Source organism: Rhinolophus sinicus, chromosome 4 (assembly GCF_057876585.1).
Source record: "Rhinolophus sinicus isolate RSI-liver-muscle chromosome 4, RSI-T2T, whole genome shotgun sequence".
Lineage (NCBI taxonomy): Eukaryota > Metazoa > Chordata > Mammalia > Chiroptera > Rhinolophidae > Rhinolophus > Rhinolophus sinicus.
Window position 1 is genome coordinate 29,592,152 of NC_142504.1, and position 72,089 is coordinate 29,664,240.

A 72,089-nucleotide genomic window follows, 5' to 3' on the forward strand; every position below is an offset into this window, starting at 1 on the left:
AAGGGTGAAATGAGTCTTCAACTGCTGCATAGCTCTGCTGATGGCTGGTATCCAGCAAACTCTTTCTCGTTCGGTGGGCATCATTTAGTTATGGCCTAGGTGTGTTGAAAGAACTGATCGTATCTGATAAGCCTCGGGCACTACTGAATGACTGACTCTCTTCTGAGGGCCTTTCACTAAGAGATGTGGACTCTGATGTAGTTTTATCTTGGAGCAATGCTCATCATATTTTACTAAATGTGAAAACCCAGTAGCAGACTAATGTTACAGGACAATATTATATATGCAATGACACAGCTGTGTCATGATGCTCTTCATCCTCTACTCTGTTTTTCTCCAGAGCACTTACTTATCCTTATCTATATTCTTAACTTTTATGTATCTTGTTGATTTTCCCTGTTCCTCTGCATCATGAATGTAAGCTCCATGTCCCAGAACACAGTAGAGTCTCAATATATATTGTTAGTTTAATGAAGAAATCAAACCATGATTTTCTGCTCTGACCACCTCATCATGCATAACTTCCACAAGAAGGAAAAGGGATTAATCTGGGTTAGAGCCAGAAGTCCAACTTTCGGCAGCTAAAATCCCTATTACCTCTGCCTGTTGTGTTTGAGAACAAGGAGACCAGTGTGTCTGGGGAAGAAAGCAGTAAGAGATGTGGGTGAACAAGAATGAGAGTGGATGTTAAGCTTCGGAACTTGCTACATGACTCGATTTTCTGGGGGCCTTTTATTCCAGGGCTGCTGATTCTTAGTCAAGTATATAAACATCTTGACTGGACTGGGCTTAGCCTGGAAATGAGTAGGGGAATTCTGTCTGGGGAGGAACTTTGTTTATTTAATGCCTGCTGTGTTCAGAGACCTGGGATAGGTAACCTTACAGTCAATGTTTTACTTAACACTTTAAAAGTATACATTCCTCTCCCATGAATATTCAGATCATTTACTTTTTCTATTCCTGTATTTCTGTAACCTACAACCACACCTCCTTCAGCTCCTGTTAGTCTTTCAACAAATTAACTCACTCTGTGCCTTAATTTCTTCCCATTCCAACTTAAAATATTCATGGTCTACTAGTCAGGTTCGAGGGTTACGCTGCAGTAATAAGTGACTCCCAAATCTCAAACACCAGCCACCAGACAGCTATATTTTGATCATGGGTAGACTGTGACCCCTCTCCACATGCATTTCTTTCTGGGTCCCCGTCTGATTGCCCCTCTTGGGAACACTGCCAGAATCATGGCAGAAGGAAAGGGTGGCGTGGCAAACCATACAATGGCTCTCAAAGTTTTTGCTCACCAGGGACACCTGCTACTTGCACTCACATTTCATTGGCAATAGTAAGTCATATGTCTAAACCCGATGTCAGTGAGCTAGGAATAGTATAATCCTCCCCATGGAGGGACACGTACTGCAGGCTATCTTTGTTCTGCACCTGCTCTGCCAAACCCAGAGCCTGAATCCATTCCCCTCCATGCTTGACACCAGCTCTTGGATTGCCCCTTGTGGTTGAAAAATATGAGGGTAAATGGGATCAAATATATGGTGATGGAAGGAGAACTGACTCTGGGTGGTGAACACATAACATGATATATAGATGATGTGTTACAGAATTGTACACTTGAAACTTATGTAACTTTACTAACCATTGTCACCCCCAATAAACTTTAATTTAAAAAAAAAGAGAGAGCGAGAAAAAGAAAAAAGAAAAATATGCCCTCCCCAACTGCCCCAGTCACATTCATGCTTATGTTTTCCTCCTTTCCTGAACCTGTACATTGCCCAACAATCTTTTTTCCCCCCTATCAAGCCCCTTTGACATTTGTCTGTTATTTCAGGGTTAATCCTCACTACATCCCAGAACTTTCAGTGCCTGATGATGATGTGCTTTCTATTTCTTAAATAACAGAGAGGACTATAAGTACAAATTCTTCTAAAAATTGTAAACCCCCTCCAATACATACTTTCCTCCCTCTGTTCTCTTTATAGTGTTTATTTATCATCATCGATATACTTAATTTATGTGTTTTATTTTCTCTCTGCTTTCTTTTTCTTCTAAGCTTACCTACACCATATCACCATTCCTTGCCCCCTCTCCTGTCCTAAAGTGAAAGTAATATTTTCTCTCCAAATGCATTGTGTTCTGTCCGTTTGGCTGTCCTTCCAACCCTATTCCATTTATTCTTCCTGCTCTCTTAAAAGGGAATGTCATCCGTTTTATGGCTGTTTCTTCTTGGCCTGTGTACTGTCTCCAGCTATCCTCAGGGACACACTGGGACCCTTCATGTCTCACTGCCATTTCTTGGTAGGGCTCCTGCTACCTGGTCTGTCTGCTGAGCAACTTCTAGGGTTGAGACCTGGGAGCTCTCAAGTCGCCGTGCATGGCTCTATCAGTTAATAGCTATCTGGTATTGAGTATATTAACTTATATTCTCGAACCACTTCAACTGTCAAAATGGAAGAATAGTTATTGTTTTCCATGGTTGGTATACAGAGTAGAAAAACCTTATACAAAATGCATTGCAGGCAGGAGGTACTCAATAAGTGGCTGCTAATATTATTATTCTAAATATCAGTCTCTATTTAGATATTCTCTGCTCTGTGGGGTCTACTCTGAATCATACTTAGTTATTTTCTATGCTCCTTACACTCTATTCTTACCTTCTTTAAAGCAATTGTTATTCTAATTCTAGTTAGTCGTCCTTCCTAGGAAGTTTTTAATCTTTTAGAGAAGAGACTCTACTTTTTCAGCTTTACCTGTGTTTTCTTATTCCTTTTATATCCACTAGACTGTTGTATTTAGGACTACCTAATCATTTTGTTGGAAGGGTAGATGGTTCCCAGTTTTATGAAATCTGTGGTTCTACAAAACACATATGTATACAACCCATGTTAATATTCCCCTTTTTGTTTTTCTGAGGCTAAGTAACGGATCCTAGAGTGTCAAATCAAATAGTGTCATGACAGACAAATTCTTCTGGAAATTTCAACTTTTGGAATTTTTCATATTATTGCTTAACCTGCTGATTGATTTATTTTATTTTATTTTTTAATAATAATAGATAATATTTATTCAGTGTTTATTATATGGCAGGCACCAACTATTCCACATAGATTACATCATGTAATACTCACATCAATCCTACAAAGTAAGTACTATTTTTTCTATTGTGGTAGGGATCTATCCGTGATCTATCCTCTTAACATATTTTTAAGTGTACAATACAGTACTATTAACTGTAGGCTTAATGTTGAACAGCAAATCTATAGAACAATAACCAAAAAAAATAATAATAATTGGATCAAAAAATGGGCAAAGGACCCTAACAAAGACTTCTCCAAAAAAGACACGCCAAATGATCAAGACATACATGAAATGACGTTCAGCATCACCAATCATCAGGAAACTACTAACCAAAAACACAATGAGACATTACCTCATCCTGCCAAGATGACAATCCCCCAAAAAGCAAAAGATAACAAATGATGGTGGGGATATAGAAAAATTGGAACCCTCACACACTGCTGGTAGGATGCAAAATGGTACAGCCACCATGGAAAACAGTATGGAGCCCTCCCCCCACAAAAAAAATTAAATATTGAACCACCACATGATCCAGCCATTCCACTCCTAGGAATCCATTCAAAATAATTGAAATCAGGATCTTAAAGAGAGATTTGCACCCCCATGCTCACCGAAGCACCATCCACAATGGCCAAGACAAGGAAACAACCCAAATGTCCATCAGCGGAGAAGTAGACAAAGAAAATGTGGCACAATGGAATACTTTTCAGCCGCAAAAAGAAAAGAAAATCCCGCCATCTGAGACAACATGGACGAACCCCAAGTTCATACCATACTAAGGGAAATAAGCTAGTCACAGAAGGAAAAGCACTGCATGATTCCACCCACGTGAAGTATACAAAATATTCAAACTCAAAGAAGCAAAGAACAGAACTGTGACTGCTGAGCAAGGGCAAATGGAGAGTTGCTGTTCAAGGAGTAAACTTTCCGTTATGTTATTTTTTATCTCATTTTACAAATGTGAAAACTGAGGGACAGAGTGACTAAGTGAATTGCCCAAGGTTACAAGGCTAGTCAAGAGGAGCTTCAGGGTGGAAACCAGGCAGTCCCACTTTAGACCCTTACTCTTGAAGCCACTTAAAACTTTGGGCTGATGAACTATACAGGGTTGCAGATTGAAAGAGGCCAGACACAATTAATACTGAGAACAGAATATCTAAATACATACTAGCGAAAACATTTTATATTAACAATAGAGAATTTTACAAAAAAGGCAGAAAGAAAAAAATACCTAAAATTAAGAAAAGTAATATAGCTTCATACTTCTACAATGTTAAATACCAGAAAATCGTGGAAAAGCATATGTATAGTTTTAAAGGGCAAAAGTTTGAACCCAAGAATCTAATAATCTGTGAAGCTGTATATTATATGTATAAACAAAAGAAAATTTCACGAGTTCATACAAGAACTCACAAGGTATATATCCTTCTAAAAATATGAAAGACATACATAAATAAACCAAGAGATGCAACACAATGAAGAACTTAAAAATGTATGGGTCAGAAATTAAAAGGAATGACATAAATTATATATAGGCTTAAATGCAGAAATAAGTATAAGCAGTTGTAAATATGTCCAGGAAATAAAATTAAAATGTTACCATGTTTCCCCAAAAATACAACCTGCTGGACAATCAGCTCTAATGCATCTTTTGGAGCAAAAATTAATATAAGACCAGGTCTTATTTTACTATAAGACGGGTATAATATAGTATAATATAATATAATACCTGGTCTTATATTAATTTTTGCTCCAAAAGAGGCATTAGAGTTGATTGTTCAGCTAGGTCTTATTTTCGGGAAAACACAGTATAAATAATTTTTATACAGCGTGTGCATAAGTCATTTTTCAAAGAAAATGTAATAAAAATAAACTGATAGGGTCAAAAACAAAAATTGACCTACGTATAAAAATCGCACCCCAAAATAACTCAGGCACATGAAAAATAAAAGGGCAAGCAAGCTGCAGGGGAACAGAGGCCAATTTAACACGAAAGGTGCCCATGAGTTTTTAATCAACAGAACCATGGTCTTTTCCTTAGCTTGATTTCATTCTTCCTGCTATGTCTGCAAAAATTTTAAAAGAAAATCCTTTACCATTTAATTTCCTTTTCTTTATTGAATTTTTTTTTTTTTTTTTTTCCATCTGAACCGCCTTACTAGCAAACTTCTGTTCTATTTTCTCTGTCTTTCTCTGGTTCTTTCCACTCTCTAGCTCCTGGCTCATCCTTGAAAGGGCATGACTGAAAGTTTTATTTCCAAGTTTCTTTTTCATCAAATGTATTTTCTCTCTTGAAAAAATGTATTTACGTTCATAGCTTCACCTTCTATTCAGGTGGCTCCCATTCCACACTTTTCTCCTGCACTTTTACTCCCATCTTTTCTGCTTGATCCATCCCTGACCGCCTCAATGCAGCTGGATCATCGGGGCATCAGGTCAAAGCAGCTGTGGCCACCCAATACCGGCCTCAGGTCTTCCTTATGGCATTGCTGACCTGTGCAAGGGAATCTTGTCCCCATCCTTCCATCTGCCTCCAGACTCCTTTCAGCATCAAGTGTTATATATTCCTTAGTTTGATGAACCTATAACTTTGGGCAAGAGATAAGTTTCTGGCCTTAACCTGCTGACTTAAACATAGGCACAGGGAATTTCTATGAAATTAGAAGAGAAATAGGGGACATAGAACTATTTCAAGAAGTCCTATTTCAGAAGTCCTATTTCAAATCGCATTTCAACACCTGATTAAAAAAAAAAAAAAAAAAAGCATCATTAAAAATTAAACAGCCGGGAAACAGAATCATAAGCTGCTGGGAAGTCCTGCCGCTAACATTTGTGGGACAGGGCTAGAGTTCAAATGGAGGCTCCAGCTCCATTTTGTCCTACTCTGACTCTATCCTGTACCTTGAGAGCTCACCCATACAGATGATATCCTGAATTCCACCCTAAAAAGGCAAGTTCATGGCCAGTGGAAAGCTCAAGTGTGGTCCCAGGTCAAGAGCTCTGGCTACTGTGATCCAAAGGTGGCTCTACTGCTGGAAACCCATTTAGTGTTTAGAACGTGCTAACCGTGTGGCCTGCTCTAGAAGCATTTTTTATTTGGGGGGGTAAGATGAGGTACGCTTATAAACTAGTTGAAGCTCTAATTCAGTGTTATCTAATGTGCAGGTCCTGGGCTCCGGGTAGATTTGGAGTTATTGACAGGCATTGGCAAATCTGAATCGTTTTTATAGCATTTTCTATAAACTTTATAAATATGTCTTACTCGTCAACAAATGTTAAGTTTACCAGAGTATATTGGGTTGAATAAAATGCAACTTTAAGTTGTTATTAACACCTGTGAAGCTTTTTATTATGTACATCTTTTTAATTAGTGAATACCAAAGGATAGCTACCATCATATAGTCTAATTACTATATATTTTTTAATTCTAGAAAATGGATCTACCTAACCAAAAAAAATGCATTGAGAAAAACCAATTTAGTTGATATTTAAAAGAACTTTAAAGTTATTTTCTTTCTTTCTTTCTTTCTTTTTTGAAGTTATTTTATTTGACTTTATTTTAATTAATGCTCTCAGGGCTGAACAAGTGCAATCTTGTGTTGTCAATTACAAGATGGCCTAAAGGTTTTACTTGGCAGAGGATTTTATGCTGAATCCTCAGTGACTCAGGTCAAAGAATTTTAAGTGTTCCAAGGCTGCTTTCAGAGTGAGGTTTTAATGTGGGATTGGGATAAGATGTGGGAAAACAGGCCAACATAATTTAGTTTTCATGTGTGTCTAATAATTATGAGAGGCCCTGAATAATCTTTCACTGTAGTTAAATCTACCGCATCCTCAGTTGTATCCTAGATCAATGTATTGGCGGGTAGGATTCTGATGCGATGCAGATGGCATATTCCTGGAGGGACTAATTACAGAAGCATGGGCAGGATTTACGTAAAGCAAAGAGTTTAGTACCCAAGGGCTAGGACTGTAGGGGCAGAGGAGAAAGCAGCTTCTAGAATCTGAAAGAAAGGAGAGGGCCAGGTGACAGGAGCTGTGGACTTGGGAATTTTGTGGTAAGGGAATCAGGGGAAGAAATACCCTGAAATTTCTCCCTCCTACCCTCTGCGTCTCCTCGAAATGACTCCCTTTGGGCATTTCCACTGGAAGAGGAGGGCAAAAGCGCCAGGGAACAAAGTGAGGTGGAGAAGGCTGGGGAATGACTCTAGAAAGACACGTGGAAGATATCCAGCACAACGAACCACATTAGGAAACATCTCAAGTATCTGTCTTCCAGTACATAGAGGTAAAGGAAATGAATCATACAGATTATGATTCAGTTCTTTATGATGTGATTCAAACGGTGTATGTTTGGCTAAATCCCTTAACTTCTCTGAGTCTTACCTTTACATTTGTAAAATGTGGATAGAAGACTTACTTTTCAAGGTTCTCAGGTTTAAAAGATATACGCAGATGAGCATGTAGTAAAGTCGGCTTGATGCTGAAAACTTTACGTCAATAAAGAACCTCAAAACATAGTCATCTATCATCTTTGTTCTTGCCTGTCAACTACTAAGTGCTCACTGCATGCTCTGCGGAATTTATATTCTTGGCAATTTTTGAACTAGTTAGGAATATACTGTACAGGGATATCAAACCTGTATTCTACAAGCATTGACTGTAGTCTGATCTTAGTGTGTCTTGCACGTGTAATTTTACTATTTCTCAATTTATTTTGGTGCTGAGGTGACAAAATACAAATCTATATAAGTGTTATAAAGTCATAGTACTTTTTTTTTAAATCATGGTGGTATACTTTCTCTATCTTCAGAGGGGATACTGCAATCAATTTGGTGATGATTTCCCTGAGAACAAAGTACAGAAGACCCCCCAATTGTCCGAACTGCAGATAAGCTAACCATTGGTGTCAATGCAGCATTTGGCCTGACTTCTGGGGCTATTCTTCAGCAAGAGCCCTAACGCTTTAACCAGCTGGAAGCAGAGCAGATCCTCCTTGCTCCACCTTCTCCCTCGCTTCCCGCCCTGTCCCACCCCGTCCCGCTGGGCCACTCCACGCCCCTGCGCCCGCTGGTTGGTCCTCGTCTGCATGATGAAACTTCCCGCACGCATTACAGGAGCTAGGCGGGTATAAAATGAGAGGAGGCGCCCCGCGCGCCCCGCCCTCCTGCAGTCCAGCCCGGCTCCGCGCCACCCGCTCCCGGCTCACCCGATCCGCTCGTGCCCAGGTAAACCGGGCCGCGGCTCCTAGCGGAGCGCCCTCTCCGCGTGCTTCGGGGCTGCCCCGGGAGGGGGAGGAGGGTGCGCTGCCCACTGTGGGGCAGATGCGGATCCCCGCTCTTGCAGATGCTGTGGCTCCTGCCGGGGTAAGGGGCGGGGCCAATTGTCGTGCATCAGGGAGCCAGCTTGAGAAGACCTCAGTGCGGTCCCGGGAGGGAGGGATCGGGAACCGAAGAGGCCGCTTCGGAGAAAAGGCGGCGGTGGCCTACGTTGGCCCCTGTAAATTGTATTACTTTTTATTATGTTGTGTCGAAGCCTGTGGAAATTTTCGCTATCCCGAGGCCTTGCGTTGGACGGGCAGGAGGGTGCACGTGGCCAGGGTGCAGGTGGGATTCCTGGGGCGACTCAGTAGCTTGGTCTTGGTCCAGGAGGGAGGGTCTCCCGGGTTGTGGGTCTCAGCCTCAGGGTCGGTACTTACTCCCTCACCTCTGGTTTCCCCCTTCCCCACCTTTAGCTAGACACCCCCACCCCCACCTTCCTTTATAGATAGCAAGACTAGTGACTTGCTGAGCAAACTCTGTCAAAAGAGGTATGTTGAGGGCGACAGGCGGTGTGGACAGAAAAAGTCAAAAGAACTGGGACACCATTTCTCAGTGGATATTTGTTCTACAGGGCTCGCTTCAGATTAGTGTTACTGTTTTGAATAAAGCTCCAGTTTTCGGCCCCTGGGGCCTACATTATTTCTTTACTGTCTGTTGCCCTGGGTGCTTGATTAATAATTTTAAAGCACCAAGAACTTTTTTTTCATTGATTGATCGCATTGCAGTAAGGTTAATTAGAAGTAACTTGAGTCTTGAACCAGACTGTTGCTGAGATATTAATGTAAAAATAAAGTGATATGAAGTTTAACTAGTTGGTAAGTAGAATAGAAACTAAACGCACTGAAACAACACTGTCCAATTCTGTAGTGGCTAGCCACATGTGACTATTGAGAACTTGACATGCTGGCTAGTATGATGTGAGATGTGCTATAAGTGTAAAATATACCACATGTTGATGATTTAATAGAGAAAAGCAATGTAAAATATTTTGTCAATAATTTTTCAGACTGATCACATGTTGAAATGATACTGTTTTTGGTACATTGTGCTAAAATATATTTTACATTAATTTCACCTTTTTTCTCTTTTTTAATGGGGCTAGTATATTAAAATTAAAAATGTGGCTCACATGTCTCTTGGACAGCCCTGCTCTAGACATTTATGAGGAAATAGGGGAAATTACTGGGAACAAGTAGCAGCAGTAGGAAAAAAATCATTGCAAGTAGGACCTTTGCCTTCCGATAAGACTAACTCCAATAAAAATCCTAGGTGATGGTTTTAATTTGCTATTTTGTGCCAGAGAAATTAAGTGTGCTTCACAAACTATTTTCCTCCACTCCCTCTCCACTGTAGTGGTTAATGTTATCTTTAGTGTGCTTAATGGGATTCACTAAGTAACACCAGGAAGACAGGTAAATGGTTCGCTAATGGCCTCAGGAGGTTTTCAAAGCACTTACCCAGCCTGATTTTATTTAGTATGTAAGTTTCAGGTATGCATTGGAATTTGACATCGATATACACTACAAAGTGATCATCCCCAAAGTCTAGTTACTATCCATCCCCATATAATTGACCCCCTTCACCCCTTCCCCTCTGGTAACCACTGAGCTGTTCTCTATATCTGTGAGTTTGTTTTTGTTTTATTTCATTTGTTCATTTTTTTAAAATTCTTGTTTTGGTTTTTAGATTCCACATGTAAGTGAAATCATATAGTATTTGTCTTCCTCCTTCTGACTTACTTTACTTGGCATTGTACCCTCAAGGTCCACCTATGTTGTTGCAAATGGCAAGATTTCATTCTTTTCTATGGCTGAGTAGTATTCCATTATACTATATAGAGTCAACGGTAGATAGATGGTTTATCAATAGTTATCTCACTTAAATCTTAGTGAACTTTCCCACTAAAACTTAAAGTAAATATCTCATAGATTATTTGGCCAAGTGTATGGAAGGGACTGCATAGGACATGTGATAATTTATTCCCAAGTTGCTTGAGTTAATACTTTTTTTTAATACAATTTTCTGTTAATTTGATCTGGTCTCATTGAAAGGCCAAATAAAGCTTTGGTTCATTTAGATACAAATGAAATGCCCTCAGAGGATTTGCTCAAAGTAATTGATACAATTTTTATATATATTTTTTCTTTATAGTTTTTGTCCCAAATTATCTAGGCATTTGCTGCAAATTTTCATTTTTAAAAAAACCAAAATCATTTCCAAATTAACAGATATTTTGGTGAAATAACTGTTTTGAGCTTGCAGCATCCAAATAAAATAACCCTTTAGTTCACATTGAAATTTTGAAATTGCGAAGTAGTTAACATTTGTAGGAATTATTTGTCTGCTTCTTCGCCTGAAAGGTTGAACCCAGTAGTTTTTCAGAGATGTTGTCACTGTCTCTGTCCCACTTACTTTGCTTTCTTATTGACCAAGGAAGCTTTGAAACAAAAATATTTGAGAACATTTTTATTCTTCGGACGTTTTTGATGATAGTCATTTTGTATCTCTGTCAATGTAATTTTTGTTGTTGTTGTTATAAAGCCAGGATATCTGCTTTCTTTTTCTCCAGAATTTATTTTATCACATTTGAATAAATCACTTGGGTAAGCTAGAAGTCGTGAAATGCTTAGAAGAGCTGTATATCTTAATATTATACTTCAGCAGTATGTATGATCTTTTATTCTACCCACTGTATTCTATGGGCAGTTTGTACAGGTAAACGGAGGACATTAATTGTCAGGGACACTTAAGAGGAAACTGTAGTAATCTGGAAAGTATCTTGGATTTTTGAGGGTTTTTGAGATTCTGGGTGGGAGAAGGTGGGGCTGCAGTCTCACATGGTTGGAGCCAGCCTACATGTGTATATGTATCTTGGAAGTAAATCTAGGATGCACAACAGAATGTGGCCTGAACACTGTCAGCTCTAGCTGACCAAATCCTAAAGTGACCTAGGTGAGACAGATGCAGATGCAGGCTTTGGATGCTAAACTCCTATAGCTGGCTGCATGTAAAGGTCATCCCTCTTTTCTGAATACTTGGGAGTCAATTGAATTATTCTTAACCCGTGTGCCTGCCAACCTAATGGGAAATTGCTATAGATAAGATAATTTGTATTTCAGTCTTTGAAGTGGTTTATGCAAGTTTTTGGAACCAAGATTTAATACAGACTTGGATTGGATGCTGAATATTTATTTGGTCTGCTTTTCTCTCTCTAGAAAGGCCGTAGTTCCGCTGAACCATGTGTGGCATTTGGGCCCTCTTTGGCAGTGACGACTGTCTTTCTGTTCAGTGTCTGAGTGCTATGAAGATTGCACACAGGGGTCCAGATGCGTTCCGTTTTGAGAATGTCAATGGATACACCAACTGCTGCTTTGGATTCCACCGGTTGGCGGTGGTGGACCCACTGTTTGGAATGCAGCCAATTCGAGTGAAGAAATATCCTTATTTGTGGCTCTGTTACAATGGTGAAATCTACAACCACCAAAAGGTAAAGAAAATGCAATCAGAAGATATCTGATGTGATTAAACCTCACAGCTCATTGATTATAATAATTTTGTATAGTTTATATAATGCTTTTTACGTTTCAAAAAGCACTTTCCGTGTTCATTATCTCATTTGTTCTAGTTATATAGATAAGGCACTGATGCGCAAAGAGGTGAAGTGACTTGGTCACAAAAAAAACCAAGTAAATGGGGATGGCAATTCAGGTTCTTTAATGCTTAAGAATGTTTTCTTTTTTCTTATTATGAATTTGAATATTAATTAGGACTTGTGTTAGGCTCTGTGTTAGGTTCTGGGGATATAATAGTAAATATGAAGGTAGGTCTGCACTCTAAAGGAGCTCATTCTATTAGGGAGCAGACCAAAACTAAAACATTGTATGTGTAATAGGCATTCTGAAAACACGACTATGGAACTGATGGATATGGGCGATCCAGTTTTAGGAAAGGTGGTTCAGAGAAGGCTGCTTGAGAAATTGACACTTGAGCTAAGATGCAGTGGACGAGGGTCAGCTAGCAGGGCTGGGAAGGGCATTTCATGTAGAGGGAATAGGAAGTGGTACATGTGAATCATTAACCAATAAATTATCTGCAAGGTTTAGGCCAGAGTGACAATGACGTGGTGGTGGAAGATCGATTTGGGAAGCTGTTGCTTGCTTTGGATGCTTTAGGGTCATTTATCCTTCAGGTACTTCAATGCCCAGAAGGGTCAGCAGAAGACTGTTTCCAAATTCTACCTGCTACTGACAGATCATCCCTGATAGTCTCTCAGAGTAGGTAGCAGCAACCAGGAGGCAGGTGGCTTTATAGTCACGGGAGGCAGCCACAGCCCATTTTTGGACAGTTCTGTGAGTGCATATAGACAGAAAGTTTACAGATTTATAAAAGTGAGTGAGATTGTGGAGCATGTTTCATAGGTCATACATGTACAAACACATAGACTTTTTGAAACTTAAAAACATGTTTTAAAATGTTTAAACTTATCTAGGGCGTCCACCTGGTTTTGTTTATGTGAACCTCTACTCTATCTGTTGTCAGCCAAAAGTCATAAGTACAAACAAAGAGAAGCACAGCGAGGACTTTTCATCTCAGTTTGCCAATGGTGAGGGAGAGCCCGAGTTCAGGCATAACTTAATCAAACCCTTTCATTATGCAAGCGGTGATAGTGATGGACTCTTTGCTGTTTCTTTTTTTATTTTATTTTTATTTATTTATTTTAATTAAAATTTTTTTGGGTGACAATAGTTAGTAAAATTACATAGGTTTCAGATGTACAATTCTGTAATAACATCATCTATAGCTCATATTGTGTGTTCACCACCCAGAGTCAGTTCTCCTTCCATCACCATATATTTGACCCCCTTTACCTTCTTCTACTATCCCCCACCCCCTTACCCTCTGGTAACCACTAAACTATTGTCTGTGTCTATGAGTTTTTGTTTCTTCATTTGTTTGTCTTGTTCCTTTGTTATTTTCAGTTTTATATCCCACAAATCAGTGAAATCTTATGGTCCTCGACTTTTTCTGTTTATTTCTCTTAGCATAATAATCTCAAGATCCATCTATGTTGTTGCAAATGGCACTGTTTCATCTTTTCTTATGGCAAAGTAGTATCCCTTTGTGTATATGTACCACATCTTTATCCAATCATCTACTGGAGGATACTTTGGTTGTTTCCATGTCTTGGCCACCATAAATAAAGCTGCAGTGAACATTGGAGCACATATATCTTTATGGATAAACGTTTTCAGTTTTTTGGGGGTACATACCCAGGAGACAGATTGCTGGGTCATATGGTAATTGTAGTTTTAATTTTTTGAGGAACCTCCATGCTGCCTTCCATAGCCGTTGCACCAATCTACATTCCCACCAACAGTGTATAAGGGTTCCTTTTTCTCCACAGCCTCTCCAAAACTTATTATTACCGTATCTCCCTGAAAATAAGTCACAGCTGGGCGATCAGCTCTAATGCGTCTTTTGGAGCAAAAATTAATGTGAGGCTTGGTCTGATATTATATAAGACCTGGTCTTGAATTAAAATAAGACTGGGTCTTATATTAATTTTTGCTTCAAAAGACGCATTAGAGCTGATGGTCTAGTTACGTCTTATTTTTGGGGAAACACGGTATTATTAGTCTTGTTAATAGTAGCCATTCTAACCAGGTGAGGTGATGTCTCATTGTGGTTTTTATTTGCATTTCTCTGATGATTAGTGATGTTGAGCATCTTTTCATATGTCTATTGGCCATTTGTATGTCCTCTTTGGAGAAATGTCTATTCAGGTCCTCTGCCCATTTTTTAATTGGGTTTTTTTTTTTTTTTTTTTTTTGTAGTTGAGTTGTATGAATTCCTTATATATTTTTGATATTAGCCCTTTATTGGAGGCGTTGTTTGCAAAAATCTTCTCCCATTTAGTTGGTTGCCTCTTTATTTTGTCAATGGTTTCTTTTGCTATGCAGAAGCTTTTTAGTTTGTTTGCTCTTTGCTGTTTCTTTGGGGTATGTGGACTAACCTCCACTGTCATTTTGTCTGTCAGTGAGAAGTAGCTTTAATTCCACTGCAGTGGTGGAAGGACTCGATGTTGTCGTCCTCCCTAGGACCAGCAGCTTTGTTTTGGACCATGTGTTTCTGTTATTGTGATGGAGTTATTTATTTGTCAGGGAATAATGCCAAAGATGTTTGTCATTTTGCTTTCTGTTTTCTTAAGTAGATCTTTGAGGCTGAACTGGAAGAACTTCAGCTGATACTACTATTTTCCCAAACCAAAATTTCACAGTAGCGGAAAACACATTTTTAGTATCATGGCAACTACGCAACCTATTTGTTTAACTTACATATACCTGGGGGGGAAATGTATACACATTTTTTAAGAGCTGTTATCTCTTAAATGTGTATACATTTTTTTGGCACCCTCTGGGTATGTAAATATATTTGTATTACATACACGGTATGTATATAACATGCATTCACATCCCTCCACACGTTGCTGCTCTGGTACATTGTCTCTGCATTCTGTTTATCAGAATGCAAGTAAAATTTTCACAGGTTTAGCCTTTTTGTTTTAAATAATTTGTAGGATTATGAGTTCAAACAAGCTATATTTTTATAATGCTGTGATTTGTCTAAATCACTAAAATGCATGAAATGATAACTGAGGACAGAAATATAGACGTCACTTTGCAATAAAAAATTATTGGGGAATGCACAAGGGCTCTAAAGTGTTTGTTTGTTTTTTGTTATTGCTTCCTTAAGCTGCGAAGCCATTTTGAATTTGAATATCAGACCAAAGTGGATGGTGAGATAATCCTTCATCTCTATGACAAAGGAGGAATTGAGCAAACAGTTTGTATGTTGGATGGGGTATTTGCATTTATTTTACTGGATACAGCCAATAAGAAAGTATTCCTGGGCAGAGATACCTATGGAGTCAGACCTTTGTTTAAAGCTATGACAGAAGATGGATTTTTGGCCGTGTGTTCAGAAGCTAAAGGTAATGTTAGAACTTTTCTATAGATTTCCGTTATTATCCTGCTTTCTCTTATTATTATTGTCCTGATTTTGTGTTTTCTTCTAGGTCAAATCCCATAGGGGGCAATCCAAAATTTTACAATTGACTATGTAAGTCATGGACCCGCTGAGCTTTGTGTTTTTTTAAACCAAGGAGTTAGACTCTCCTTTTTAGCACTTAAATTCTGTAATCCTTGAAGGATAAATCTATAGTAAACTCATTTATTTTTTGTTGTGTTGATATGTTTTGCATCTGGGTTGATCTCGTACGAATTGGCAAGTTTTCCTATGTCATATTGTAATGTTAGGGTTGGCCTTGCAGTTATTGCTCTGTGGTACCATGCCATAGCTATAGCAAATACTTATTTAGCATTTTAAAAACAGCTTTATTGATACATAATTCACATACTATAATTCATCCATTTAAAGTATACAATTCAGTGGTTTTTAGTATGTTCACATATCTGCAACCAAAGCTTTTGCCAATTTTAGAAAGTTTTTTATCACCTCAAAAAGAAACCCTATACCCTTTAGCTATCACTCCTAATCCCTCTATATCCATCAACCATTAAACCTCTATGTGGATTTTCCTATTCAGGACATTTCCTATGAATAGAATCATATATGTGGTCTTTTGTGACTGGCTTCTTTCACTTGGCATGCTTTCAAGGTTTGTCTATCCTGTAGCATGTATCATTACTTACTTTGTTTTCACTTTTTATGGCCGAAAGATACTCCATTATATGGATATACCCCATTTTGTTTATCCATTTGTCAGTTGATGGACATTTGGGTTGTTTCTCCCTTTTGGCTATTGTGAATAGTGCTGCTATAAACATTTACACACAAGTTTTTGTGTGGGCATATGTTTTCATTTCTCTTGGGCGTATACCTCAGGGTGGACTTGCTGGGTCATATGGTAACTCTGTTTAATTGTTTGAGAAACTGCCAGGCTGTTTTCCAAAGTGGCTGCACCATTTTATATTCCTACCAGCAGTATATGACAGTTTTGGTTTCTCCACATCCTCACAAATATTATTTGTCTGATTGTTTTGTTCTAGCCTTCCTAGTATTATACATGTGAAGCAGTATTTCATTGTACTTCTGATTTGCATTTCCCTGTGGATAATGATGTCAAACATCGTTTCTTATGTGTGTGCCATTAGTACATTTTCCTGGGAGAAATGTCTATTTAGTTCCTTTGCCCTTTTTTTTCCCCTGCTGAGGATCATTTAATTCTTTAATATTTTTTAAAAATGAATGGACTGCATTTAGAGCAGTTTTAGGTTTCAGAAAAACTGAACAGAAAGTACAGAGTTCCCATATGTTCCTTTCATTATATTCAACCAGGTTGTAGAATACATGATCAATATGCAAAAATCAATTGTATTTGGTTAATACACTTGCAGTGAACACTATACATCTAAAAATGAAATTAAGAAAGCAATTTCATTCACAATAGCATCAGAAAGAAAAAATACTTAGAAATAAGTTTAGCAAAAGAAGTGCAGAACTTGTACTGTGATACTATAAAACATTGTTGCAAGAAATGAGAGAAGATTTAAATAAATAGAAAAACATCACATGATCATGAATTGAAAACGTAACATTATTAAGATGACAGTATTCCCCAAATTGATCTTCACATTAATGTGACCTCTATCAGAATCCCAAATGACCTCGTTGTAGAAATTGACAAACTGACATGTGGAAGTACAGGGACCCAGGATAGCCAAAACAATCTTGGAAAAAAAAGAACAACGAAGGAAGACTCACACTTCCTGACTTCAAGATTTACTATAAAACAAGGGTGAGCAGGACTGTATAATAGTGGCACAAGGATAGACATACAGACCAGTAGAATAGAATTGAGGGTTCAGAAAGGAACCCATACATCTGGAGTCAGTTGATTTTCAACAAGTACCAAGACCATTCAATGGGGAAAGAATAACCTATTCAACAAGTCATGCTGGGACAACTGGACATACACATTCAAATAAATGAAGTTGGCCCTTTTCCTCACAAAAATCAAAATTGATCAAAGACCCAAATATAAGGACTAAAACTGTAAAATTCTTAAATGAAAACATAGAGGTAAATCTTCATGATATTGGATTTAACAAAGATTTCTTAAGTATTACACCAAAACCACATGCAACAACAAAAACACATAAATTGGACTTCATCCAAATTAAACTTTTTTGTACATCAAAGGACACCATCAACAAAATGCAAACACAGTCCACAGAATGGAAAGAAAATACTTAAACTAATCATATTCAGCACTTTTTCACAGTAAACTTGAGGAAGACATTCATCTTTTATCTTCCCTAGACAGCAATAACATTCTAAAATCTGGTCTAACTGCCTACTTCATTTTGCTTTAGTCCTTAAATCCTTTCTCACTTAGTTTTTAAGATGTAACATTGGCTGAAGCAAGGATAATGAGATCAATAAAAGGGTCCTTAGGACACTAGTGGGGACTAAGAGATATCTGAATTGGTCTATTTTCAGGCATTTCTAGTGTGGTCAAATGGCATGGAACAGGTATGTATGTTTAGTATGATTAGGGAAGCCCAGCAAAGAGAACACAAGGGAAAAGCAGACTCCTTACTTCCACTGTCTCCCTTAGGCCTGATAACTTAATACGGAATTCTAATGTTACATTCAATTTACCCTTTGAAATGTCTTGACTTATTTTTTACATCCTCTTAACACTGTCCTTTTCCAGACTGAATGATCTCATCTAGAGAATTGTAACAGGTTTTTGTTTTTGTTTTTTAAGAAAAAAACATGAGATATAACTCACATACCACACAGTTACCCTTTTCAAGTATACAGGTCAGTGGTTTTAGTATATTCACAAATTTGTGTGACCATCACCACTTTTATTTTCAGAACATTTCCATCACCCCCAAAAGAAATCTCACATCTATCATTCCTCTTGCCACCCACCACCTCAGCCCCTAGCAACTGCTAATTTCCTTTTTGTCTCTGGAGTTTTATATTCTGGACATTTCAAGTTCATGTTCAAGTTTATCCATGTTGTAGCATGTATCAGTACTTCTTAATTTCTTATAACAGGATAATATTCCATTGTATGGATGTATCCCATTTTGTTTATCATTCATCAGTTGGCCATTTGGGTTGTTTCCATTTTTTGGCTGTGAGTTACTGTGAATACTCATGCACAAGCTTTGTATGAAATACATGCTTTCAGTTTTGTGGCATATGTGAGTATACCCCAGAAACAGACTTGCTGGATCATACGGGAACTCTATGTGACTTTTGGGGAATTGTCAAACTGTTTTTCCAGTGCCTGCACTATTTGACATTTCTACCAGCAATTTATGAAGGTTCCAGTTTCTGTCAACACTTGTGATTTTCTGTCTTTTATTATTACTATTATGTTGGCCATTCTGGTGGTTGAGAAGTGGTACCGCATTGTGGTTGTGATTTGTATTTCCTGCTTTTAGAATAACCTATCGAAAACTCATCTGATCATACTATTCTCTGCTTAAAACCTTTTAATTCCTCTTTATCCCCTACAGGAGTTGTGTGGCTCTCTTAAGCTCTGCTAGCTAGTGATGGGATTTGGTCTTATCTAGTCTTTGAAGTCAGTGCTACACAGTAGACTCCTGGGTTAACAAACTCAAATTATAAATCATATTATTCTGTGTAGAGAAGCTGTTCCTGTTTATTTCCAAGATCTTAGTGATGTCAGATTGGCTACTCCCTGTGAGAACTTGCTGAAGAAATTTAGGTTATACTGTTTAACTCACACACCATGTATAATAATTTGTTAAGGGATAAATGCCTAACTTCTTAATATCTGACTTTAAAGTGCCAAGTAGTAAATCATTTTGCTTGTGAAAGGGCTGGGAGCCACGGCTGTTTCCTTAAAATACCTTAGTGATGACGAAGCAATGACTGCCAGCAGATCATAAAATTAACAGTTCAAGTCCATCTCTTTGGTTAATAAACGTATCTTGTTTTTCTTTTTGTAGCTGGTTTTATTATAGAAAATAGATTTTCTTGATCAGAAATTCCAACTAGGAAGAAGAAATTGAACACTGGAGATTTTCCTATCACTTTGTATTACTAGAAATCTATACTTTTGCTGTATATTATTACCTCTGTAGTAAGTAAATAGTAGGGTTAAGTGATTAATTTTTCCCCCATTTTGCTGATATGATGGACATGTATTAAAAAGAGACAATAAATAGGAATTTAAAGAATATTAACTAATCAGGAAAGGTTACTGTGAAGTGCTATCCTAATTTGAATGCTCGTAAAGTTATTTTTTTGGATTTGTAGGTCTTATTAACTTGAAGCACTCCACAGCTCCTTTTTTAAAAGTGGAGCCCTTTCTCCCTGGACACTATGAAGTTTTGGATTTAAAGCCAAACGGCAAAGTTGCATCGGTGGAAATGGTTAAATATCATCACTGCAGAGACGAGCCTCTGCATGCCACCTATGACAGTGTGGAGAAACTGTTTCCAGGTGAGAAAGCAAATGCCCACCCACCTACTCCCCACCTGTTTCTCCCAAAGGAAAATTATACTCTCTCATCACTGGAAGAAGGTAAGTATGAAGATCTAGTACCTATTGAATTTGGAGGTCACACATTGGGATCTGGCAAGCGCCACTGTTGAACAAATGCCATTATGACAGACATAGGTGACTGTGGACCTCATTTCAATAAATAACTCAGTCGAGCTTTTCTGGAGCTGTTTCATTTACTTTATATGTTAATAGGTTTTGAGCTAGAAACTGTGAAGAGCAACCTCCGGATGCTTTTTGACAATGCCATTAAGAAACGTTTGATGACAGACAGAAGGATTGGCTGCCTTTTATCAGGTGAAGTCTGTTACAAAGCCTAATTCTATTTAGTTCGTATTTGTTTAAGTTCAATGATGTGTAGCTATCCCTGAGGTTTTGACTATAAAGTATGTACTCTGTGATTTAATCTTTCTTCAGTTACTGGATGAAAAAGTTTTCTGTAAGCTGCATTTAGTATTTACGGTAATGTAGCAATGTAAAGTTACACTGTAATTATATTATTGGTTTGAGTGAGTTAGGAAACATTCTTTAGAATTATGTTTAAGAGATTTTTAACCAATTCAAATACTGTTACCATTATCACAGGTTATATGTTAGATTTTTCTCTTTATTGAAGTTGATTTTCAGTTTATAAAACTTGGGGATTTTAAATGGTAAAATTCTAATCTTGGTGCTATGTAATAGGAATGTAAGTCATCTGTCCCCCTCTTACGCAAGGCACGTGACCAGTGTACTTCATGTCTTGCTCGCAGGGGGCTTGGATTCCAGTTTGGTTGCTGCCACCCTGATGAAGCAGCTCAAAGAGGCCCAAGTGCAGTACCCTTTCCAGACATTTGCGATTGGCATGGAAGACAGTCCTGATTTACTGGCTGCTAGAAAGGTAAGACGCTGTCTCTGCCCATAGTTAAGACAGACTTACTGTTAGAATGAAAATCAAGTCAATAATTGAAGATTCTGCTCTTCTGCTGCTGTATTGATTCAAGTAATTATTTTAAATTAAAGATATTAAAATAGAATAAAATGCCTGCTGAATATCAACTATGTTGTACACTGTATTCTGAGTGCTTTTATCCACCGTGGCCCATGCAATTCTCACAAAAGCCCTATGATAATTCTGTCCTTTTGAAAGTCAGAGCCTGGTATAGTGGTTAAGACAGCAGGCTTTGGAGCCTGACTACTGCTGTCAAATCCTAGTTCCATAATGCAATTCCTCACTTATGTAATGGGAGGAATAGTATTTACTATGCAATAGTTTTGAGGTAAAAAAATGTATAATTCATGTACAATGCATAATCTAGAACCCAGCATATAGTAAATATTTAGTGACTGTTAGCTGTTACTGCTTTTATAAAATAAAGCACTATGTCTAGGACTGGGCATAGGGGACCTGGTACATACTCACTACGCAGGATACTTTGTTCTTACTCTGGAAAAACTTACATAGAAGGGATGAGAAAGAGCTAGAGAGCAGTCCCAAAATAAGTTGATTAATGCTGAAAGAATCCAAAATAACCAAAGAAAATGGGGGTGAAGAGCACTTCATTTAGGAATAGCATCCTGGATATAAAATTAGGCATTGCCAAAGAAAAGCAGGGTTAGAGCAGGACCAGGTTGGACTAGAGAGACGAGGCGTATTAGGTCAAATAGGTGTGTGTTTGGGGGGGCGGGGGGGGGGCGGGGCGTGGCATGCTAATTGGAAGCCTCGTGATAGGTTGGAGTGGACGGGGCTGATGGGAGTCCTACCCCTTGGTGGCTGAGTGGAGAGTAGAGACGGGGAGGCCAGGGAACCTGACTAGGTGGGGCTTGTATGTGGTGTCCTGGAGAACCATTTCCCCTTATTTTGCCTTGTTTTTCACTGTTGTTAATTCATAATGCATTGGAACTACTGTCATGTTTCATTTTCAAGGGCAGTACTTTTCTTTAAATAACAAGTGTGTGGGTATTTCTTTATATAATCAGGTGGCAAATCATATTGGAAGTGAACACCATGAAGTTCTCTTTAACTCTGAGGAGGGGATTCAGGTTCTGGATGAAGTCATATTTTCCTTGGAAACTTACGACATTACAACAGTGCGTGCGTCTGTAGGTAAGGTATTTTATGATATCAAAAAATATTTGTAATACTGAAAAAGTGTAAGGTTTAAAAAAATATTACCTCAAGCAACAGTTTAAAAAACAATACTCAAGAGTGAGTTCAAATAAAATTCCTGTGTCAGCAATTGTTTAAGACAAGACCATTTAAGAATTCCCTGAATCTCTTTTGAAATGAGAGGAACGATAAATACATAGTTAAACTTCTATTTTTTGGTATCACAATTTGTATTTCTCCAGAAAGTGTATGTATGTATGTATGTATGTATGTATGTGTGTGTGTGTGTATGTATAAATATTTATATATATATATATATATATATATATATATATATATATATATTTTTTTTTTGTTTTGTTTTGTTTTGTTTTTTGTTTTTTGTTTTTTTTCTGTATCCCTTCCCCCAATTTCTCTATATAAGGTTTCTTGGGCTGTATAGGAAAATAGTCTATGTTGTAACTAATTTTCTGTAAAGAATACTCATTTTAGATACATGTTGATAAATATTTCATGGTATAAAATCAGTAGTGTTTATCAATCAGTAATGTTTATTGCCCAGCAAGCAATACTAGTTTTTACCCCGTGGATACATACTGAGATCAGAAGCGTACTCTAAATCAGACTGATCCAATGTTGTTGAGCCTCTAATATGCTACTGGCTTAGAGGCGCCTCTCTTAAGAGACTCAGAATCTGATAGGACTCCATTGCAGGGGTGACAATCACCTCCAAGGGATCAAAAATTGGGGGCAAAAAAATTTTAGGTGTTACAATAGTTTATAGCCCTTCAAAGAGCCACAATACATAAAGAGATATATAGCATATCTGATATTAATATTTCATCAGGGGAGCAATTATGAAAAATATCTAGAAAGTCTCCCTAGGGAGGCAGTAATGAAAAAATGGCTAAGAACCAATACTGGTTCACAGGAATACAAAGCAGGAATCAATGGTCATCTTCTAATAACTTATATAGTATCTTAACTATATGTGGAATTTGGTGGATAAGGGAGTACTAGGAAAAAAGATGAACACAAAACTACCAAAACCCCAGCTCTTATTATTTTTGTATAGTGATACTGGTGTGAAAGGTATGACATTTTTTTAGATATTTGAGTTATTGTTCGGTTTAGCAAAATTTTAACGTGGATGTTCTTGGTCTAAAAGCATTACAATTTTCAAACCTATATATAAAATTGTGGAATGGTTTTGGACTATTTCATTACAAAAGTGTGACTTTTAGATTATGTGTGTGTATACATGGCATTTAGAAAAAAATGTCATTATTTTGTAAACTATATCAATACGGAGTATAGTCTAAGAACAAAATTTGTAGTTGTTTCCAAAAGCCAAATAAAAGCGTTTTTGGTAGAGAGTTATGTTGACCTTAACAATAATTTCTGTCTCGTTTTTAAGGTATGTACTTAATTTCCAAGTACATTCGGAAGAACACAGATAGCGTGGTGATCTTCTCTGGAGAAGGTTCAGATGAACTAACTCAGGGATACATATATTTTCATAAGGTAAGTATTCTCAAATGGAGGGATATTGGTGCTGGGTTAAGAAAAGTATGAATTATTTAACTGTTTTCTGTCACCTGTCTTTTCAGTATAGCAGTTAACATTTTTGAGTATCTTGTGAAGTATATGAAGAAACCTGATAGTGTCAGCTTTGTGTTTCTTCTGAGGAGAAAGAAGTTTTAGTGTCAGATAATCTGTCTTCTTTAAAACTAGTTGAGCAAGAGACTCGTGTTCCTCATGTTTCTTAATCCCCTGTGATATTATGGTTATTGCACAGTGTATCCATTTTTTTTGTTCTTTAGTGTGAGGGAAGACATGTTTTATACAGCATTTACTCCATTCCCTAAACTTTGCTTAGCTTTTTGTCTTACCCACCTTTATCGTTGGAATATGTGTAAGAGTAAGAAATAAAAACTGTTTGATGTATCCAAAGCAAATCTGTGGGTGTATTTGTAACTTTCAGCTATTTGTTTATAAAATAGGCTCCTTCTCCTGAAAAAGCCGGGGAAGAGAGTGAGAGGCTTCTGAAGGAACTCTATTTGTTTGATGTTCTCCGAGCAGATCGAACTACTGCTGCCCATGGGTAACTCAGTGTTTTAAAAAGCGACCATAAAAACAACCTCAAAAAACAAAAAGCTCGAGGGCCAATTTTCTTTTTCTCTTTCCCATCGGCTATATGTTGCAAGATACAACTTTTATAGAGAAAATGAAGCTTGCCTCTTAACTTAGCCCCAAAGGAATCAGGCTAAATTCAAAGTGCTGTTGAGGGAATGGTGAGAAGACTTCTACAGGTTATTTTAGACCAAGTTTCCATCTTTAAAGCATAACGACATACTGCTCACATCTGAGCAACCGAGAGGGAAGCCAGTTACAGCTCTTTTTAATAAGTCTTTTTAAGAGAAGTAACGATTACACACCTCCGTGTAACAAATGTTGACAGCCTGCTATGCCTGTTTGATGCGATTATAAAAACCAGGTTTCCTTGATATCATTTCTGGTTGGCTAAAGATTTTACATTTCAGCGGGTTGTATTGGAGAATTGAAGACTTTTCCTGTACAAGATAAACAATCAACATTAAATGTTTCAGTTGCTTCTGCCAACTCACACTTAAATTGGAAAATAATAAAATACTGGTTGGGGAATGAACTGAATCTGTGATTATGTTCCTTTCTGCTTGTCCTAATCAGACTCACCAGGATTTAGGAAACATGATGTGTCCTGTGATGAGACACTGTGGAACATTGGTTTATACTGAATCTTGAATGTGAATTAGTAATCAGTTGAGTAAAACTTTTTGAATTATTAGTACAGCTTTTAATAGGATGAAATGGTCTCGCCTAGAAAAAACTTTGAGTCGTAAAGGTCAAGGGTAAGGAGAGGATATTCTTAGTGATCAGGTAACTCATGATTCTCTCTCCACTTTTTGATAGGCATTTAGTTGTTCACAGAAGGGAAAGTAAAAATAATTATCCTCAGACGGTTTGTTTCACTCCCTAGATAATGCATATATTGAAGGAAGGTTTTTGTATTCATGCATTAGCATAGGGCACTCAGTTAGGAGGACTGTAAAAATGACAAAATTGTAACATTAGTTAGAGGCTGGTTGAATTGCTAGGAAATGAAGTCAGAATCTAAACTCACAGGCACTAAATACCCATTTTGATTTTCTTTTCCCCTTTAAGCCTGGAATTGAGGGTCCCATTTCTAGATCATCGATTTTGTTCCTATTTCTTGTCTCTGCCACCAGACCTGAGAATTCCCAAGGTAGGTAAATCAACTGAAGATAAAAAAACTTGTCCGTTGGTTATATTTGGAACTTTTACTGATGCTCCTTTTGTTTTCCTGTCAGAATGGGATAGAAAAACATCTCCTGAGAGAGACATTTGAAGACTCCAATCTGTTACCTAAAGAGATTCTCTGGCGACCCAAAGAAGCCTTCAGTGATGGCATAACCTCAGTTAAGAATTCCTGGTTTAGGATATTACAGGACTATATTGAACATCAGGTATAATGTCTTTAAAAACATTTTCTAGAATAGGACAATTTGGATGCAGAGTTATAAATAATCACTGTTCCATTTTGTACTTAGTTTAAATGTTTTGTGTCTGTAGGAGAGCTTTCCTTTTTTATAAGAACTTTATAAGAATTAAGTAGCTTACAGGATAACAAAGTAGCATCTAGTGTTAAAAGAGAGACGACACTTAACCAATCATCGCTGACCTTCATTTAATGCACTTTTGGCACATGCTGGGTGCCAGACATTATTAGGCATAAATGAATAAAACACTCAGAGCCTCCCTGGATTAGAAATGGGCATATGAATGTTCTTTAAAAGTCACTGCAGCTATGTATATTATGGCATTTTAATATATTCTAAGTGATGGGTGATTCAGAGGGTCTCTGGCACAATTTAGAGTCAAGACTTTTCACATCGTTTTGTTTTGTTTTGTGAAGCCAGATTAAATACAAGTATTTCCACGCCTCTTAAAAAACCATTTTGCTTTTATACTCTTTGTTTTTACAGGTTAGTGATGCAATGATGGCGACTGCAGCCGAAAAATTTCCCTTCAATACACCTAAAACTAAAGAAGGCTATTACTACCGTCAAATCTTTGAACGCCATTACCCAGGCCGAGCGGACTGGCTGACCCATTACTGGATGCCCAGGTGGATCAATGCCACCGACCCCTCTGCCCGCACTCTGACTCATTACAAGTCAGCCGCCAAAGCATAGGCACTCTGTAAGCTGTAGAGTGAAAGTAAATGTTTCTTCTTATTGTAAATGGTAGGGGCCTTGGGGGCAGGAAGGGGAGCGTCAAATCTCAACCATGCAGGCTTGCTTGGAGGAGAAAAGAAATAAAAGTCTTAAATCTGAAACATTGATATCACTGTATATATTCATACAGCCCCTTCATTAGAGGGGACTAGAAAACTGAGCAGCTTTTACTATGTCCCAGTAAGGTAGAAAGTGAGGTAGGAAAGTGGGAAATAGTCTGAGTGCGAGAAGTCACAGCACTCTCCTGGCAGGGCAGCTTTAGAGGACTTAGGTCTCAAGCCAGCATGGACTCCTCCCAGTCTTGCCCTCAGCAGAGTGGGCCTTTCCTGCCTTCCCTCTCTCAGTTCCTTCTGTATTCCTAACGCCTGGCTAGGCACACTCTGGAGAAGTTAGTCCTTCGTAAGGTTTCATGACAGCTCTATTTTGCAAGAGAGTAATTGGTATTTCTTTTTCTGTGGAGCCTCTCTGTCTTTGGGAACTATTGTTCTAGGTTGGATCAGCAAACTGTTTCTGCAAAGGGCCAGACAGTAAATATGTTCAGCTTTGCAGACTCTGTCGGAACTGTTCAACTCTGCCATTGGAGTGCAGAAGCAGCCAGCGACGATGTGCAAACAAATGGGCAGGGCCGTGTTCTGTTAACACTGTATAGAAACGGCGGTGGGCTGGATCTGGCCCAGGGGCCATCGTTGGTTGCTTCGTTCTGTTCCAGAGGAACAACCCAAGCCAAGCATTGCTGATAAAAGGATAAAGCATGCTGAGCCTAGTTGGAGAACGAGAAAGTGTTGCCCGAAAATGGGTTCTTGGTGTCACCGCAGGAGAGAATTCGAGGATGCACCGAATACGCCAAACGAGGTGAATTTATTGAAAGAGGATAGTACACTGCCAAGGTGGTGGGAGCAGGCAGACTCGGAATAGAGAAACTACCTTGAAGAACTAAGAGGCTTAGGAATTTATTATTTCTAAAATGAGGATGTGAAATATTCAAGACTTAAGGGTGGTGTTAGTTATATTCCCAGGCGGCTCCTCACTGACCACTCCTTCCCATCCGAAGGAGGGATTTTTGTCATTTGGCTCTTGTAACTCATGATGGCACAGGAGGTGGAGATTCTCCCTGCTCGAAATGCTAATAATATTCTAACCTATTATAATTCGCTAAAGTTCACCTTGAAGGGAAGATGCCGTCCTGGATCTGCTCTTGGCCACCGAAATCTAGTTCTTGTCTGGTGGCTGCTGTTTCTTAAGGATGATCTCATCTCTCCTTTGCCTCCTGCACTTCCTCCTTCTTTCCCCCCCGCCCCCACTGTCCTATTCTTTCTGCCTAAGTTAACAAAAGTATAACAAGGAAACATATGTTGGGGAAGAAAAATTATCCTCTACCCTCATGTTTTTCTGGCTGAACTAATAATTAGATTAACACAAGACAGAAAAACAAAGTTTAATAGCATGTATCCCTCCTATGAAGAAAAACTGAGTAACTTTGCCATAATGGCAGAAGTCATTATTTTAAATAACATTCTCAACTAAAGATATTGGGGGCCGAGAGTCAGTTTTGGGTGGCTACCAGGAAAAGCATAGCAAACAAGAGGAAAATTGTAATGCAGACTTAAATCCTATGTCACTCCATTGATAGTGAAGGCAGGCCTGGTACAGTGAGGGAGACACCCTTACAAATAGAGCTTTCCCTTACAAATGTAAATGCCCTGTTACAAAGGGTAACTTCTTGGTTTTCAGAGCTTCTCCCATGTCTGCTGTTGCTTAAAATTAACCAGCCTAAAATAATGTCTCCGAAGAGACATCTTTTGGGGTAGCAAACTTTGTTCCCCTTCACATTCAAAGGACAGGTAGAAGATTCTCATTTGAATGCTCATTGGTTATTTAGGGACAATATTTTGAAACAAAGATGAATTTAGTCACTAGAAACTTTGGAGGAGATAACTGCTAGCACACAGGTCAATATAAATGCTTGATGGCCATGAAAAAAAAAATGCTTAATGGGAAGAGCGAGTAAGCCAGGAATTTTAGCTGGTAAATTAGAAGGTGAGGACTATTTGAGGATCGCTATAGGTCTTCACCTATAATTTTAAAACGTCTTTTAGAAAGCTGAAGAACTATCATTAATTGATATTGGATGACTCTTAATGATAATCTTGTATTTGCAGATGCTTAAATTGCTTAAACTTAGCATGACTTGGTTTCAGGCATATCTATTCATGGTACAACCTTACCCAGCCAAGCTAAGTGACACCAAAAATGCTTGGGAAACTTGGCTGATAGTGATTTGACAGTGTACAGTTGACCCTTGAACAATGCAGTCAAAAATCTGCCTATTGATGGGGAAACTGACCTTAAAATGGTTCCTTGCCACGTGGAACCGACCTAAAATGGTGGCCCAAGTGGAGAGAGGGGTCCCCAGCCTAAGCCCCAGCCACTTCCGCATAACCCCCTCCAAACCACACCCCGAGCCAATCACCAGACGACACCTACCCCTTCCCCAACTCAAGGAAGTCCCCAACACATAAAAACCTGCTCAAAACCTTGCTAGGGGCTCAGTCTTTTGGGAAGGATCCCCCTGAACCCGCCGGTGTAATAAAGCTGACTCTCCTAACTCTCTGAGTGCCGCTTGGGTTCTTTCCGGTCTTGGATTCTGCAACACTATAACTTTCAACTCCCCAAAATTTAACTACTAATACCCTACTGTTGACTGGAAACCTTACTGATAAACAATTGGTCAACACGTATTTTGTATTTTATATGTATTATATACTGTATTCTTACAATAAAGTAAATTAGAGAAAAGAAAATGTTAGGAAAATCGTAAGAGAAAAATACATTTACAGTCTTTATCGTTGTGGACCCACACAGTTCAAACCCGTGTTCAAGAGTCAACTGTGCTTTGCAAAATGAAGGTATGCCATAAACCACAAGCTGCCAGTTTTTCGAGGGTGTGTTTGGCTCCAGATTTTTACCTTTAATGACTATGAGATCTGGCACCTTTAGATACCACCCACAAGTTTGACAGTAGAGATACTCAGTTCAGCCAATTTCCTACCAGTGAACTCAGTCCGACCATTTTCTGGGTCAACCATCACGGCAGCCGCTCTGTGGACTTCAAACTGCACGTGAGGTCTACATTCAATTTTTGGCACATGGGGTGAAGCTAGTCTTGTCTTCTGCAACTGAAATAGGAGAAGGCTTGAAGAAATGAGCCACTAGGGCATGGACAGAGGATTCAGCTTTGCTGGGGCCACGCCTGTTTCCCAGACCACTCTGATATTGGTGACTCTGCTGAAGATGGATGTGATTTCTAATCCACGCAGCACTGTTAACAGATAATTCAGTCCCCTCAGCATAAACTAAAAGATTATTAGTTTATATCATCCCACCGTTTCAGCCTCATCCCAGCACTCTTGTGAATGAAGTGCCCCTTAAGAGGTTTATTTCACTTTGCCTTAATACTGACTTAAAAAAGGTACTTTATAGTTTTTGACGGAGTGATATACTTCCAACAGTATGGGGATTCCTCAAAAACTAAATACAGAGCTGCCATATGATCCAGCAATTCTACTTTTGGGTATGTATTCAAGGAAAACAGAAACGCTAATTTGAAAAGATAGATGCACCCCTATGTTCATTGCAGCATTACTAGTAATAGTCAAGATACGGAAGCAACCTAGATGTCCATTGATAGATAAATGGATAAAGAAGATGTGGCATATATAAATATACATATATACATACAATGGAGTATTGTTCAGCAATAAAAAAGAATGAAATCTTGCCATTTGTGGCAACAAGGATAGACCTAGAGGGCATTATGCAAAGTGAAATCAGAGAGACAAATATCATATGGTCTCACTTATATGTGGAATCTTAAAACAAAAATGAATAAAAATAAGTAGACCAATAGATAAAGAGAACAAGCTGAACAAGTTGTCAAAGGGGAGGTGGGTGAGGGATGGGACTCTTTAAAAATGCTCAAGGAGTTTGTTGGAAAAAAAGAAAAAAATCCACCTCCACCGTACCGTTGCTTTAAACAGTCTTGACATTTTCTTCCAGATTTCTTACTATAAAGGCACAGTGGTACATATGCAAGTATATGACCTGGGTTAAATAAGGCCTCAAAGCTATTACTACTTAAACTCTTTCCAAGGAAAATATAAAAAGAACTGATCCTAAGCCTGCTGTCAGACTGTTGTGTGAATATCGTGTTGAAGCTGCAGTCAGAGCGAGCCCCTTAATGCCTCCTGTCTTGGGGTTGCCAGAGTTTGGAGTCGGAAATAACAGATCCTTGCTGTGGGTCCTCAAGGAGGCAGAGTGGCAGCTGGGTAGAGAGGCAGTTCCATGTGGTTCTAAACCAGACACATCAGTAATGCCAAGCACATACCTATCCACTGTTCTAAGTACTTTCTTGTGTTTACTTATTTAGTGAGTTAACCCGCACTCTGAGGAAGTATGGCAGATTTTATTTTCTAAAAGTGGCCACAGCAGTATTTCTGGTCCCACAGACTCTTCCAGAGCCTTGCTACTCTTCTGAAGAGGCAGTCAATTTCCCTTCTCCTGGAGTCTGGGCAGGATTTTACGATTGCCTTGATTAGTGGAACCCAGTAGAAGTGACACTGTGACTTCTGAGGCCAGGCCACAGAAGGTGATTTGGCCTCTGCTTTCTCCCTCTTGATACATGTGGTAAGGAAGCCCTGGCCACATGGAGAGGCCATGTATAAGAACAGTCAGGGCTGACAGCCCCAGCCAAGGTCTCGGTCAACAGCCAACATCAATCCCCGGGCACGTGAGTGATGACCCTCCAGATGAGTCCAGCTCCTACTCTGACTCTTCTAGCTGAGGTCCCAGTCATGAGGAACAGAGATAAGCCATCCCTGCTGTGCTCTGTCCAAACTCCTGACTCATAAATCCCTGAGCGTAATAAATGATTGATACCATTGGGCTTTGGCATGATTTCTTACAGACATTGTAACTGGAACCGGTAAGCGTTATTACCCCAATTTTATACAAGTCACCTGCCCAGAGTTATTCAGCTAATTACTAAGTGGTGGAGCTCCATGTTACCTAGAGAGAGTGGCTCCAGAGCCTTTGTGTTTTGCTCTCTCCTGACTGCCCTCCCATGGTCAGCATGAGACTATAGCCTAGGTCTGTCTCTGCTTTGAGTTAGGAGACTCAGGGAAACAGCCTCCCCAGGGCATGAGATGTGGGTGGAGATGTGGGTGGGGATGGGGAGAGCCGGGTTACCTCCCAGGGAATCACAGTGGCCTTAATCCTTTTCTATAACAGGATAGGTTAGATAATAAGAAAATCATTTCAAATTTGTAGTGCATTACACAACAAGTGTTATTTCTTGCTCAAACTGTATGTGTATTTCGATCTCTGGAGTTTTGCTCACTGTTGAGTGATTATAGTCACCCTGGGACCCAGGCCGATGGAGGCACAAACTTGACACATACTTCTGAAACAGGAGAGTTCGCATGTCCCTAGGTAGACAGGGAGGTCCCTGGTGGAATAAACAAAAGACAGCCATATCCTAAAACTTCAGGTTTTGAAATCACTCCTTTGCTCCAGGACATAATGTAACAAGGCCTTGAGGTTAATCATAAAATTCATTTTGGCCTGACAAATGGAGCAGATCTGATAGATAAAGGGTGGGTTACTTTGCTAATTCCTTTAGGATGGGCAAGCAGAACAAACCTGGTAGATGAATTTCATTAGAAGGTGCCAGTTCCCTTCTTCAAACAAGTTCCCTTCTTCAAACAGCTCCCCTTCCCCAAGCAGGCAAGGGAAGGTATAAAAGAGCTTTTGCCTCAGTCACGGGAGCTGCAACCTCTTCTCCTGCTCTAATAAACTACCCTCTTTTTAAACTTTGCCTCTCCTGGTCTGTGTTTCCATTCTTTGGCTTCACGAGACACGATCCCGGCCCACACTCAGAAACTGCTGGCAGATCCAACATCACTTCCAGGACCTGCAAGGCAGGGGATGGAGAGAGGTGAATCCTGTACCAAAACTTAGAGCTTCCACCCTGAATCGACGCATCACGTTTTCTCATATTTTATGGGCCAAAGCAAGTCACATGGCCACTCCTAACTCACTCCTAACTTCAAGGGTGCATCTACCAGGAAGGAAAATGAAATATTTGGAGAACAGTACTAATAACTCCCCAAATCCACCCTTCAGTCACCTAATATTCAGTTCACTCTCTTTCCTACACAAAATACATTCATCCCCTTTTCAAGAGTGACAGAATTCTATTTTGCCGTGGTCATAAACCCAGAGTTTAGGATGTCTGGGTGATATACTGATATGGAAGTCTGTGTTTCAGGGCTGAAGGTGACACCTCTTCATGAACTGAGAAGGCAAGTTTCTTCTCCCTACCTGTTCAGTATATATTAGAATAATTGCAACAACAACAAAATCATATGTACTCCTATTCAAAAAGGATAGAGTAGGGAGACATACAGCAAACCCTAGCAGGTAGCAATTCAGACACTTTGCTCACCAGTCATTTTGAGGGCCCTCACCTTGGGTTTCCAGCAGAAAACTGCCTCTCAAAGGGTTACCAGTAGCCAAGACTTCAGAATGAGGCAGGAGTGAGAGCTGGGGGGAATAGCTTCCTATGCATGTGTGAGAAATGGGAATGCTTCGAACAGGCAAGTCTGATTTCTAACAATAAAGTTAATTTGATACATGCCATCATAATTTTGGTAACTCAGAAGAAGAGTTATCATTTATTGATCATCCTTCCCAAGTGCCAGAGATTGCTCTAAAAGCTATAATGAATTTTCACAACAGCCCTGTGAGGTATGTACTATTGAGCTCATCCACATTTAATGAGGAAAGTGGCACAGAGGTATTAGTTTGCATGCCCAAATTCATATAACTAATAAATAAACAGAGTAGGATATTTGATCCAAGACTACAGGGTTTTGGAGACTTTGTACTTAATCCTTACTCTGTGTTACCCTTCAAAGGATTAGAATATAGAATACAATTATATACATGGAAAAAACATAATCCTATAATTTTTCTCTAATTCTATATATTTTAAAGTTTTTTAATTAAAAATATAGTTAATATACAATATTATATTAGTTTCAGGTATACAAAATAGTTATTCAACACTTATATACCTAAAGAAGTGATCAGCATGATAAGTCCAGCCACCATCTCACACCGTACCACGCTATCACAATATTATTGATTATATTCTCTATGCTGTATATTACTAACCCATGACTTATTTGTTTTATACCTGAAACTTAGGACCACTTATTGCCCTTCACCTTTCCTCCCTTTTAATTTTTAAATTACAGTTGACATTTAATATTATTTTATATTAATTTCAGGAGTACAGCATATGGTTAGACATTCATATAATTTAAGATGTGATCTCCCTGACTAGTCTAGTACCCACCTGGCACTATATATAGTTATTACCATATTATTGACTATTTTTCCTTTACTTTACATCCTCAAATTATTTGTAACTACCAGTTTGTACTTCTTAATCCCTTTACCTTTTTCACTCTGCTCCACAACCCTCCTCCCATCTGTCAGCCACTGATAAAGCCTCTTACAGTCTGCAAGTTGGGTGAGGCAGGGTCTCAATGAGTCAGCAGGGTGAAGCAGCACAACTCAGCAGGCCAATCAGATTCAGGTTTGGCCGTGGTAGGGGTCGGCTCAACACAGGAAAGATGGCGCCCGCCTGCCAGCTGCTTGGGAGGAGGGCCCTACACAGAGAAAATGGGGACTGTTACTCCAGTCCTTGCCCTGAAGTTATGCAACTCAGTCTTTCCCTATGTGTCTCTGATGCCTCCAGAGTCACCATCCCTCCACCGGAGCCCAGGGTGAGTGCCTGCGTGGGCCCTTTTAAAGGATGTCTGGGTTTCCCACAGCCTTGTGAGCCACCAGACTGTCAGAATCTACACTGTTTTTCACAGTCAGAAGTTATGTTGGCTCCTTGTGGGGACAGAGCCCCAAAGAGCAGTTTCTAGGCTCTTGGCCTCACATAGAAAGGTGCTGGCTCAGGTAGTAAATGGCCATCATCTGTGATTGTATGGCCATCAGCTGTGGCTTGTTGCCCGTCAGCTGTAACCAGTGAGCTATTGGCCACTAATACAACTGCTGTGGCTACGCTAGCAAAAAAATGGGGGCTAGCAAGAAGATGGTGGCTGGCAAGGACGGATTGCTGTTAGGACGGTGGGTTGCAGATTGTGTGGATCCTGCTTCCTGTGTCTCTGGCCTAGCTGCCAGCGAGACTATAGGGGTATGACTCCCCTACCTATGGCTCCTTGGGTGTTCCTTTTTGGCCTCACCATGTCCTGCGTTGTTATGTGGGGAGCGGGAGACCCTGCATGCCACCCTGCATGACACTCCTCTTCCTGGCACTAGTACTCCAGGCTGAGAAGCCTGGTGCGGTGGGCTAGGGTTCCTTGCTCCTTCATGGCTTGCACTGTGGCTGAGATATCTCTCCCTATTTTCAACAACCATATGTGTGTGAGCAGCCCATTTCGCATCTCTGCCCCTCCTACTAGTCTCAAATTGGCTTCTTCTTTATATCCTTAATCATAAAACTTACGTTCAGCCAGACTTCCAGTAGTTCTTCAGGTGGATTGTTCTATAATTTAGTTGTAATTTTGATGTGTTCACGGGATGAGGTAAGCACAGTGTTTATCTACTTTGCCATCTTGGATGTCATCTCTAATTCTGTATTCTTAGTGGGAATATATTTGTATATATGGATAGTTCATAAATTATTTAGCACATCTACTAATTAGGCATGAGGATTCTTTTTTTGGTTTTTAAAATTTGTAGCAAACACACATAAGCACACATGTCTTCTATAATTTAGACCTTATGTGACTTGGAGCTTATGTGATTTAGATCCTATGTGAATATTTACCTGATTTCAGGCCCTAGCTAACCCGTAAATGGATGGCAAGAAATTAATTCATAGTCCTCTTTGCAACTTGGAGGAATTTTAATAATGCTAAAGGGGAAAAAAGCCATATTCAAGCTGTTGGTGTATTTTAGTAATTAATTGTTGCAGTACAAACTATTTAGTATCTGAGGGCTAATATAATACATACAACCACAAGGTGGCAGCCATGATACATGAGTTTCTCCACAGGCAATTTTATGCATTTCTCAAGTATAGTGGTTTGGACAGACTATTTTATGCCAAATTTGAGAGATGACTTGTTCATTTCATAGAATAAATCTCCGCATGGAATCTTTGTAGTTTGCTAGAGGTAATTAGTAAGCAGTTTTTACTTGTTAACAGCATATGACTGTTGTACGGGCCAATATATCATATATATATATATATATATTTACCCCTGAAATTTTTATTTCCCTCCTCTTTGACCCACCATCCTAAACATACCTATATAAAGTACGCCCTTAAAAGGCAAGATTGCTCATACTCTGAAAGGTAAGAAGGAAAGTGGACAACCCCAAATTTGTATCTATGCATAAACTGTCATTTTCATAATCACCCACTCTAGCTAGCCTTGACTCATCGTAGTTTATTCTAATCCAGCTAAGAGATAAAACTTTGTACTGAGCACTCTGTTTACACATAAAACCAGCTGACATATACTAATGACTTACTGTGTGTCTAACACTGATCTAGGACCATACTAGGTCTCCATAACAATCCTGAGAGGTACCCACTATTGTTGGCATCCTCCTTTGAGGGGTGAAGAAACAGAATGCATAAGCAGCCTAGATACTGAACGAGATGTTTAACTGGTGGCCAATGGAATTGTCTGTTGATTATATTGGATGCTACAGAATAAAGTTCTATATTAGTAAGGCAATTTTTATTTGCAGACAGATGACCCATAGAAACGTGGTGAGCCCCCACTACAATATACAAGAAATGTGTTCTTTTCTTCTTGCTAACAAAGTGGTAATTTCTTTTTTTTTTTTTTTAAGATTTTTTATTGGGGGAGGGGAACAGAACTTTATTGGGGAACAGAGTATACTTCCAGGACTTTTTTTTTTCCAAGTCAAGTTGTTGTCCTTTCAATCTTAGTTGTGGAGGGTGCCGTTCAGCTTCAAGTTGTTGTCCTTTCAGTCTTAGTTGTGGAGGGTGCAGCTCAGCTCCAGCTCCAGTTGCCGTTTTCTAGTTGCAGGGGGCGCAGCCCACCATCCCTTGCGGGAGTCGAGGAATTGAACTGGCAACCTTGTGGTTGAGAGCCCACTGGCCCATGTGGGAATCGAACCAGCAGCCTTCGGAGTTAGGAGCATAGAGCTCTGACCGCCTGAGCCACCAGGCCGGCCCCAAAGTGGTAATTTCTATCTATTAACTTTATGCTTCAGAGGTTGAGCTCACTAGTCAAGATTTTAGTGGGAATGCTAGAAGTTCTAGAGCAGAAGGTTTGAAAGTGGAGGGGCAGGGAAGAACCCTGGATATGTGTTGGTCTGTTTCAGGGAGTGAAAAGAAAACAGAGTTGCAGTGAATGATTCATTATTGGGTAAAATGGTAAGGTTTCTGGGGCTGCGCACAAGTTTTGATCAGATCAAATTTTAATGAAGTACTGTCTTAGGCGCTTTACTAAAATGCACTGAACACATTATTTCCATCCTATTACATTATCCCCTGATCAAGCCACATTCTGTTGTATTTGGTATCCTGATAGTCTGTGTGGTTCTCAAAGGACCACAAGGTGGGGCAAGATGATAGTCGAATATGTTCCACAGTCTCTTGAATTTCTCTGTCAGTTTTAACATCTAAATTGTGTGTGTGTGTGTGTGTGTGTGTGTGTGTGTGTGTCTCCAGCACTTTTCTGTGGACATAGATTAAAACCACAAAACTAGGTGATCGCCTTATGCACATCTGTTTAAAAACCCAACCAAAAATTATACACTCAGTAGTTGCCAGGCAGGTGTCAATGGTGAAGCCAGCCTGGGCAGCGAGTGGTCAATGACAAAGAAAGACCAGACGTTTGTATGGGGCACAGCTGCTCCTTAGATCCAGTCCTTCAATGCCATGAGCAACACTGGTGTTTTCTTTTGTGAGAGAATGCAAATATATTAGTTTTTTAAAAATCTTTGTTTTGGTGGTTCTGGTCCAAGACGGTGACAAAGAAGGCTCCTGAAGTCACCTTTTCCCACAGACACACCAAATCTACAGCTATACATGGAATAATTCCCTGAGAGAAATTCTGACACCAGCTGAGCAATTCCTACTTGTTAGACAATATTTGATTAGACATCAAAACAAACAGAAGAGGCTGAGACACAATTGTTACTGAAAAAAACCCAGGTCAGCTGCTCACGGCTGGAAAGCCAATACCCAAGAGAAAATGTTGGGTGGAAAGGAAAGTATGCTTCATTCAGGAACCTGGCAGCCTGGGAAGATGGAGGTCTAATGTCCAAAGCCCATCGCCAAAGTTCTAGTCCAAGCAGAGGAGTTTTAAAGGGGAGGAAGGGGAGGAGAAGTTCCAGGGCACTGAGAGAGGAGTCTGTGTTTCTTAGTCACAGATGATGCTTTTTCGCATCAGACTCATGGGTGCCAGCAGCTGGTCACAACTACCTTGGAGACATTCTTTCCTTCTGCAAAACAAACTCATAAATCCTCAAGATCCTGAAGTTATCTCCTCCCGTTTGACAAAGAAACAGCACATCAGCAACACAAAATTATACCGTGAGAACAAAAGGAGTTGAGCAAGAAAAACAGTTAACATGTGAACAAAGGCCTAATTAAGAATTAAATTATTCCGTTCTAGCTGTCAAAAATACTAGGGGCATTAAAATTACAAGGGGGCTCAGCTACACAATCTCGCCATAAACCCCAACCCCAACATGCCAAAATATAATTTGAAAGGAACTCCCAGCTTCTCCCTCAAGAGTAAAAGGTTTGGGCCCAACATCTAGCACGTCAACTTTTATGACTTTCACCTGAGGGATAGGTCCCCCAAAAACCTAGCTCTGAAAGTCAGTGGGACCTGTATCTGGCAGACCCACAAGACTAGAGTAAATAATGAAAAAGTTCTTTTTAATTAATTAATTAATTAAGTTCTTAATGGCCTCATAAGGACTATCTCCCCAGAGTTAAGCACAGAGGGCGCAGGCAAAAACAAAACAAAAAACAAAAAACAGACAAAAAAACCCGCCCATTTCCCAGTCTACCCATGAAAGAGGCCCATTTTCATATTTTATAAAAGCTGCAGCCTGAGGGTCCCGCTCCTTATTTAGCACACACTTAGGGGCTTATGACGGGTTGTGGGGCTGGCCATCTCCAAGTCCTCTTGCCCTGCTCCAGGTCGTTGGTGTCTCCATGAAAGGAGCTTATACACAAGTCTGGCAGCTTTTGTGGCTGCCACCCAGGGAACATACCCCTTGATGGTTAGCTCTGGTAGCCAGTCGGGCATTCACAGATCCCACAGGACTGTAGAGCACTAGTGCCCTAGGGACAACTTGGAAATATATGGGAGCATTTTTGATTGTCATGAGACTGGGAGATTCTACTGACACTGAGTGTATGAGGTCCAGGAATGCTAAACATCCTGCAATGCACAGAGTAGTGAGGACTTGTCCCTCCTGGATGCCAAGAGTAGCTGCCATTGAGAAACAACTGAGTTAGACTGTGATCCAATGACATCTTTTAAAAAAATACTATTTCTTTTAAAAAAAAATTTTTTTTATTAAAGTATAGTTGGCATGCAATATTACATTAGTTTTGGGTGTACAATATAGTGATTGGACATTTATTTACCTATGATGTGATCACCATGATAAGTCTAGTACCCACCTGTCACCATGCAGATTTTATGGCATTATGGACTATATTGCCTGTGCTGTGCATTACAACCCCATGACTTACTTATTTTATAACTGGAAGTTTGTACCTCTTATTCCCCTTTCACCTTTTTCACTCATCCCCCTAGCCCCTTCCTCTCTGGAAACCACCAGTTCTCTGTATCTATGAGTCTGTTTCTGTTTTGTTTTGTTTGTACATTTGTTTTGCTTTTTTAGATTCCACATATAAGTGAAATTGAAATCATTATATAAAAACACATTTCCCATTGATATATGGTAATATTTTCTCCACACTGTATTTACATTTGCAAACTCAATGAATTAGAGCACATCAATATCTTGCTCTAATAATAGATAACATACATTTGGGTTGAGTATGGATCCCAGACAGATATTCTGCATGTGACTGATTATCAATTTGGCTAAATAAATTGGCTTTGTCAACTGAGAGTAGTGATGCTCCAAAAGAATTCTATTTGGGGACACATCTATTCCCCATCTTATCTTGCCTTTCATTCTATATTCTCCAGTAAAGACTGTGACCTCAGTGTTGCCAATACAACTGCTTTTGCTCAATATTATTCTTCTGTTTGCTCTGGGTGCTGTTTGTTCTAATGCAAATGTGGAGGGCAGGAAATAGCCGAGTCTGTTTTTATCTGTGAGTGTATTGTTCCCTGGAAATATAATTATTTTTTCATTTGACATTGCCTTTGATCAAACAAGTTGGTATAAACCAGAGATTGTTTGTTGTTGCCTGCAGATGGCAGTGATTATTAACTTGTCATTCTAAATACAAGGTGTAGGTTTTACCCAAGAGTTCTAAAGTGTTATATCAATGGAAGGGTTTATAGTGTTCTAGCAAAAATGAGTAAGATTCATATGCTACCTTTGAAGAAGAGAGCTAAATTTATATGCTTAACATTATGTCGTGTAAAATATTAGGTAACTAGACATGGAACACAAGAGGCTTTTTAAATGAACACACTTCACCTGATTATGCAAAACATTGAATAGTGACAAAAGAGTTTGAGAGCAGTGTTTGATTATTGTGGCCAAACTCAAGTAATGCACCTTGGAACATTAGATTCCAAAATATACTTTAACTGTGATAAACGTTGTATTCTAAGTTTTAGCTCTGGAACAGGACATAGCAGTAATGGTTGATTGTTTCTCAAAAACTTTGGCAAGTTACATTCTGGAATGCAGACAACAATGCCGTCCAAATGGAAGGAATCACCAGAAAGGCAATGGAAATAAAACTGCAAACACCATCCTCCTCTTATATAAGCTGTTGGATAATATATGCAATTCTAAAGTCATGAGGAAGATACAACGGAGCTGCAGAAGTCTGAGAAGAGGCCACTAAAATGGTAAAGGGAAATGAGTAGGAATCACATGGAGGTCAACTCAAGAGGCAGGTTTTCATCACAACCATAAAGAAGGAGTGGAAACGTAATCAGAATTATTGTTCATAGTCGTTGGGCATTGCTTTACTTTGAAAGGGGTTAATGTAGGCATATAAAAAGAAGGACTGCTTTCACTTGTGTCCACCCCTGGAGTCTGCCTGTTAAAAGTGTGTAGATGGATAGAAACACAAACAGGTTCAAGGTGATGTAACCAAATGTGTTGTTCTCTAATAAGTTGCAAAGGGAAGAAGATGGAAGTTTGGGGGATACACCCCTGCTCTTCTGCGGCTGAAGTAACTGAGTGAAGACAGCTCTGCCTTTCTACAAACTACTCTTGGTGATGAAGACAGACCACTTCAGCTGGAAGGACTTCCGAGCCAATGCTCAAAGTCCTAATTTCATCAGATTTACAAATCAGTTTAGAAAGGTAAATGCAAAGCATTGCACTATCATGAATCTAGAAAATTCACACATATATTGGATCATCTTACTGAAGGTATTCAGAGGAGGTTAGACAAGATCTTGCTGGAAATGCCAGATACTGGTGTGTTAGATGTGACCAGGTTAGATTTGTAATTCTATGACTTGATCTTTTAAGACAGAGGAAAATTAGGATCAAGATTATGAGGGCATGAACCTGAACATGAAATGTTCTGATTTAACAGAACTATCTGGAAAATGGAGTTGCCAACTCTCCTCATATCCTTAGTTTCACTCTCTCCAAGCCGAAATTTTCTCATTATTTATTCAGAAGATATTTATCAAGCTCTTACTTGGAGCTGCCGTTACAGGCCAACAGCCATCTCTTGATACATGTTTGTTTAGTGGGTAAATTGTGACAGATAGTAAGATAAAGAAGATCAAATCATAGTTTCCATCCTTACATGGGCAGAAAGAAAATAATACAAGAGGAACAGAATTGAAGAGATGGGATATAGATCTACCAAAATATATATATATATATATATATATATATATATATATATATATATATATATATATATATATATATATATAATATAATGTGCTATAAATTTCCCTAAGTTCAGTCTCAATATCATCCCACAAATTTTGAAATGTGTTTTCATTCTGTTCAAAGTACTTCCTAATTTCCCTTTTGAGTTCTTCTTTGGCCTATGGGTTTATTAGAAAATATGCTAAGTGATTATCCAAATTCAGAACCCCATTCTATATAGTCATTCACAAAAAGAAAAAAGAAAAACCCTCAGTAATTTAAAAGGATGCTTTTTCTCTTCTCTCTGAGCGGGGTATTAAAACATAGAAAAGAAAGATACTTGATGTTGCTGTTTCAATGCTCCAGTAACCAAATCCTATAATAGAAGCCTCTCATTGGTCATTTCTCTCTAGATCTTAGGATCTGGCCTATTTACATGTATATGGAGGCCATTCTAAAGCCATCTTCCAATTTCTTCTCTCTCCTCCCAAAGCCAACTGACAACCTTCCAACCAACCAACCAACCAAACAACCATTTTTTCAGCTGCCAGAAGAATCAGCAAAATGCTCATTTTAAGAAAACTAAACCCATTAGCCAACCAATAAACAACAAAACCAATAGAAAATAGCTTCTCTGCCAAAGGGCAACATGTTTTTACCATATTATGCTGAATAAGTCCAACCTCTTCTAGACTCAACAAAGTAGGGTTTCCCCACACAAAGTAGGCATTTGTTCCACTTCATCCATCTAAAAGCCTTTAAATAATTTCCCTAAATAACAATTTTCTCCCTAAAGTCCTCCCTACTTTCTAGAAAAACTACTTTTTTTGTCCTTGCTTTATTTGTTTGTTTTTATTCACTCTCGCATTTTTTTCTCCTTACACCAGTGCTATAGGAACTTTAGGAAATTGTTAAAAAGTGAAAAGAAACCTGAGTTTTCAAAAAAAATCATTAAGAAAACAGCAGACAACTGTCTGCACATTCGAATTGCTTGGGGAGCATCTAAGACTCTTGCTCCTCAGACCACAGTCCAGAACAATTAGATTGGGAAGGGGGATGGGACGGGAGCCGGATATCAGTTTTGTTTGTTTTGTTTTTAAGTTCTTCATGTGATTCCAATATGCAGCAGAGATTGAAAGCTACAGGGTTACACAGAGATCCATTCTAAATTTCAAGGAGTTAACTTTTAGATGATGGTCAAATTGCAACAAGATATATGTGTTTACAAAATTAGAGAGCTGTGTGTACCTTTAGAGTCATTTCTCTTGGGAAATAGCCTACAATTCACTTGGATTATCACTGTTTGAAGATACTGACACTGGGATATGATGCATTGGCTTCTAGATGAAATTAGATTGCTGTTTTCTCTGAAAGCAATAACATCAACCATGGTCATCACTCAACTGTCAAATTTGTTCATTTCAAACCTGGGAATGACTCTCATTGCCAGTTGAATTTTATCCATGGGTAATTAAAACATTTTACGATAAATATAATTTAAAGAAATTTTATTAAATTTTCCATGGCTAAGATGATTAAACGCTGGTAAAGCTTTTAGAATCAGTGATGTGAAGGAAACAGAAGAATGATTAAATAACTTGACAGATATCTTAAACTCTCAGCCCATCAGTGTATAAACTCCCTGCAGTATTAATCAATTAATTTCATTATTAATATTCTGGGCCCAGAATTATCTTCTCAAAGAATGAAAATGGTCGAAATGTCCTGAACTCCACCCTTTCCACAATTCAATAAATGTTTATAAAGGAATTGGGGAATTTTGTACATGTATTTGTACAGAGTTTTAACTTCAAGATGTCTTTCTTACCCTACTTATTTCGAGCTCTTCCTAATCAGACTGAGTGGCTGCCTTCCTCATTAGGGGTTCTCTTTCATATTCCATCTCTGTCTGGAGTATCATTACATTATAGTCATCAAAATAAATGATTTCTCACTTTGGAATAGCTTTCAGATATTTTGCATCATCTACATTTCCACTGTTGCTTTTTGTAGATCAGAACTTTATAACTGAACTTCCTAGGTGGTGCCCCAGCTTTCATCACTCTTTGTCTTGGTAATTCATCCTGCTCTTTTTGAACTTGACCTTTTCGGTCACCACTTTTAGCAAAGCCATGGATCTGAAACTCCTTAGCCTGCTTCTCAAGGCCGTTTATAAACAGGATATTCTCTGACTTTCCAACCTACATTTTACTATTTCAACACCCCCATCTGCTGGTAGTTAGATTTCGGTAGGCAAGTCTTAAAAGAAATCTTTGAAAGGGTGGTGGTGCTTAAAGATAATTACTAGTTATCTTAAAAACTGCTTTCAATGAAACACAATTCCCCAAAGATGCAGTCTAGTGGATTTACCAAAATACAATTCATTTATTTCTCTGAATGGAATTGGGGCTTACAGACAAGTTTCTGAGTCAAAAAGATGTTATTGATATTTTTAAAATTGGATTGGAGCATGCAAGTTTGATCCAATTCAAACATCAGCTCCTCCCACCTTCAGGAAGCAGCACTAGAGATGCACCGTAATAGTCTGCTTCCCCCCTCAGCTGCCTCTATTCTACAGAAGTGCCTTAGTCTTCAACCCTCCCCACCCCTCCAAGGGGCAGGCCCAAGGGGTCAGGTTTGCTACATTTTAACTCACTCCTCCCAGCCCTTTGGACTCAGGGTGAGTGGAGAGTAAACCCAAGGACAGGTAGACCTTAGACCCAAACAGGTGGGCTACAGCTTGGCTGAGTCAATTGTATTTACTCTTCAGGGATCCTCCACCAAGTAACAAACACCAAGAGGCATCCAGTTAATGTAAATAAAGAATGTTAAAAAACAAAAAAAAGGGAAACATTTGTGTGATTTCATCAACATTTTGCACATTTTATTTCATTCATCTCTCACTTCCCTCTCTTACGTTTTTAAAGCAAATCCCAGACATATTATTTCACCTTGTTAAACTAATTAAACACGGAGGTCATGAGACTTATGTGGCTCTAATGCCCTGGCGGACTAATATGTAAGCAAGCCAAAAGCTAAGCATGCAAATTCTTCAAGGTTAAAAATTGGGACCTAAGGACAGCCAATCACAAACAGCTAACCAGGCTTTAAGCTATAGTCAGTCACTAACGTCCTTGCTTTGCTTCTGCCTTTTCTTTATAAAAAATTTCTCCCCAAGTTTGTGTTGGTAGAGTGCTACTAACCACTGCTGGTTTGGTGCTGCCAAATTCCAATCAGTTTTTGCTCAAATAAACTTTTAAAACTTAATATGCCTCAGTTTCTCTTTTAAGCATCTAAATATTTCTTTGTGAATCTTTAACAGATTTTCTATTTATTTATTTATGTTTTACATTTTAACAGAATTAATAGTGTAGGAAAAATAATTTTTCCTCTACCATTCCAAGTTCTTGGCTGAGACCCCTGTAATAAAACAAAACAAAACAAAAAAAAAACCAGTTCATTAACATGTGTTAACAAAATTTCCAAAAGAAATTAAAGGAGAGTTTTATTCATATATGATTTGCAAATCAGAGAGCATAGCCCTCCATATGAACCAAAAACATGTTCTGAGGTGGGGGGAGGGCAGAGAACAGGGTTTTTAAAAGGAGAAGTGTTGCTAGGGAAACTAGGTTATAAACCGACATCATTCATTTTCTGATTGATGGGGGCAACTGAACTTTCAATGGTAAGAACAATGAGTAACATATGATTAAGCATTTATCAATGTCCTAGTTTTGGTTCAGGCTCACAAAACAAAGGCTTGTGATTGAGCATTTCCAGTACAGGGGGTGCTGCTTGTCAACTGCCCAAGGGGGTACAATTTATCCAACAACACAATCAGCATGGGGGGAGCTGCTTACTCTACAGGTTTTATAGCCCAAAAGGGCAGAGTTTTGCCTTGTAAGCCCCTACAGAGCTCAAGCTGCAAAAATCCAAATGGGTCACAAGTTATTAAAGTTCTTATAAATCCTCACATGTGTATCTCATGTATACATGGGAGATCTCCAGGGAAAAGGGAGCAACTCTGCAGGTGGCTTAGAATTCTGACTTAAACACCAGCTTACTTGGGAAAGGAGAGATGGGATGTAGGCCTCTTAGGGGAGAGCAAACGGTTTTTAGGAAAGATGAATGGGCCTTTAGAAGAATAGATGGGATATATGATAGTTTGTGACAAAGTTTGTCTGGATGTGGTATCAACTTCTAATCTCCTGTCTTGTGTTAAGAGTCAATCTTCCCTTGTTGGTGAAACTCCCTACAGGGGATCTATGACATTTGAGTTCCTTTTGGAGGATTTGTCTTTAGGAAGATAAGGGAAGTTCAGAGAAAGCCTCTCCCTGCATTTGCTATTTTTCATGTGCCTTCAGTTCAAAATAATCAATATACCAAAGTGGTATATTTTGGGGTGGCATAATGTGCTACCTTTCAAAATCATCTAATACTCAGTCGAAGGGGAGCAGAATGTCCCACCCTAAAATGTGCCTTTTTGGCATAAGGATTATTTTGAGCTGATTCTTTTGAGAAACTTAGGCACAGGTGAAGCTCCAAAAACAAACTAGAAGTTACCTTTCTGTAAGGGAAATATACAATAGAAGTTGTAAGTGAAATTACAGGGAGGCTGTACCAGAAGAAACCTATTACCACAGATAACTTTGTCACTTGAGAGACTTGCCTACATGGCAGGGCAATCTTTGTTTACTAAACATTTCCTGTTCTTATCTTCCTCCCCCTCACCGACCCTCCCCCACCCCCAGTGAAGCTCCAGACCCCCTCCCTTTCCATAGTTCAGGATAATATATCAGTTTCAATTGTCTGGCTGCTTTTTTTTATTCATAAGATTTATTAGGGGAATATTGGGGAACAGTGTGTTTTTCCAGGGCCCATCAACTCCAAGTCATTGTCCTTCAATCTAGTTGTGGAGGGTGCAGCTCACTAGTCCATATGGGAATCGAACCGGCATCCCTGCTGTTCAGAGCTCGCGCTCTAATCAACTGAGCCATCCAGCCACCCCTCTGGCTGCTTTTTGAGTCTATCTTTGTGGGGTTCCTATATGTAGGTATATACATATATAATTAAAATAGATTTTTTCCCTGTTTATCTTTTATTGCAGGGGGGTCTCAGCTGAGAACCTAGGAAGGTAGAGGGAAAATTGTATTTCTTCCTCTACAGAGTCTACATTCAAATTTCTCCAACTGTCTCAAAGACTGGGTCTTATATTAATTTTTGCTCCAAAATACGCATTAGAGCTGATTATCTGGCTAGGTCTTATTTTCGGGGAAACACAGTACATATGTATATTTGTATATATTTATGTTTATATATAATTTTACCACTAAAGGTAAAATATCATAATTAGTATACTATGCATTGCTTTTTCACATTGCAATAGAACCTGGAGATCATTCCATATAGTATGTAGAGACTGTTCTCATTGTTTTTATGGCTACACAGTCCATGTGTAGATTATGACAGTCTATTCAATCAGTCCCGTTTTGAAGGAAGTTGGGAATTTGTTATGTTCAGCTTTGTGCCCATACAATGATGCTACAATAATAAGTCTTGTGTGAATATCATTTTGTATTGTTGCCAGCGTGCCTTTGAGGTAGATTTCTAGGAGTAAGGTTGATAAGTGAAAGGGTAATGCATAAACGTGGTAAGCAGAAATTGAGAGTAACAAAGGAAGTCTGTTGCTAGAGAGTTGAGAAGGCAGTAGAAGCCGTGAGGAAAGTGGAGACCCAGAGAGTATTACTAGGTGGACCTTCAGAGGGCCACAGTGAGAGTAGGCAGTTCTTAGAGCGACTTGAGCACCCATGAGTGTTGGACTCCATTTTCTTGAGGTAACTTGAGTGAGTCTCTTATCCTTGTGACTACTGAACCGAAAGTGTCTACCAAAAACAATAGGAGCGTGAAAGTATATTGACAAAGTACTGTTATTACTAGTTTTATAAATTTCATCCAATCGCCAACATTTTGTTACACTTTTTTTCAGAGAGAAAAATGGAAGAATAGAACAACTCTATAGCCACCATCCAAATTCAACAATTGTTAGTGTTTTCCACATATTTTTTTATAGAATAATTTGGAATTATCATGATATTCAGACATCATGATAGTTCAGCCCCTAAATAATTCAGTATGTATCTCCTAAGAATAAAGACAGTCCAGTCCGGTGGCTCAGGCGGTTAGAGCTCCATGCTCCTAACTCCAAAGGCTGCCAATTCGATTCCCACATGGGCCAGTGGGCTCTCAACCAAAAGGTTGCCGGTTTGACTCCCGCAAGGGATGGTGGGCTGTGCCCCTTGCAACTTGCAACTAGCAATGGACCTGGAGCTGAGCTGCGCCCTCCATAACTAAGACTGAAAGGACAACAACTTGACTTAGAAGCAAAAAAAAAAAGTCCTGGAAGTACACATTGTTCCCCAATAAAAAAGTCCTGTTCCCCTCCCTCAATAAAAAAAAAGAAAAGGAAGGCTTCCAAAAAAAAAAAAAAAAACAACCCAGTAAAAACATTCTCTTAAGTAACCACAGCACTATTATCAGAATTAAGATAATTAACAGGAGGAGGTCCAAGGCGGTGGATTAGGTAAATGCTATGCCTGCTGCCTCCCAGGATCATAACGAAATTATAAATAAATTATAGAACAATCAACCTTAAGAATCATCTGAAAACCGGCTGAACAAAACCCCTGAAGCTAAGGATCTAAAGAAGAGGTCACATTGAGATTGAAAAAAAAAACCAAAAACAAAACTACAAACATATCTCAGAGATATTGTGGGTCAGTTCGAGACCACTGCAATAAAGATTGGGGCTGCTAAGCAAGAGATACTGGATACACCAAAGCCAGCTGCTGCTTGTTTAGGTTTTGTGAACCTGTGAGACATTTTAGGAAAGTCTGCAGCATGAGCGAAGAGAGACTGTTTGTATGGAATAGCCACTGAAAGTGGCTTGGGTGGGCCCAAAAGTGGGATGAGGTGGGGTCTCAGGGAATCACCAGGGCAAGGAGAATGGTGTTGGCTAGATTGATGGAGACTCAGATTTGGTGGCTGCCTGTGTCTGCACACTGGGATGGGGGAGGGCTCAACAAAGGAACAATGGCTCCTGCCAGCACTTCCATCTTGCAGCCCTCAGCCTGCAGCCAGACAACTCAGTTCCTCCCTGTATGTCCCTGGTGACTTTCCAGCTGCTGCCCCAGTGCTGGAGCTCAGAGCAAATGAGTCCATCAGTGAGAAGTTTTGTGTGTTGGCCCTTTAAGAGAATCTTCTGGAACCCTAGCTGCCTTTGTCTCACTCAGCCACAATCTCTGCTGGTTTTCACAGCCAGAAGTTATGGGGATTTCTCTTCCTGGCACTGGAATCCTGGGTTGGGGAGCCTGGTCTGGGGTTGGGACACCTTGCTCCTTGGGGGGAGGGGTCTCTGCAGCTGAGATATCCCCCCAATTTTTAACAGTCACTCATGAGTGTTGGAGCAGCCTGTTCCACATCTCTGCCCCTCCTACCAGTGTCAAGGTGGCTTCTTCTGTATGTCCTTAGAGGTAGGACTTCAGTTCAGCTAGACTTCAGTCTATTCTCAATGATGGTTGTTTTGTAATTTAGTTGTAATTTTGATGTGGTCATGAGAGGAGGCAAGCGTAGCATTTACTTACTCCACCAGCTTGACTGGAAATCCCCTAATTAATTTTTATTATTTTATTTTATTGATATTTAATGTTACCAATTTTCCTCTGACTACTGCTTTAAATGAACCCCATAGATTCTGATATGTACTATTTTCATCAATATTTTTCAGAAGTCCTGCAGTTTCAATTTGTACTCTACTTTGACCTTACAATTGTATAATATTGAGTTTTTACAGTTTCAAGTAGGAGGATCTTTAAAATTTTATTATGAACTTATTGTTTATTGCATTTGATTAGATAATGTTTTTTATTATCTTTACTTGTTGAGGTTTGTTAAGGTTTTCTTTGTGAGTTAAAATATGGTCAATATTTATGAGTGTTCCATGTTCTCTTGGAAAACAATATGATATTGTCATTTTTCTATTTTTATTTTTGCTTCTCCTCATAGTTTCTGAGTTTTGAAGGTTGCTGTTATATTATTTAGGTACATAGATATATTATGGCTTTTGGTAAATTATGGCTTTTAGCATTAAACTTGTCCTTCTTTGTCTTGTTTCATGCTTTTTTCCATGAATTCTACATTGTCAGATATATAGATCTCAAGTTTTGGGTTATACTTTCCTAGTATATCTTTGTTTATCCCTTCACTTTCATGCTTTTGAAATAACTTTAATATGTTTTGGACTCTGCAGTTGTGTTTTGCTTTTTTTGTGAGTCACTCTGAACGTTTAAAAAGGCTTTTTCTGACTATAAAAGTAATATGTTCTTACTGTAAAACAACTGGGAACTATAGAAATATATAGAGCAAAAAAGCAAGCCCTTCTATCCTCTACTCCATGGACAACTGCTATTAGCATTGTGTTCTATTCCATTTCGTTGTGTTTCTGTTCTTTATAAAATATTTGTTACAAATCATTTCTATTTTATGTATTGCCTATTTTAAAAAGAGCATTATTCTTCAGGACATGAACTGCATTTCCCACTTGTGTGTAGAACCATCAAGAGCAATGTAGTTACCTTTCCTGTGCTCCCACAGTCAAGTAATCAGAATGCCCACTAATGTAGTTATAATGAAGTATATGTATTATTTTTTTAAACTGCCATAGGATTTCTCACTACAAATTTGAGTCCTGCAAATTTTGTCATTATGTGTATACACTCTCTGCTCTCTGGTCTGGTTAGCCTCTTCAATGGTGGGTCAAGATGAATAGTGACCATGTAAATTATCCTCCAGTCTGGGACTCTTTTGAAGGAAGAGTGGCACTATTAATATTTAGCTCAGGATAACAGGTGTAAACCAAGAGTGTCCAGGGCAAACTGGAATTTATAATCATCGCATAGATGAGAAACTCCACCCTGAGAATACTTCTAGACATTCCTCCTGGTAGGTTGCCTCCATTCTGGTTCAGTGGGAATGATGGGACTTCAGACCTTCATTATTTTGCCTGATGCACATATGCTTCCTTCTCAGCTATCTGATTCTTTTCTAGCTAATTGGCATTTTTATTGCACTAGTCAAGAATTGTCTGTCATCATTATCAATCTTGCCTTGAAGTTCTTCAACTTCCATGTTGGTCTTCATTGTGAATTCAAGGGTTTGAAGAAGCTCTTGGGGGAACAACTTGTCTCTTTGCTTCTTATCTTCAGCTTTATATTTTTCCACTTTCTGGACTGTCTGCTCAATATCTTTGCTCAAATGGCCTCTGTCATACTCTTGTCTTCCTTTTATGTATTCTTGTGTACAGAAGACTTATTGAGGATGCTGGAGACACCTATATCAAATGTTTCTTCAATCTGAGAAGTATTTGTGAGTTCAGACTTGGCTGGCATATTGTTATTCTTGGTGATTGCACACTCAGCTTCACAGACCTGAGTGAGTGCACCAAGCTGATCATTAAAGTAGGTAATGACAGTTTGTGCCTATTTGGCAGAATAATGGTATCAGTAGTTACAATACTAAGGAACTGGAGAAATCACACGAGCAGCATGGTCAGATTTTTCCAACTAAGATGGTTGTCTGGACATGTATTCCACAGGGAATGGTCTCATCAATGTTTATGGACCAATTTAAATTCTTACCACTGAGGAAGTCTTGAAGGAGCTTCTGAATCTTGGCAATATAGGCGGAGCCATCAACCAAATGGTTATAGACCTGTCATTTGTCTTCACTGACTTCATGAAAGACTTTCACCACATAGTCCAGCATGCCACAATACATGCCAGCATTCAGTTATTAAAGTGAACATGGATAAGATAGATGTAGATGTTAATCTAAATATTGTCCAGAGTGCTTAAAGAGTTTAAAGTGTTCACAGCATCAGAAGTATCAGATAGCTTTCTTGTTGTCACTAATGTCCTTACCATGTTACCCTTGACCTTGACATTGAAATGGTTGACCTTTGGCTAAAGGAAGTTTTCTCCACCCAAGCAGATGTCTCTAGTTCTGAGTTGAAGACTAGACATCAAGGATTCCATCTTCAAAAGGGAGAATTAATACATCAAAAACACTACTTCCTGTGTCAAAGATCAACACATTTCATTCGATAGCAACTTATGCTGACCAAGTCATAAGCCATGGCAGTGGCAGTTGGCTCATTGACAATACTGAGACCAATAATGTTTCTAGAAGTGTTTGTGCCGTGGCGCTGGGGTTCATTAAAGCTCTACTGTGATGATGTGACAGCTTTCCAAAGTAAGCCCCTACAATTTTGTTCATCTTCTTCAAACCAAACTTAGATAGAAGTTTTTAATCTCCTTATACTCCGCTTAGATTTTTGGCCTGCTTTTCTTACTGGAGACTTGAGTAATCAAATCTACATTCAATTGTATATTTGGCACCAAAAATCATGTTGTGGAGTTTGTTATAACTTGATTATTTGCAGTATCTGTGATCAATCATTTTTGGTCTGTAAAACTGACATAGCTTGGATGATATCTCAAGCTTCTCATCCCAGAAGACACTATCTTATGATTCTATGGTGTAGGATAGGGCCAATTGCATGTTTCTTCAACATGGCTTCTGGGGAGGATTTATGTGGTTCATTAGAGAATGGCATAGACTCCAGAGCTGCTTCTGCATTCACGAATTTATTTCAAAGTATAACAATATGAAAACATACAAAGAAATATATTATAAGCCTGACTTGGGAATTTGTCTTTTCATATATTTCTTTATGCTTTATGCCAAATGATTTTAAAGGTTTTTAAAGTTTATGTATATTGATATTGCTTTTTGTCTTCTTCAACTTGTATTTCTCACTCAGTGTGTTATCTGTAAGATCTGTCCGTGCTGGTATGTGAAGCTCCGATTCCTTCACTGTTGCATAGCATTGCATTGTTTGAATATGTCTCCATTTATTTATTGATTTTTTCCATTTTTCTGGTGATGCATTGTTAGGATGTTTCCATTTTTTCCATTATTACAAACAATGTTGCTGTGATTATGAAAGAAAGGATCAATGGATTCAATTATATTAAAAAAAAACCACTGCATCAACAACATTTTAAGGAAGTAGGAAAGACAACGCATTGCATTTATTTTCAGTGCATATCATCAACAGAAGGTTGATACTCAGGATGCATAACAACTCCTACAAATCAATAGGAAGAAGATAAAAATATTCAATTGAAAAATGGGAAAAATTATGAGACAATTTACAGAAGAGCAGAAGAATAAACTTGAGTTCAATAAAACACTGAAAGATGCTCCATCTCACTACAAATCAAGACAAATGCAAACAAAAACCACAATAACTACACCCACCACACTGTAAAATTTAAAAAATACAAAACAAAACATGATGAACCCAAGTGCTAGCAAAGATGTGGATCGATGAATACCCTTTCTACCTGGCTTGCGGAAGTTAGAATTGGTATAACCATTTGGAGAGCAACTTAGTAATATCTAGTAAAGTTTAAAATAAGAAATACCCCTGACCAAGCTACTCCAATGCTGAGAATGTATCCTAGAGAAATTGTTACCCAGGTATCCAGGGAGATGTATGCAAATGTTCTTTACAGTCATTTTCAATAAACATTGTTCTGTTAGCATAATTTACATCATGTAGGTAATACTACTTTTAAAATTAGAATACTTAGCTATCTCAATATTTAATCATCAGTGTATGTTAACATAAAATAAACTTTGATGGTCAACAAAAATACCTAATGGTTCTAATGTACTTGTTCATTTTCTGTTACATTTATTATGTGCATAGTATGTGCAAAAGGTATATTAGTGCTAGAGTGAATGAGACATAGTAGCTACTGGTTATTAATGTAAGTTTTAAAAAATTGTTCAAATACTCTTATCTCTGACCTTATAAACATTTCTGTCCCAGAAAGCAAGTTCCAGCTTTGCAGAGAGTATAACATTTTCTGGGTTAATCCACCCCCGTTTCTTGTTATCTATCTCTCGTCATGACCATAGACAATGCTTGCTCAGTAACCACTGGCTGGTGGTGAAAAGTGGTACAGTTTTGATTACCTATCTCCTGGGCTCTCATCTGAAAAGAGACATTAAAAATATCCATTTAGTCACTAGCAGGAAATGAATAACAGATACAGAATGGCTTGTGAAATTACATAGCACAGACAGGAATAATTCCCTTAAGCTCTGTCTTTCAGAGCTCTTCCACTCTCAATTTCTAAGATACAGAGGAAGTAAGAATAATAAAAACCGGATAAAGAAAGAAGAGAAGGGAAAACATTTCTTCAGTGCTCTTAGTCCACTACCTAATGCCTTGCTCCGAAAGCGTTTCAGAGTGAAAATGAAATGTGTTTTCTTTTTTCCAGAGAAGGATGTTGACAAGATTTATGTGTTTCTTATTTATCAAATGCAGTATCCTATATATTTCGGGATGACAAACTGATTTTCCTGTTCTGCATACTTACCAAATTGGTGAACACTAGTCTCTCGGTTGGCAAGTTGGGTTTTATTCTGATAAGCTTGATTTCAGGGCCTGCAGTGTGCATGTGATTAAACCTGCCAACAGGACGGGAATATTGCAGGCAAGCAATGTCCTACTTCTATTTAGAAATGAAAAATGTTGTCAGCTTTTGGGAAAACTAACTTCAGACGATAGGCAACATGAAAGAAGTTTCTGCTTTGACAAAATAATCCCTGCCTGTAGCATGTATTCCCACTATGCACTTCCGGCTGGGTTTCTCCTGTTTTGTGTAGCAACAGTGAGGAGCAGAGGTGTATGTATGTTGCTTCTCTTAGATTTTCCTCCAAGCAAACTGGCCAGACTCAAGGGGTGGCCATCAGCATCCAGAGCAAAAATGTGTTAATTTTATAGTAGCAGTTCATGTCAGAGAGCACAGACACACTCTGAGCAAGTCACATCTTCTCTTGTCTTACTGGCACACTTGGGGAGAATATCTGTGCCCCATAGTGGTTTTTCTCTGCCCTACTTCTGCAGAAGGGGTCTCCTCCTTGACACGGTGTCTCTTTTACTCCAATATACTAAGTATTGTTGTTACTCTGCAGAAGCAGAATAGACTCCCACATAGAATTTAGTTCTGATACCAAGATGGATGGTGCCCTGCACACACAGGGTAGGAGAGGTTTATTCCCTGTATGATGCGGCTCTCGGGACAGCAGGGCTTGAGAGAGCAAAGCCAGGAGACTAGCTTGGAGTTTTATAGTGGTTACAGGGTGGAGCCAGGGTGAGCATTTCCACACGCAGGCCGGAGGTTGTGGAGTTTAATTTTTCAGTCGAGACAAAGGGCCTACCCAGATGTTGGACACAGGGGAAGAGGCTTAGAAGTCATCAGCAAGCATCACAAAATGGAGCCAGGCTCTCTGTTATACTATGTGTGTCCTCTGCTTCCATCAGAGCAACACCTCTCCTGCCCCCGCCTCGCACTCCTTAGATAAGGGGAGATAAGGAACAAGTCACGGTTTTACAGACACTGACACTCAGAAATTCCATTCACTCCAGGCGGACAGAGCACATCAAATCATTGCTTCTTTAACGTGGACTCATTTTCTCTACTTACTGTTTATATCATGCACTGTATTAAACTTTCTCTAAATGCAACATTTACTTACATGTTTTTTTGATCGTTTGAATTCCTCAGCACTTAGTGTGTTCAAGCAGGGTGGTGCAAAAGTAATTGTGGTTCAAAAGGTTGCAAATAATTGCAAAAACCGCAATTACTTTTGCACCAGCCTAATAAAATAAAATACGTGTTTATTAACCCAATCTGATTAAGTTTTGAAATGAGCCCACAATTTTAGGCTAAGCAATAAATCTGGTTCCAAACAATACTATTCACAGAATATTTGAGGAGATAGAGGCTGCTGTCAACAGGAAGAAAGCAGAGAGGCTGTACTGCATTATATATCTTCTGTAGATTTGTAAGAGAACCCAAAATGGGTGGAAATTGCATGTGCAGAGAACACCTTTCTCTCCTCCTCTTGTCAAGGAGGAGGAAGGGTTTCTAGAGAGGATGGAGGAAATCATCCAAGAAGAAAACCAGAGAGACAAAGATCCTGGGATTTGTGGGGAGGTCAAGCCCAGTGACAAATATGGATGGAAAGTCAGCCTGCAGCCAGCAGGGCCAGGAAGGCAAGTCTGGAGTCTACAGGCAAAGGCTCTGCCTGGGGCAGGAGCAGGCTCTGGGAGAGGCGCTTCTTCCTGGGATGGTGCACAGCAGCCCCCACATTGTGGGGCGAGAACAAGGCTTCCGCACAAAGACCATGGAAAGCTGGCAAGGGCGTCTGTGAATTTCATGAGGCTCAGGAAGATTATGTTGGATAAGGGATTCACAGACAAATGCATTAAATAATATGAGGAGGTAGGTGAAAATGTTCTAGGAAAAAATATGAAATTGATACTGTGGAGTCACGTTTGGGATCAGGTAGCAGTAGATGTATAAAAATGATGAAGATACTTAGTAATTCTTGAGAGAAAAAGAGCAAAATAAATTGGGAACAAAATTCCAGATTATATTCATTTATATGTTCACGCATTCAATCATCAATGAATCTTTATTGATTGCTTATTATGTACCAGGTCCTTTTCTGGTGTGGGGAATAACAAGGAGGGGAAGACGAAGACTCTCCCTTCAAGGAGCTTGTGGTTTATTTAGTCCAGTGCTTGTTAGTTACCTTAAATCCCAACACTGACTGGTTCTGTTTGGTTGTTGAGCTTCATTCTGAATTATTTTTCTCCACTAACTGTTTTTTTTAAGTATTTAAATTTCTTTTCTTTCTTCCTTCTTTCCTTCTTTCCTTCTTTCCTTCTTTCCTTCCTTCCTTCCTTCCTTCCTTCCTTCCTTCCTTCCTTCCTTCCTTCCTTCCTTCCTTTCTTTCTTTTTTTTTTTGTAGTTTTGGGTTACTCCAACTTTGTGCACATTGAATGTGACAACATCACTTAGTTTGAGTAACTAAGACCAAAAATTTTCCTATAAAAGTCCTTGCCAATTTTCAGGGAATTCATACTTTCTCAAAAGCCTAAACATCCTTTGCCCGTAATGGAGGAGTGTTTTGCAGCAAAACACTTCTTAACGACGATATATTGTGTCATCATTTCACCAAATGCTAGTTCTGCTTTGGGTATGGTGCACAGAGAGTGTGGGAAAACAGTTCCAATGGTGGCAATAAAACTTGGAGCATTTTTGCACTTAGCTATTAAACATAGAGTTTTAGATATTTAAGCAGAATATCAAATGGGAAAGCCAGCTGTGTACATGAGCAAGGACTATTTCAAGAAAACCAGTCACTCTGCAGACACCATCTGAGGTTTAATAACGAGAACATTCAGTAAACGCCCGAACTGGGAGGAATGTTTTATTAAAGCTAAGTTACTGGTCGTTTCAAAAATACCTTTAAAAAATGGCTCCTTGAAACATTCCATGAAACTGAGATGTACCAGAGGACAGTGGGAATAGCTAGAAGAGGTTGTCTGGGGCCTCTCATGGCAGAGGCCAGGCAGGATGAGAAGGCACTGTAGGGTGGCAGTGGCTGAGTAGGGGCCAGGGGCATGGCACACTGGGAGGGATGGTATCTGCAGGCAAATTCAAGGAAGGAGGAGCAGGGTTCTAGGTCAAAGGGTCAAGGCTGCGGTGGAAGGCAGAAGCATGGTCACATCTGAAGGGTTCGATAGTTCGTGTCACGTATGCACTGGTAGGAGGGCGGGGACCTTATCTAGTTCTTTAAAGAAGACTCTTCTCATCAAAAGGCCTGCTCTGCTCATAGCACTCTATTTTAGATACTCTAAAAAACAAACAAAACAAAACAAAAAAACAGATTGTTAACTTTTAGTTAAATTAATTATGAAATATTTCAGACATACAGAAAGGGATTAAGAGGCTAATGACCACCTATATACGCATCACTCCGCTAAAGAAATAATATAATACGTTGACCCTTGAATAAGCCCGGGGTTAGGGCACTGAAACCTTGTGTAGTGGAAAATCCACATATACCTTCTGATTCTACAGTCAGCCCTTTGAATCCCGGGATGGAAAGTCACTGTTGAGAATCTGCAACTGACAATGTGAAAATACGGTTTTTGATCCAGGGTTGGTTGAGTCCCCAAACAGGAAACCTGCAGCTAGGAGGGCAGACTGTATTTATTGAAAAAAGAAAATCTGCATATAAGGTCAAACTCGTGTTGTTCAAGGGTCAACTGTACGCATACATACTGTGGAGGCCCATCACCAGACGTAAGCACTATCCTGAATTTCGTGTTTGTCATTTTTACTAAGGTTGTCCTTTTCTATGACATAGGCAGGGATTTATGGACAATACATAGCATTGTTTTGTATATTTTAAATTTTTTCATATGTCTATTGGCCATTTGTATGTCCTCTTTGGAGAAATGTCTCTTCACGGTCTCTGCCCATTTTCAATTGGATTGTTTGTTTTTTTGTTGTTGTTGAGTTGTATGAGTTCCTTATATATTTTGGATATTAGCGCATTATCAGAAGCTAAGTTGTTTGCAAAAATCTCCCCTTCGGTTGGTTGCCTCTTTATTTTGTCAACGGTTTCTTTTGCTGTGCAGAAGCTTTTTAGTTTGACATAGTCCCATTCATATATTTTAGCTTTTACTTCCTTTGCCTTTGAAGTCAAATTCATAAAATCCTCTTTGAACCCAAGGTCCATAAGTTTAGTACCTGGGTTTTCTTCCATGCAGTTTATTGTTTCAGATCTTATGTTTAGCTCTTTGATCCATTTTGAGTTAATTTTGGTACACAGTGACAGATAGTAGTCTAGTTCCACTCTTCTGCATGTGGCTTTCCAATTCTCCCAGCACCATTCCTTTATTGACGAGGCTGTCTTTTCTCGATTGTATATTCTTGGTTTCTTTGTCGAAAATTATCTGTCCATATTTATGTGGGTTTATTTCTGGGTTCTCAATTCTGTTCCATTGGTCTGTGTGTCTGTTTTTCTGCCAGTACCATACTGTTTTGATTACTGTTGCCCTGTAGTACAAGCTGAAGTCAGGGAGTGTGGTACGTCCAGCATTGGGTGGTGAACACACAATGTGATATATAGGTGATGTATTACAGAATTCTACACCTGAAACCTATGTAACTTTACTAACAATTGTCACCCCAATAAATTTTAAAAAATAAAAAATTTTTTAATAAAAGCGCATGTACTTTCTCAACATTTTTTTCATTTTCAGTATTTTCTCAACATTGTATTTTTGAGATTTAACCATTTTAACTGTATAGTATTATGTTGAATAAAATATTCCACAATTCTTTATTCATCCTCCTGCTGATGAGTATGCATCAGTTTTTCTAGAGTAAATGCTTAAGAATGGAAATTCTAGACCATAAAATGTGTGCATTTAAAACTTTCCTAGATAATTGCTGGGGGTGAGTGATCATTCTTGTTAACTTATAGGAGTTATTTATTTATCCTAGAAGACATTAACCCTCTATAAGATATATGCATAGCAATCAGTGATTTGTCTTTTATTTTATGATGTCTGTCAATAAACAGACATTTTTAATGTAGTTGAACTTACCTATCCTTTTGAATTTTGTGGTTATTTTATTTTATTTTTTTACCTTTATCCTTCCCCTCAGGATCATAAATATATTCTTTTAAATTATCTTTTGATTTTCAAAGTTATATTTGGTCCTTAATCCAGTTGGAATTTGTTGCTGTGTATAATGTTAAGTACCAAGTCAACATTTTTATATGGATGACCAATTGTACCAACATAATTGTTAAAGAATCCATTCTTTCCCCACTAATCTGCAAAGGCAGCCTCTTTCTATATATGAAAGGTATATCCCCAGAATGCAAATTCTTTACTATTTATATACTAGTCTATCCAATGCCAATGTTACAATGCCTTAATTACCATAGCTTTATAATAAATCTTGATATCAGGGATATTTTTGACATCATATTAGATTAAGCTGGGTTGGATTACATTTAAACATGAGTGAAGAAGGCACCACCTGATACATTTTCCTCCAAAACTTTGTGGGTTTTTTTGATAAACTTATCTTGATTATTATTATTACTTACCTTTTGTTTTTTCATATAAATTTTATGAGAGAGTTTTAAAATTATTTCAAAAATCCTATGGTGAAGGGTTTGGCACAGCTTGTAGTCAGATGCCATTACTTCTTCTGAAACTAAAATGCTATTGGGTTTAAAACAACAAGAAACCACTACACACCTATTAGAATGGTGGAAATCCAAAACACTGACAACACCAAATGTTGGTGAGGATAAAGAGCAACAGGAACTTTCATTCACTGCTGATGGGAAAACAAACTAGTTCAGCTACTATGGAAGACAGTTGGCAGTTTCTTACAAAACTAAGTATACTCTTATAATATGATCCAGTAATCATGCTTGTTGGCATTTTCCCAAAGGAGTTGAATATTTATGTCCAAACAAAAACTTGCACACAATAGTTTATAGCAACTTTATTCATAATTGCCAAAACTTGGAAGCAACCAAGATGTCCTATAATGGGTGAATGGAGAAACAAACTGGTACGTCCAGATAATGAAATATTATTCAGCAAGAAATATAAATAAACTATCAAGCCACAAAAATTAAAAAAAACATGGAGGAACCCTAAATGCATATTGCTAAGTGAAAGAAGCCAATCTGCGAAGGCTACATACTGTGTGATTTTAACTATATGACGTTCTGTAAAAGGCAAAACTATGGGGACAGAAAAAAGATCATGGTTGCCAGAGGTTCTGGGGGATGAATGAATGAAGGAGAAAAAAAGTATTATTGGAGAACTTTCAGAATAAGGCAATGAGGTTGGACTAGATTGAGTTGGATGTCCCTGTTATTTGCTTTCATAGTACCTTGTTCTCACCTAGAATATGAGATTTATTTTATTGTGTTGCAATTGTCTGCTGCTCTTCATTAGGGTATAAGCTGTGTGTGTGTGTGCGTGTGTAAGCTTTTTGAGAGGAGTGCCAAGTTTTACTTAGTATTTTATTGTAAGTGGAAGCAGAGGACTTGACACTTGGTTCATGCTCAAAATATTTTGAATTAAGTGTGACTATAATGACACAATGTAATAAAAATTTTAAAAAGGAGATGGGGAAGATTAAGAAATTATAATATATAAAACTAATGCTCATTTGGCATGAACAAATGGAATAAAAATTAAATAATAAATCATTTTTTGGGGGGGATTTAAGAACCCAAACCTTAAATCACAGTGTGTTTGCCACTATCACATTTTATGTTTAGGCATGAGACTTTTGCTTTCATGGGGTTCACCTGCTCCCACAAAAATAAATTTGCAATCTGAATATGTGGCTATGAATTTTTGAAGGTACCTTCCAGAAAGTGTCTAAGGTAGAGGCAAACATGCTTTTCTTCCTTTAAAAAAACACAACCTAAAAAAGCTAACTTGAAAAATGTTAGTAAGCATTGCATTTAAAGGAAAGTAATGCAGATCAGATTTTTCTAGGAAAACACTTAGGTATTTTCTTCCTTCTTCACTTATATTTAAGTGCTGTGTGCTTCAGCTTATTCTAATCTTATGTCAGAAATTGACTGTATTCTCTATAATGACCTTTGTTCTAGCCTCTCTTAATTTTTTTTTTTTTTTTTTTTTTTGGTATTCCCCAGTGAACCACTGCCCACCCCCCACCTCTAAGCAACCAAGATTGTCTCTCACTTAGAAATATCAAAAGATACTATCAAGAGAAGGACAAGACAACCCACGAGGCAAAAATATTTTCAGAACGGTGGTTAATTAACAAGGGATTAGTATCCAGAGTATATAAAGAAGTTCTATGAATAAACAAGAAAAAGGCAGCAAATCCAATAGAGGAATGGGCACAAGATAGAATGGAAATACTATTTAATACTGCAGAGAGATTCCATCAAATAGGCAGAAGCTAGGAAAACCTGTAATACCAAACTTAGCCAAAGATATGTGAGTAGTGTTGTGGGAACTCTCATCTGCTGCTGACGAGAATGCATTGGTACAACCACTTTTGAAAAACAAATTGCATGACCTAGTAAAGTTGAATGTCACCATACCATATGACCCAGCCATTCTGCTGCCAAGTATACGCTCTTGGAAAACTTTGGCACATGTATACGAGGAGACAGGTACCCAAATATTTCCTGCAACATTGTGTGTAATAGGAAAAAAAAATAGAAAAATCTAAGTCTTCATAAACAGTAAGATGGATAAGTAAGTTTGGAATAGTTATATAGTAAAACAGTACGCTGCAGTGAAAATGAATCAACTCCAGTACTTATATCAACAGATGATCTCAAAGGCATGAACTTGAACAAAAGAAGCAAGTTATAGAAAAAGAGGCACGGTATTATTCCATTATAAATGCTTAAAAATAGGGACACATAGATTGCAGAGTCTTAAAGAGAAACTAGAGTATGATTATAATTTCAGAATAGTGGTTACCACTGAGAAGGGGAAACGGGACTCAATTAGGAGGGCACAGAGTGATTTGGGTGCATAGTATTCTATTTCTTGGCCTGGGTAGTGGGCATATGAGTGTTTATTATTGCTCTTTAAACTGTACAAATACTTTCTATACACACTGGCATGTAAATTATAATTTTTTTAAAAGGCACCTATAGGTGGGGCAGTAACTTCTCTCAGAATTAAGGTCAGCTTAAGTTAATCTTGACGCCATTAATTTTGTTCTTTGATTTCAGACATCCTCTTCCCACTCTGCAGCCTCCTGCTTTTTTATGTCTTTTCAGTTTTCTGTATTCTGCTGTCTCCTTTACTTTTTAATACTCTGCTCACATGCCACCAACCTGTGAACCTATCTGAATAGTGTCCATCCCGGGTCCTAAAGAGCAGTAAAATGCAGAAAAGAAATGGTTCAGACCTAGACAGGAGCAGAACTATATAACTTAATAAATTAATTAATTACCTAACTTCATTTTTATTAGATACCTTTTGTGTGCTGAGCTGTTTGTTAAGTGTTGGGGAAATAGCCTTTATCCCAGGCAGAGGACTCACAGCCTATTTCAGTCTGGCAGGCAGATATCCCCTGGCTTGCCAACGCTGATCGGTTGGTGGTGGCTGTTGCTGGCCGGGCTATTTGGGGAAGGATTTCCATGTCTGCTGTAGGAGAAGAAGTTGTATCTGTGTAATAGATTTGCTATCCTTGCTCCTAAAGCCCAAGCACATGACAGAAAAGATGACAAGTATCACTTCTACAGATGCTGTCTGAATGCATCTACACATACATGTATGTTAAAAATAAATAGACAGTTCAACACCACATAGAAGAAGAGAAAGTTTGCTCAACAAATCATTACAATGAGATCTTTATCCTGTGAGCTTCTGTGCTTTGTCTTCTATTTACTGGGCATTAGCCATGAACTGCCCCCCTTTTGTTTTCTTTGATATGTCTTTGCTTTGTGTGTTCAACCCAAGCATGAGTTCTGTAAGGGACAGAGAGCTTAGATGTATATCCCACATGGAAATTAATGGATAATCTTGCATTTTGTATGGCTAAATAAGTATTTATTGACTGATTTATCTAACACAGTTGAGCACCAGGATTGAACAAGCATCTAGTAGTATTTAAATATAACTGCCCATAGTGAACCAAATTCACATTGCTGGTTCATTTTACTAAGAGGGGTGGCTTATATTTCTTATAAAGAAAACAGCCTCAGACGTCAAGATTCTTTGTAAACTAATGATAAACTTAATAGCATATGGGGAAAATGACAAATACTTAGTACTTTGATTGTTTCTTCTTTTAAAAACCTTTTTTAAAAATTCAAAATAATGTAACATCATACATCGTGCAAAAAAGAAAAAACATTCTTTTTTTTTATTTTATTAAGATTTTATTGGGGAAGGGGAACAGGATTTTATTGGGGAACAGTGTGTACTTCCAGGACTTTTTTTTTCCCAAGTCAAGTTTTTGTCCTTTCAATCTTAGTTGTGGAGGGCGCAGCTCAGCTCCAGGTCCAGTTGCCGTTTTCTAGTTGCAGGGGGCACAGCCCACCATCCCTTGCGGGAGTCGAACTGGCCACCTTGTGGTTGAGAGGACGCACTCCAAACAACTGAGCCATCCGGGAGTTGAACCGACAACCTTGTGGTTGAGAGCATACTGGCCCATGTGGGAATCGAACCAGCAGCCTTCGGAGTTAGGAGCATGGAGCTCTAACCACCTGAGCCACTGGGCCGGCCGAAAAACATTCTTTTAAATCATCCCTCCTACACTATGTAATTTAAAAGAAGTGCTTTATAGCATATTTCAACTACAGGCTGTCATCTTAAATATATGTCCTTTATTTTGTTGCTAGAAGTTGCTAGGTGTTTGTGTACTGCAGAACAAACACCATAACATCTCTCTTCTGTTTCAATAACATGTTCTTTTGAACAGAAATATGTAAACAGTTGATAATAATGTAAACAGCTTTAGGGAAAACATTCGAGCCTAATGCAATTTAATTATGTTATGCAATGTTTCTGATTTTTGATGGAAGATTAAGATGTTGAGAAAGTCATGTATTTTAGAATCAAAGAGGAAGTGACAATCCATAAATAAAATAATGGGTTTGGAAACTTGAGCCACTGAAAATTTTAACCAAAGAAAAACATGAGGTTTTTGTTTGTTTCTTTTTTCTGTATTTTAAGAACAAGTTTGAGTTCAAAAGGCCAAGTTTATGAGGGCTAGTCTCCTATGTTGCACATATTTTATCATTCTCATGCTTTACAAAACCTTTCCCTATTTGTGGGTTGACATTATTGATATCTATGACAGTGGACAATCCATTCATTCTAGCTTTGGATTTGAGGTTTAAAGTGAAGTTGATTTAAATTCAAACTAAGGCCTCCATTACTGATACCACACCCTTAATTAAAACATTTTTTGGTAGATGAACAAGGGAGGAGTGTGTAGGAAAGATCATAGTAAGCATGAAAATCCAAACTGAAAGTGTATTTACGCGTATATAACGTGATTTCTTACAGTGTTTCCCCGAAAATAAGACCTAGCCGGACTATCAGCTCTAATGCGTCTTTTGGAGCAAAAATTAGTATAAAACCCGGTATTATATTATATTATATTATATTATATTATATTATATTATATTATATTATATTATATTATATTATATTATATTATATTGACCCAGTCTTATATTATATTAAAATAAGACTCGGTCTTATTTTAATATAAGACCGGGTCTTATGTAATATGATATAAGACCAGGTCTTATATTAATTTTTGCTACTAAAGACGCATTAGAGCTGATGGTCTGGCTAGGTCTTATTTTCGGGGAAATACAGTAACAAAATTCAAATGGCAGCTACTTCTCTTCTAAAATGTCAATGTCATAAGTAAAAATTTTAGTGTGTGCGCACGTGTGTGTATGTGTGTAATTTATCATGCCTAAAGTATGTAGAAAAGGCAATTTTGTTTTTGACACTGGCTACATCCTTAGTCCCCATTTGCTAGTGGATTCTTCATCACACTGCAATCTTGAGAAACATGTTAGACACTATGGGAATGTTTAATAGATGCCCTTTGAAAGAGACAGAACACAAGTCTCCTTCTGCATGCCTGTGCCATGGGGCAGAGGTAGAAAGCAACAGACAACTACTGCTTCTCTCTTGGAAGTGTTGGCTATACCAATTTTATTATAATGGTGTGTAAATATAGGAATTGGTAGCGTATAATTTTATCACTCTAATTACTATATTTATCATATGATTAGTATATGATATAGTTAGTATATGATACATGACGAATGGTTTGTTGTTACTTGTTAAATGGGCAGAATTGGTATAAGAATATTCCTTTAACACTGGTTAAATATTAAGAAATTTGAAAATAAAACTTGAACTTTCTGTGGCAGACAGAAAAACAACCTAACCTTTATCAAGCTTGTGGGAAGCCAGCCCTAGAATACATGTTCCAGACAAAATTCATTTGGTGGGTCAAGTGCAGTTTAACTGCATGTTGTGAACAGACATTTTTCTTGGTTATGTTCTGTAGGTTTCAAGAGAAATTTCTCAATATCATGTAAGCAACCATTTGGCCACAGGAATAAAAGGAAACAGTATTCAATTTTCTGCAGAGGGGAATTAAAGTTGGACATTAATGACATCCTGAGTATTAGGATTTGGAAAAGTGCATGAGTTAAAAACATCCTGACTACTGGGTTTGCCTGGAAGTCGCTACTCTTCTTAGTAAAAAGCTAAACAGGCTGCAAAATCAACTCTAAGTGTATAAACCTCGAACTGACTCCTTCGGAAAGGTCAGCAGTCATTTGGTGGATGAACCACAACTCAACAAATTTTCCCTGCTTTCTTGGGACTATGCTTGCTTTTACATTCATGGGTGATTTCTCAAGAGGTTGTGACAAGGCAGAGGGAGGTTTGGGACCATGCTGAGGCACCTGTGCTCATCTGGAAAAGAACAGAATTAGAGTGACCAATGTAAGACTCAGAAGCATGACCTTAGTTCTTGAAACCTGCCTTCTTTAATCTTCCCATTACCAGATCCTGCCATCATCGAAGCCTGGATTACATGCCACTTCTTCTTTTGTTTATTTACTCATTCATTCTTTCCCCCCACTCATTCAGCAAGTATAAGCATCTGGTATGAGACAGCACTATTCCAGGTGCAAGGAATTACCAGAGAGCCAGGGGGAAATGGTCTCTGCCATCACATGGCTAATCATATTTTATCTGTATTTCTCTTATGGCAATCACTATAGTTTAGTTATTTGGGCAAAGATAGTGAGTGTTTGATGTCACGGTCATTACCTAATTCACTTATCACAATGTTTTATAACTAAAGACAACTGACATGTGATGAATAAATGACTGGACAAGTGATTGAATAAATACATGAGTGAATGAATCAGTCTTTCTGATCTATTGTCCTGGAGTAATATAACATAATTTTTACCTTTCTGAAATTGTACAAAACAAACACAAACTCCATCATTATGGGTTGGAGTCACATAAAATACGTGGGCACCAAGGAAGCCATTGTAATGGAATTAAAAAGAAAAAACATCCAAAAGTATTTCTGTAGAATTATAGAATACATTATTATGGCCTACCATAATTGAATCATGATTGAAAAAAAGACTGCAAATGCAGCATGATGTAGTTACCTCATAGACTTAATACCTATTTAGAAGAGACCATTAATGGGTATTAGTGAAGAATACCATTTTATGAAATAGCAGTAGAGGAAGATTTTTAACTTCCCTAAATATTTCTTTATGCGAAATGATGACTCAATTATCTAATATTAGACAGCAAATATTAAAAAGCAAATATTAGAAATTAGTTCTATACTTTGGTTTATTTTAGAAAATAACTTTTTTATGTGTGTTTAAACTAGCTTTGAGGAAAGAGATTACACAGGTAGATATTTTAACGAATTGAGATTATTACACACGAAGTTTAGGAAACGGAAGAAAGGTAATATCTGCTGGAAATGTCCTCCATTGAGGTACATCCCTCCTATCTGAGCTGTCGATTTGATGTGGGTTGATTTCTCTGTTGCTTTAGCTTTTAATTTCATCCTATACTTTTTGCTCCAATAACTGTCTTATCTTTTCTTTCTTAGAAACCTGAATTATTTTGGTATGTTATTTTGGTTCATGAGTAGATTCACTTGAAAGGTTTCTACTATAAAGTATTTAATTTAATTCTTAACTTTGTAACATGTTTTTCAATTTCGAGGGCATGGGGCAAAGAAAGATTTTATTTCAATTCTATGAGTTTGTCTAGGAATTTGGACAGTCAGCCAACAGTATTACTGAACCAAAAGAGGTTTGTTTGCCTGAACGCATCAAAGTCAAAAGAGACATGAACAGGGGTTTGCAGCAAAGAAAGTGAAGGTTTATTTAAGGAAACGGCACCAAGACCAGAGACATGTGAGTTAGTGCTCAAGACCTGGCTCCCTGACGGCGTGTAGGTTACAGATTATACAGGGCAAAATCACAAGACACCGTGGGTTAGGGGTTTAGGATGTGTTGGGAGCTGATTGGTCAGAGGTGAAGTAAGGGAAATGAATCATTTCTTCAGGTCTGGACAATAGATCTGAGGTCTTTTCAGAGTCTCTCTCTCCGGTCTCATGGGAAAGTAGCCAGAGGGTCATTCCTCCTTAGGGCTCAGGAGCTGAAACATAACTGAGGTCAAGATGTTCTCTTGAGCCTCACAGAAGTCCAGACTGTGTGATCATTAGCCAGGTCTGGGCTACTGTCTTCTCTTGCCTTGGGGGTTGCTGATTATCCAGGAGAAAGGCTAGGTCTCTGAGGGGTACAAGAGACAGGGATATGATTTCTAGAGCTAGGATTTAAAACTGAATTTAATCAAAGTCATAAAGACCCTGGGTTCCAATGGTACAATGGACCTACATCTCCCCACATACTCACACACATTTGCTTCACTCTTCCTTTCAAAGAAGCAGGTAGATTGACGATTGCCAAAGGGGAAGGCATAGAGGGATGGGAATAAAAACAACAAAAAAGAAAAGAAAGGGTCAGGACATCCAACTTTCCATTCAGCAAATATGATTAGAGCACTTACTGTTCACTAAAAAAAAGAAAAAAAATCCTAGAAAAAAAAAAAAGAGCAGACAAATATTGGTCACTCTGCTGTCCATTTGCAAGACTGATGTCTGGAGGAAATGTTTCAGGTGATATAGCTATGAGAAGTTTTATTTGTTTGTTTTGTTTTTATTTTATTAGTTTCTGGTGTACAAAACAATGCAATAGTTTTTGTCTTGAATCCAGTAACTTAAAAATTGTGTGTGTGTGTGTGTGTGTGTGTGTGTGTGTGTGTGTGTAATGAGCATATGGCTTAAAGAATGATTATTTAAATATTCCCCAATGTATCCCTGACCTATATTAGGAAATAGAATATACCCAGGACTTTAGAAATGCCCCATGTAACCCTCTATTCTCTCCCCCAAAAAAAGGGAACCACTGTCTATGTGTTAATCATTTCCTTGTTTTTCATTATAGTTTTGCCACTTTCTTGTGTATCTCTAAATAATGTGTTGTTTAGTTTTAGTTTTCAGTTGTTCTTTTTTTTAAAAATATTTTTATTAAAATATAGCTAACATACAATAGTATATTAGTTTCAGGGGTACACAATAGTTATTCAACATTTATATACCTAACGAAGTGATCACCATAAGTCCAGAAACCATCTGACACTGTACCACGCTATCACAATATTATTGATTATATTCCCTATACTGTACATTACATCCCCATGACTTATTTGTTTTATACCTGGAAATTTAAACCTCTTATTCCCCTTCACCGTTTTCTACCCCTTTTTAAAATTTTTCAATTATATTTCACATTCAATATTATTTTATATTAATTTCAGGTGTATAGCATATTGGTTAGACATTTATATAATTTAAGAAGAGATCCCCCCTGACTACTCTAGTACCTACCTGGCACAATACATTTTTATTACCATATTATTGACTATATTCCCTATGCTTTCCTTTATATCCCTGTGACATTTTGTAATTACCAATTTGTATTCTTAATGCTTTCACCTTTTTCATCCTGTTCCCCAACCCCTCTTCAATAGATCACCCCAAATCTAGTACCATCTGACATCTTACATAATTACTACAATATTATTGACTATATTCTTTATGCTATACCCTATATCTCCATGACTACTGTGGAACAACCAATTTGCACTTTTTAATTTCTTGCCTTTTATCATTCATTTCCTATCCTCCTCCCATCTGACAAGCATCAAAGTGTTCTTTTTATCTATGAGTTTCTTTCTGTTTTGTTTGTTTATTTTGTTCTTTAGATTCCACATATAAGTGAAATTACATTGCATCTGTCTTTCTCTGTCCGACATTCTTCACTCAGCACAATACCCTTCAGGATCATTCATGCCACTGCAGATAGTGAGGACCCATTCCTTCCATGGCTGAGCAATATTCCCTTTTATATATGTACCACCTCCTCTTTATCCATTCATCCATTAAGCATACCTAAGCCGCCGCCACATCTTGGCCACTGTAAACAATGCTGTAATGAACATATGGATGCACATGTCCCCTGGAAGTAGCATTTTGGGTTTCTTCAGATAATTACCCAGAAGTAGGATTACTGGGTCCTTCTTTGTCACTTACAGCCTTTGTTTTAAAGTCTATTTTGTCTTGTATAAGTATTGCTACCACAGTTATTTTGTTTTTAATTTTCTTTTCCATTTTCATTAAATATCTTTTTCCATCCCTTTACTTTCAGTCTGTGTGTCCTTTGATCTGAAGTGAGTCTTTTGTAGGCAGCATATGTAAGGGTCTTGTTTTCTCATCCATTCAGCCAACCTATCTTTGGATTGGCACATTTAGTCCATTTACGATGAAAGTAATTATTGATAGATATGTAGTTATTGCCGTTTTATTATTCATATTTTTTTGTCTTAAAGAAGTCCATCTAACATTCCTTGTAATATGGTTTGGTATTGATGAACTCCTTTAGCTTTTCCCTGTCTGGGAATCTCCCTATATGACCTTCGATTCTAAATGACAGCCTTGCTCGGCAGAGTAATCTTGGTTGTAGGTCCTTGCTTTTCATCACTTTGAATATTTCCTGCCAAACCCTTCTGACCTGCAAATTTTCTGTTGAGAAATCAGCTGACAATCTTATGGGAGCTCTCTTGTAGGTAAACAATTGCTTTTCTCTTGCTGTTTTTAGGATTCTCTCTTTGTCTTTAACCTTTGGCATTTTAATTTTGATGTGTCTTGGTGTAGGCCTATTTGGGTTCATCTTGTTTTGGATTCTCTGTACTTCCTGGGCTTGTATATCTATTTTCTTCCCCAGGTTAGGGAAGTTTTTAGTCATTATTTCTTCAAATAGATTTTAAATTTCTTGCTTTCTCTCTCCTCCTTCTGGTACCCCTATGATGTGAATGTTGTTATGATTGATGTTGTCCCAGAGGCCCCTTAAACTCTCCTCATTTTGGGGGATCTTTTTTTCTGTTCTGATTGGGTGTTTTCTGCTACCATATCTTCTAAATTGCTGATTCGATCCTCTGCTTCATCTAATCTACTGTTGATTCCTCTAATCTATTCTTCATTTCCATTATTGTAGTCTTTATTTCTGACTGATTTTTTTTTTATGTTTTCTATCTCCATTTTTATGTTTCCTATCTCTTTGTTGAGTTCTCCCTGAGATCGTTGAACATCCTTATAACTAGTGTTTGGAACTCTGCATCTGGTAGATTGCTTGTCTCCATTTTGTTTAGTTCTTTTTCTGGAGCTTTGTTCTGTTCTTTTATCTGGGAAATGTTTCTTTGTCTCCACATTTGGCTGCCTCCCTGTTTTTGTTTCTGGATGGTTACTATGTCTCCTAGTCTTAATAGAGTGGCTTTATGTAGTAGGTGTCCTATGTGACCCAGTGGTGCAGTCTCCCTGGTCACCAGAGCCAGGTGCTCCAGCTGTGTCCCTTGTTGTATTGTGTGTGCCCTCATGTTTTAGTTGAGACTTGACTGCTGTTTGCACATCCGTGGTGGGGACTGACCCTCAGGCTGATTTGTTGCGAGGACTGGCTGTGACTATAGTGGAGGAGCTGCTGTGCAGGGGCTGAGCCTACAGAGCAGGGTTCCCTTTAGCAGGCTCTGATGCCTGCCCAGTGTGCCCTTTGGGTGTGTCATTTTTCGATTTGGCTGGATGATGCTCCAACCCAGTCTGAAGCTGGCCTGGGCCTGCCAGTCCTGTAGCCTCCTAAGAGGGGTCCTGCTGCAGGCCAAGTTCAGCAGCAGGCTGTGCCCTGCCTGGGTCCACCTGGTATGGGGCACAAAGCAATCCAGAGATTGCCACCACCTGTGCTGTGCGTGGAGGTTCCTTGAGAGGCTAAGCCATGAACCAAGGCCAGCTGTTGCTATTGCCAGGCGTAGGGCTGCTCAGCCAGAGGTATGGGACACACCAAAGCCAGATGCTGCTTGTTTGGGTTTTGTGAACCTTTGAGATTTTAGGAAAGTCTACAGCATGAATCAAGGCAGGCAGTTTTTACAGAAAAGCCACTAAAAGCAGCTTGGGTGTGCCTGAAAGTTGGGTGGGGTGTGGTCTCAGGGAATCACTTGGACAGTGTGGTTGAAAGGTGATAGCCAGCTGGATGGAGGCTCAGATATAGCATCAACGTGTGCCTGCATGCAGGGAGGGGGCACTCAACAAAAACAATGGCTTCCGCCAGCTCCTTCATCTGGGAGAAAGCTGCCCCACCAGCCTTCACCGTGAAGCCAGGAAACTCATTTCCTCCCTGTATGTTCCTGGCACGTTTCAAGCTGCTGGCCCAGCACTAGAGCTCAGAGCGAATGATTCCATCAGCGAGTAAGTCGGTGCACAATCCCATTAAGAGGAACACCTGGGAGTGCAGCCACCCTTCATCTCACTCAGCCACAATCTGCTGGTTTTCACAGCCAGAAGTAATGGGGACTTCTCTCCCTGGCACTGAAACCCTGGGCTTGGGAGGGGCTGGGACTCCTCACTCCTCAGAGGGGACCTCCACAAC

At 38.6% G+C, this 72,089-nt stretch overlaps 1 protein-coding gene across 2 annotated transcripts; it reads left to right on the forward strand.

The window, feature by feature from the left end:
• The first annotated feature begins 8,160 nt into the window (after positions 1 to 8,160).
• ASNS (asparagine synthetase (glutamine-hydrolyzing)) lies at positions 8,161 to 26,467 on the forward strand. 2 transcript variants are annotated; one of them, XM_019729769.3, is made up of 12 exons: positions 8,161 to 8,315; positions 11,624 to 11,895; positions 15,162 to 15,399; positions 19,734 to 19,919; positions 20,175 to 20,276; positions 20,732 to 20,859; positions 21,939 to 22,065; positions 23,486 to 23,592; positions 24,072 to 24,172; positions 25,273 to 25,354; positions 25,440 to 25,595; positions 26,115 to 26,467. In XM_019729769.3, the coding sequence occupies exons 2-12, from the start codon at positions 11,647 to 11,649 to the stop codon at positions 26,322 to 26,324; spliced, it is 1,686 nt and encodes a 561-aa protein (XP_019585328.1). In that variant the 5' UTR covers positions 8,161 to 8,315; positions 11,624 to 11,646; the 3' UTR covers positions 26,325 to 26,467. The 2 variants fall into 2 exon arrangements, with proteins under 2 accessions (XP_019585328.1, XP_074196864.1); XM_074340763.2 differs by lacking the exon at positions 8,161 to 8,315 and adding an exon at positions 8,342 to 8,453.
• The last annotated feature ends 45,622 nt before the right edge of the window (positions 26,468 to 72,089 follow it).

Excerpts from the sequence above, each read along its gene's own strand:
- ASNS (XM_019729769.3), top strand. The coding sequence starts at position 11,647 with ATGTGTGGCATTTGGGCCCTCTTTGGCAGTGACGACTGTCTTTCTGTT. Across the intron at positions 15,400-19,733 it reads CGTGTGTTCAGAAGCTAAAG|GTCTTATTAACTTGAAGCAC; the intron begins GTAATGTTAGAA and ends TTGGATTTGTAG. Across the intron at positions 19,920-20,174 it reads TGTGGAGAAACTGTTTCCAG|GTTTTGAGCTAGAAACTGTG; the intron begins GTGAGAAAGCAA and ends ATATGTTAATAG.